The sequence below is a fragment of the Lampetra planeri genome, unplaced genomic scaffold (assembly GCF_965212315.1).
Source record: "Lampetra planeri unplaced genomic scaffold, kcLamPlan1.2.h2 scaffold_355, whole genome shotgun sequence".
NCBI lineage: Eukaryota > Metazoa > Chordata > Hyperoartia > Petromyzontiformes > Petromyzontidae > Lampetra > Lampetra planeri.
Genome location: NW_027615178.1, coordinates 440 through 68429, shown reverse-complemented (window position 1 = coordinate 68429; position 67990 = coordinate 440). Strand labels below are relative to the sequence as shown.

The 67990-nt window shown below is 54.1% G+C and overlaps 2 protein-coding genes across 6 annotated transcripts; both read left to right on the top strand.

Annotated features, from left to right (window-relative positions):
- Window positions 1–7681: 7681 nt before the first annotated feature.
- LOC144740945 (uncharacterized) lies at window positions 7682–49135 on the top strand. Of its 5 annotated transcripts, none has more exons than XM_078623634.1 (6): window positions 7682–8198; window positions 18808–18986; window positions 23233–23808; window positions 29922–30091; window positions 41268–41393; window positions 46587–49135. In XM_078623634.1, exons 2-6 carry the CDS (start codon window positions 18830–18832, stop codon window positions 47058–47060), a joined length of 1503 nt encoding a protein of 500 aa, XP_078479760.1. In that variant the 5' UTR covers window positions 7682–8198; window positions 18808–18829; the 3' UTR covers window positions 47061–49135. The 5 variants fall into 5 exon arrangements, with proteins under 5 accessions (XP_078479760.1, XP_078479759.1, XP_078479763.1 ...); XM_078623633.1 differs by having other exon boundaries at window positions 18808–19013; XM_078623637.1 differs by lacking the exon at window positions 18808–18986.
- Window positions 49133–50843, top strand: LOC144740946 (uncharacterized; the record flags this gene model as incomplete). The annotated part of the gene is given in 2 exon segments (XM_078623638.1): window positions 49133–50114; window positions 50117–50843. Coding segments are annotated over 2 exon segments (1709 nt in total), but the record flags the coding sequence as incomplete, so codon positions are not given.
- Between the last annotated feature and the right edge of the window lie 17147 nt (window positions 50844–67990).

Below are 67990 nucleotides of genomic sequence, written 5' to 3'. Positions count from 1 at the left end.
GGCCACAACGCAAGCAGCCGTCCTCAGGTGAAGAATGAAAATGGTTCATTCAGTCGTGAGAATTATTTTATTATGTTTTATTTTTATTATTGTATTACTTCCCTTCTACGTGACTTTACCGAAAGAACCAAGAAGATAAATTTCCATTGTACCAGGCAAGGGCCCGACATTGAGTTGCTACGTCGCTATGTTTGTTTAGAAGCGACTTGCCCATTACAAAATGATATCTCAACCAAGCGGCTTGCCATCATCATCATCATCGTCATCACGATCACGTGGAAATGTAATAGCGGGCAGCCAAAATACCCTAAACGCACACTTCGATTCTTACTGCGGATGGTGGTGGGGGGTGGTGGTGGGGGGTGGTGGTGGGGGGTGGTGGGGGGTGGTGGTGGTGGGGGGTGGTGGTGGTGGGGGGTGGTGGTGGTGGGGGGTGGTGGGGGGTGGTGGGGGGTGGTGGTGGTGGGGGGTGGTGGTGGTGGGGGGTGGTGGTGGTGGGGGGTGGTGGTGGGGGGTGGTGGTGGGGGGTGGTGGTGGTGGGGGGTGGTGGTGGTGGGGGGTGGTGGTGGTGGGGGGTGGTGGGTGGTGGTGGGGGGTGGTGGTGGTGGTGGGGGGGGGGTGGTGGTGGGGGGTGGTGGTGGTGGGGGGTGGTGGTGGGGGGTGGTGGTGGGGGGTGGTGGTGGGGGGTGGTGGGGGGTGGTGGGGGTGGTGGTGGGGGGTGGTGGGGGTGGGTGGTGGTGGTGGGGGGTGGTGGTGGGGGGTGGTGGTGGGGGGTGGTGGGGGTGGGTGGGGGTGGTGGGGGTGGACAGGTAAACCAGAAAAACCTCTGAACAGCAGCAGCAGCAGCCACAAGGCATAACGCGGCAGGAGCATTGGAAGCCACCGTAGGAGAGACAGAGAAAGATGCGGGTTGCTCTTCTTGGTTCTTTCGGTAAAGTCACGTGGAAGGGAAATATTTAATAATGTTTTATTTTTTATTATTTTATTATTTCCCTTCTACGTGACTTTACCGAAAGAACCAAGAAGATGAATCCCTGCGGTCACGAAAGCTTTAAATCGAAATTTAAGCGGGTTGTTTTTGTATTATCGCCCTCCAAAGGCCGTCAGGCGGGAGGAGAGCTGAACACGCGCTGTGTTTTGTTCTCGATCCAGGAGGACCGACACGGAGTCCCAGGCGCTCTCGTTGTGCAGGAAGAGGTTCAGCAGCCACACCTGGGGCTCTCGGACCATTCACGATGGTGCCTTGCGATGTACAGGGTGGTCCAGATGTCTTGTCACCCCCCAATTAAATTCTCTTAAATTTAATAAATTCTAAAAATCACGACGTTTCGGAGGCAACACAAGTCTCCGTATTGGACCTTCACAGCCAGATTTTCTGCACAAGATTTGCTGCACTTCATGCACTTTATGCAGCAAATCTGTCTGTGACGGTCCCACCTGAAGACGGAGACTTGTGTTGCCTCCGAAACGTCGTGCTTTTTATTTTATTTTTATTAATTTTAATTTCATTTTGTTACCTACGTGACTTTACCGAAAGAACTAAGAGTATGAATCCTTGCAGTCACAAAAGCTTCAAATCTAGAATTAATATATTCTGTTTGAAGGTAAAGCTCGTTTAGAACATAAATGGATAGGCAAAAGGAAAACAAATTTGGGGGTCAATTACTTAATTGAGGTGGCGGGGGGGGGTCACAATACATCTGGACCACCCCTTGCGCGAGGGAGCAACGCTCTCTTCCCCGTGCAGGAAGAACGAGATGGAGATGAGTCCCGTACAGATGGAGGAGGACGGCAAGTCGCCTGCTTGCTGTGACTATCCTTCTCCTGGCGAGCCAGGGGTACGGAATCTGTGTGTGAGTGCGGTGATCCACCTACCCTAGCCGCCGCTGCTCCTGCTGCTGCTGCCGCTGCTCCTGCTGCTGCTGCTGCTGCTGCTCCTGCTGCTGCTGTTGCTGCTGCTGCTGCTGCTGCTGCTCCTGCTGCTGCTGCTGCTCCTGCTGCTGCTGCTGCTGCTGCTCCTGCTGCTGCTGCTGCTGTTGCTGCTGCTGCTCCTGCTGCTGCTGCTGCTGCTCCTGCTGCTGTTGCTGTTGCTGCTGCTGCTCCTGCTGCTGCTGCTGCTGCTGCTCCTGCTGCTGCTGCTGCTGCTCCTGCTGCTGCTGCTGCTGCTCCTGCTGCTGCTGCTGCTGCTCCTGCTGCTGCTGCTGCTCCCGCTGCTGCTGCTGCTGCTCCTGCTGCTGCTGCTGCTGCTGTTGCTGCTGCTGCTCCTGCTGCTGCTGCTGCTGCTCCTGCTGCTGTTGCTGTTGCTGCTGCTGCTCCTGCTGCTGCTGCTGCTGCTGCTCCTGCTGCTGCTGCTGCTCCTGCTGCTGCTGCTGCTGCTGCTGCTCCTGCTGCTGCTGCTGCTCCTGCTGCTGCTGCTGCTGCTGCTCCTGCTGCTGCTGCTGCTGCTGCTCCTGCTGCTGCTGCTGCTGCTGCTCCTGCTGCTGCTGCTCCTGCTGCTGCTGCTGCTGCTGCTCCTGCTGCTGCTGCTGCTGCTGCTCCTGCTGCTGCTGCTGCTGCTGCTCCTGCTGCTGCTGCTGCTGCTGCTGCTCCTGCTGCTGCTGCTGCTGCTCCTGCAGCTGCTGCTGCTGCTCCTGCTGCTGCTGCTGCTGCTGCTGCTCCTGCTGCTGCTGCTGCTCCTGCTGCTGCTGCTGCTGCTACTGCTGCTGCTCCTGCTGCTGCTGCTGCTGCTGCTCCTGCTGCTGTTGCTGACGCCAACACACCACGGCAGCACCCCTGCAAGACGTAGCCCTGGTCAGAGTTCATTCACAGTCGCGCTAACCATTGCGCCACCGCTCCTCCTTCCCCCCCTCCCTCCCTCCCTCCTACTCCTCTACCTGTGTGCATGCATAGCCGGAGTTGAACTCTGCAGGAATGGCTATGGTACGCATCACTGCTCAGCCACACGAGGTGAGTTACAAATAGCAGAGGGGGGAGGGGGGGGAGGGGAGTGCTGAGTGACATGAGCTGACTCCATATCAGCGCATTCCTTGTCACCGTCCCCCGTGTATGATGGCTAGGAGATGATAACTACCTCGCCCGGTGTGCAGGAAGTCGTGGGTTCGATCCCGATCCTGACGCTTGCTGTACAGTTGGAGTCTGCGTCTCTCTCTCTCATCATCATCATGGTGGCTAGGAGATGTTAACTACCTCGCCCGGTGTGCAGGAAGTCGTGGGTTCGATCCCCACCCTGGCGTTTGCTGTACAGTTGGAGTTTGCGTGTCTCTCTCTCTCAGCATCATCACGATGGCTAGGAGATGTTAACTACCTCGCCCGGTGTGCAGGAAGTCGTGGGTTCGATCCCGATCCTGACGCTTGCTGTACAGTTGGAGTCTGCGTCTCTCTCTCTCATCATCATCATGGTGGCTAGGAGATGTTAACTACCTCGCCCGGTGTGCAGGAAGTCGTGGGTTCGATCCCCACCCTGGCGTTTGCTGTACAGTTGGAGTTTGCGTGTCTCTCTCTCTCAGCATCATCACGATGGCTAGGAGATGTTAATTACCTCGCCCGGTGTGCAGGAAGTCGTGGGTTCGATCCCGACTACATCCCCCCCAATATTCAAATATGCTCAAAATGTCCCCCCCAAAATATATTGCTATAAAATATATTTCTGTTTATATGATTGTGGTTATGGTTGTACTTGATTAATCCCTAATCTCTGCAATTACATACAATGAAACAAGAAAAGGTAAAAAAGAAAAAAACAGAGCAATGTAATACAATACACTATTAGACATTACTGTAAAAGTCCATCCTATGTGTTAGCGAATTTTGTAATATTTTAGGCAGGAAACGGCAGGAAATTCGTTTTCAAATTTAGATTTGGTCCCCCCCAATGTTGACTCCACGGCTACGGCCTTGCAGCGCTGTGAAGTCAGCGGCGAGGGTTGGCGGATCACCGCACGCACACAAACACACAGATGTTGTTGCGAAACTTCCCTTTTCCCGAGGGCGTCGAGGAGTAAGCTGTACCCTCTGGCTGGCCAGGAGAAGGCCCAGTACACCGGAGTGTGGGCTCATCGCCATCTGAAAAATTAATTTGGAGCTTTCGTGACTGCAGGAATTATTTTTTGGTTCTTTCGGTAAAGTCACGTATAAAGATAAAATAATGAATTAAATACTAGCATACGACGTTTCGATTGCAACACAAGCACTCATCATCAGGTATAAATTAAATAGAGACGCAAATCTAGTATACTTAGAAATGTAATGTAATTCAACAGAGAGTCGGATAACATAACAGTCAACACCCTACCTGGCTGATTACGTTCTTCCTGAGAATGCTAAATTTGAGAGAGAGAGATCAAACACAGAACCAGAGACATATAGACAGACATATAAGTAGAGACAGATATCACAGAGATACATAGAGAGAGAACAAACATAGGCACACATAGAAACCACGCCTCTGTGTCGAGGCCTTAAATAGAGAGAGGGGGCGGGGGCATCTGTTTATTCCGTCTGGGCGGGGATCGAGCGTTGCTCCCTTCTCTCTCTCGCGCGCAAGGCGAGGGGTTTTTTTCTCGGGGTGCTCCGGGTTTCGCCCACAGTACAGCAAGTTGACTAAGCGCCATGTGTTTCTATCTCAACTAAAAACTAAACTATTTCTTCGTTGACCAGGTAAGGCCTCACTGAGCTATACTATTACACGGGTCAACACACTTTTTCTGGCATAAGGTAATTCCAACGGTTTTAATGTAATTTTGGGGTGCTGATTCCAAATCTGGCATCAGTTTTTGTCTATCACATCCGGTTTTTGAGATATTTAATATTGCATTTTTAATGAAAACTGCAGAAGAAAAATATTAAATAAATGTGGATATCTACATAAAATTATATTATAAACACACTATCCTAAAAATACAGCACCATATTTTAACACTAACGCAGTCACTGACTCGCAACAACTTGCAATCATAAGTAACAGAGTTAATTTCGGGTAAAATCAATGAAAATGGGGTATGCCGATAGCATAAAAATGAGATGTGATAGAGCAAATCTGAGATCAGATTTGGAATCTGCACCCTGAAATTAGTCTAAAACAGCTGCAAAAGTCCAGGCCAGAAAAATTGTTTTTTTTGTTTTCTTGGTTTTTTCGGTAAAGTCACGTAGAAGGGAAGTAATAAAATAATAAAAATAAAACATAATAAAATAATTCTCACGACGTTTCGGCTACAACGCAAGCAGCCGTCAATTTAGCATATTAATATGCTAAATTCCTCTTGATATGCACATTATTTTGTTAAGGCGCTCTTCTTCCACCTCCAACCCAGCTTATATATAAGCTGCTAGCTTGGCAGTGTCTCATTCTTCACCTGAAGACGGCTGCTTGCGTTGTGGCCGAAACGTCGTGAGAATTATTTTATTATGTTTTATTTTTATTATTGTATTACTTCCCTTCTACGTGACTTTACCGAAAAAACCAAGAAGATGAATCCCTGCAGTCACGAAAGCTTTAAATCGAAATTTTGTTGTTGTTGTTGTCCAGTGTTATTTTTATAGAAGCCACCGGCACACAAATAACAGCTCAATGAAAGTGTATTATCATCACGTGGACATTTATAGCAGCCAAACACTCTAAGCGCGTGTTTCTAAATGTTTCCATCCCCATCTGTAACCGGGAATCGAGCGTTGCTCCCTTCTCTCTCGCGCGCAAGGCGTGGGGTTTTTTTTTCTCTCCGGGTGCTCAGTTTCCTCCCCACGTGAACAATAATACTAATAAACACAACTCATCATTCATCGCCTGAAACCGTCTTACAAATAAACACTTCGATGTAGCGGCAGGACCGCTCCTGGAAACGACTCCGACGATTCGTTGCGACTGTCATCAATAAAAAGTTCAACAAAACCCCCCCACACACTGCGTCTGTGTGTCCGTGTGAATGTGTAGTGGGGAGCGGTGGGCGTGGTGGTTAGCGCTTCGCTGCGCTCCGTAAACCCCCGCGACTCGGGTTCGATTCCCGCTCACGGCCAACACCGGTGACGATGATCTGAACCGGTCATGGGCCTCCCCTAGGTCGACTCCGCCTCAAATGAGCACCTGGTGCGATGTGTAAAGATCGATAGAGGGACCCGTAGACTCGCAGCGTACGCTTGTAAATGAGACTATCAAGGTATCTTTAGTTCTCACCTGGTTCAACAAAATCAACTTGAACACACCGACGGACTCACGCAGAGACCCACAGACTCACGCAGAGACCCATGGACTCACGCAGAGACCCACGGACTCGCACAGAGACCCATCGACTCATGCAGAGACCCACAGACTCGCGCAGAGACTCACGGACTCACACAGAGACCCACGGACTCACACAGAGACCCACAGACTCACACAGAGACCCACATACTCACACAGAAACCCACAGACTCACAGAAAAGACCCACAGACTCACGCAGAGACCCACGGACTCACACAGAGACCCACCGACTCGCGCAGAGACCCACAACCTCACACAGAGACCCACGGACTCACACAGAGATCCACAGACTCACACAGAGACCCACAGACTCACGCAAAGACCCACGGACTCACGCAGAGACCCACGGACTCACGCAGAGTCCCACAACCTCACACAGAGACCCACAGACTCACACCGAGACCCACAGCCTCACGCAGAGACCCACAGACTCACACAGAAACCCACAGACTTACGCAGAGACCCACAGACTCACGCAGAGACTCACAGACTCACGCAGAGACTCATAGACTCACACATAAACCCACGAACTCACACAGAGACCCACGGACTCACGCAGAGAGACTCACGCAGAGACCCACGGACTATCGCGGAGCCCGAAGCGACTCTTTACGTTGGTTTCGACCTTCCAGTGTCTCATCGGCAGTGTCACCCCCAACACGAGCGGCGTGCCCAATGTTTACGGGCGAGACCCCCCCACCCCCCTTAGATATGGACCCCGAGTCGCCCCCGTGACGTCTCCGCGGGGATTGTTTGTTGCCATTCGGGTTTATTTTGTCCTCCAGGCGCCGGGGTGTCCACGTGGGGTGGCGGCGGCGGCACGGCCGCTCCTGACGCCAGGGGGGAGGGGGTGGGGGGGTGGGGGTGGGAGGGACACTGGGAGGGGGTGATGGGGGGTGGTGGAGGCAAGGTGGGACGGGGATAGGGAGCGAGACGAGGAGGAGGTGGGGAGGAATTGGGGGGGTCCAGGAAGGGAGGCTGGACAGCGCCGCGCGTGTGGGAGTCAGGGATGGAAGTGGGGGGGGGGGGAGCGGTGGTGCAGCGGTTAGCGCGACGCTGCGTTACGAACCCGGCGACGCGGAGTCTCGAACAATCTCTCACGGCCACCCACACCGGTGGCGATTATTTGAACCGGTTTCGGGGCTTCCGCTAGGTCGGCTCGGCCTCAAACGAGTAGCCTGGCGCGGTGCCCGGGAGACACAAAGGCGGCCGGGCGTGGTGTTGGCCACCCACCCCCTCGAGTGCCGTGCCGGCCTTCATAGGTGCTCGCTAACAGCACTTGCCCCAACAGCCTGTTGAGGCTATACGGGGGCGGCGGCGGCTGGGTGGGGGAACTTTTGATTGAAGGGGTTGAGAGAGGGAGGGAGGGAGGTCGACTGGGAGTCTGGGAGGGTGGGACTAGGGGAGGGGGAGTAGGAGGGAGGGAGTCGGAGGGAGGGCTCTGGATATAATATCTGTGCTCGCGACCTGGGCAGGCGCGCTGGGCTGTGAACTTAGCAAGAGTCGGAAGAGAGGCAGGGAGGGAGAGAGTCAGGGAGGGAGAGAGGGAGAGAGGCAGGGAGGGAGAAGGGAGGATCACAGGGAGAGGCAGGCAGGGAGGAGGAGGGCACGGTGGTGAAGAGAGAGAGAGAGTTTGAGCGCGGCGGGGAAAGAGTGCGAGTGAGGGGGGGAGAGGTTCAAGGGAGGTTTGAGTGAGAAAAGAGGGCGATCAAGAGAGAGAGGGGAGAGAGAGCGGGTTTGGTTGGTGGGGGGGTGGTGAAGCAATAGGGAAAGGCGAGCGGAAAGCGAGAGGAAGGAAAGAGAAAGAGAGGAAACTCCGTTTCTGCTTCTCTCGGTTTCATAAGAGAACTCCGTGTCGGTGTTTGGTAGCAAAACAACAACAACAACAACCAAACAACCAACCACCACCACTACCTCCCCGTTTCTCAATTCCACGTTTCCTCCTGGAGCCGCCGTGCGAGAGAGGTCAGTCCGGGTCTCGTTGACTCGCGTTTGAATGATTCTATTCGGAACGGAGCGAAGCGGTGATGTTGTTCATGTAGCGATGTGACGTGGTTGATGTTGTTGATGTAGCGATGTGACGTGGTTGATGTTGTTGATGTAGCGATGTGATGTGGTTGATGTTGTTGATGTAGCGATGTGACGTGGTGATGCAGCTGAGAGCTTTCCCCCTCTGTCGTTCATTCATTGATCGCACGGGAAAGAATTGCCGAACGAATTGCGGAACGAATGAAGCCGATGTCGTGCCCGTGTCGTTCTTCCGAATGCGCGATGATGTTTTGGGCGCCGCGGTGGCTAGGAGATGTTAACTACTGAGAGAGAGAGAGACACGCAAACTCCAAATATACAGCAGCAGGCGTCAGGGTCGGGATCGAACCCGCGACCTCCTGCACACCAGGCGAGGTAGTTAACATCTCCTAGCCACCGTGATGATGATGAGAGAAAGAGAGACACGCAAACCCCAAATATACAGCAGCAGGCATCAGGGTCGGGATCGAGCCCACGACCTCCTGTATACCATCATCATCACGGTGGCTAGGAGATGTTAACTACATCGCTTGGTGTGCAGGAGGTCGTGGGTTCGATCCCGACCCTGACGCCTACTGCTGTATATTTGGAGTTTGCGTGTCTCTCTCTCTCCCCGTGGTCGCGTGGATTTTTCTCCGGGTTCCTCTGTTTCCCACCGCCTCATCCCCTCAACATTTAGAATCAACATCCACGCGTTCTGAGTAATTGTCTGCTGTTGTAAGTTTCCGCGTGACCATGATGATGATGATGAGGCAGTCGCCACTTCCTTTGAGCTGAGCATTTGTGATCGCCGGCTTCGCTTCTGACAAAAAAAGAGCTATTTTAGCAGCTCAACCTTACCTGGTACAATAAAAAATGTACCCGTAAAAACAAAGTTTTTCACTATAAATCCTTTATATGCGTGGCGGCTAGAGTCCTCTCGTCCTCTGGCTTGAGATGGCTGCCACCTATGGGTCAGATGATTGCCTGCCACCATTAAGCAATTGGTAATTAAATATAATTTATTTTTTCCTAAAAAATGTAAAATTTTGGAAAAACATTTTTCACGAACATAAATTGTCACTCACAACGAGTCTGTGTGCAATATATCAGCTTGATTGGATCACGGGAAGTGGGTTAAAAAACGACCGAAAGATTTGCACGGTGGTAAGCGCGCAAGCAAGCAAGTGAACTTAATATAAAGGATTTTAAAAAAAACACTTAGTTTAGTTTCATCGTTGAGTTATGTTTGGGTGAGTTATTGACGTTCGGCGTTGAGGTTGCTAAGCACGGCTCACATCGGGATGTTATTTTGGCGTCCTCTGGTCTAACACCGTTTGAGATTTAGCTCGAAAGAAAACTGACTCTGGTGTGGACCAATCCGTTTCAAAGACAATGCATCATCATATACTATCAGAGTATTTTTTTTGTTTACATTCTGACCACATGTATTGTGGTTAACGCAGACATGATTCCTCGTTAAAGGTTTCAGTTTGGTGTCTTAACATTTTAACACAGGTTAAATTTCGATTTAAAGCTTTCGTGACTGCAAGGATTCATCTTCTTGGTTCTTTCGGTAAAGTCACGTAGAAGGAAAATAATAAAAATAAAACATAATAAAATAATTCGCACGACGTTTCGGCCACAACGTAAGCAAGCAGCCGTCTTCAAGTGGAGAACAGGTCTCGACAGACCTGGCCGAAACGTCGTGAGAATTATTTTATTATGTTTTATTTTTATTATTTTCCTTCTACGTGACTTTACCGAAAGAACCAAGAAGATCTTAACACAGCTGTTTTGTTGCCAGAAAAAAGGGGAAAACCGATTCTCATATTGCCTTAATTGTTTCGCTGGCAGGGCAGGATCGGCCCATTTTATCCCTTCTCGCGAAACACTTAGCCCCCCCCCTGCCCGCTCCTCCTGCACGCCGCCCAAAGTCACCCACGAGTGAACCGAGTGAGTCCACCTCGCCTCCTCCCCGCGAAGCCTCGTTCGTGATGAGCGCACGTGTGCCCCGGTGGGGGAGCGGTGGGTTTAGCGCGCGTTGGGTCTAGCTGGGTCTGTAGTACGCTGGGTCTAGCTGGGTCTATAACGCGCTGGGTCTAGCTGGGTCTATAACGCGCTGGGTCTAGCTGGATCTATAACGCACTGGGTCTAGCTGGGTCTGTAGTACGCTGGGTCTCGTTGGGTCTATAACGCGCTGGGTCTAGCTAGGTCTATAACGCACTGGGTCTAGCTAGGTCTGTAGCACGCTGGGTCTCGTTGGGTCTACAACGCGCTGGGTCTCGCTGGGTCTATAACGCACTGGGTCTAGCTAGGTCTACAACGCGCTGGGTCTAGCTGGGTCTATAACGCGCTGGGTCTAGCTGGATCTATAACGCACTGGGTCTAGCTGGGTCTGTAGTACGCTGGGTCTCGTTGGGTCTATAACGCGCTGGGTCTAGCTAGGTCTATAACGCACTGGGTCTAGCTAGGTCTGTAGCACGCTGGGTCTCGTTGGGTCTACAACGCGCTGGGTCTCGCTGGGTCTATAACGCACTGGGTCTAGCTAGGTCTACAACGCGCTGGGTCTCGCTGGGTCTATAACGCACTGGGTCTAGCTAGGTCTACAACGCGCTGGGTCTCGCTGGGTCTATAACGCACTGGGTCTAGCTAGATATACAACGCGCTGGGTCTATAGCGCACTGGGTCTAGCTGGGTCTATAACGTGATGGGTCTAGCTGGGTCTATAACGCACTGGGTCTAGCTAGGTCTACAACGCGCTGGGTCTAGCTGGGTCTATAACGTGATGGGTCTAGCTAGGTCTATAACGTGATGGGTCTAGCTAGGTCTATAACGTGCTGGGTCTAGCTGGGTCTACAACGCGCTGGGTCTAGCTGGGTCTATAACGTGCTGGGTCTAGCTGGGTCTATAACGTGCTGGGTCTCGCTGGGTCTATAACGTGCTGGGTCTAGCTGGGTCTATAACGTGCTGGGTCTCGCTGGGTCTATAACGCACTGGGTCTAGCTGGGTCTATAACGCACTGGGTCTCACTGGGTCTATAACGTGCTGGGTCTAGCTGGGTCTATAACGTGCTGGGTCTAGCTGGGTCTATAACGCACTGGGTCTAGCTGGGTCTATAACGTGCTGGGTCTAGCTGGGTCTATAACGCACTGGGTCTAGCTGGGTCTATAACGTGCTGGGTCTAGCTGGGTCTATAACGTGCTGGGTCTAGCTGGGTCTATAACGTGCTGGGTCTAGCTGGGTCTACAACGCACTGGGTCTAGCTGGGTCTATAACGCGCTGGGTCTCGCTGGGTCTATAACGTGCTGGGTCTAGCTGGGTCTATAACGTGCTGGGTCTAGCTGGGTCTATAACGCACTGGGTCTAGCTGGGTCTATAACGTGCTGGGTCTAGCTGGGTCTATAACGCACTGGGTCTAGCTGGGTCTATAACGTGCTGGGTCTAGCTGGGTCTATAACGTGCTGGGTCTAGCTGGGTCTACAACGCACTGGGTCTAGCTGGGTCTGTAGCGCGTTGGGTCTAACTGGGTCTATAACGCGCTGGGTCTAACTCGGTCTGTAGCGCGTTGGGTCTAGCTGGGTCTATAACGCGCTGGGTCTAACTGGGTCTGTAGCGCGTTGGGTCTAGCTGGGTCTATAACGCGCTGGGTCTAACTGGGTCTATAACGCACTGGGTCTAGCTGGGTCTATAACGCGCTGGGTCTAACTGGGTCTGTAGCGCGTTGGGTCTAGCTGGGTCTATAACGCGCTGGGTCTAACTGGGTCTATAACGCGCTGGGTCTAACTGGGTCTGTAGCGCGCTGGGTCTAGCTGGGTCTACAACGCGCTGGGTCTAACTGGGTCTATCACGCGCTGGGTCTAGCTGGGTCTGTAGCGCGTTGGGTCTAGCTGGGTCTATAACGCGCTGGGTCTAGCTGGGTCTATAATGCGCTGGGTCTATAATGCGCTGGGTCTAGCTGGGTCTATAATGCGCTGGGTCTAGCTGGGTCTACAACGCGCTGGGTCTAGCTGGGTCTATAATGCGCTGGGTCTAGCTGGGTCTACAACGCGCTGGGTCTAGCTGGGTCTATAACGCTCTGGGTCTATAACGCGCTGGGTCTAGATGGGTCTACAACGCGCTGGGTCTAGATGGGTCTACAACGCGCTGGGTCTAGCTGGGTCTACAACGCGCTGGGTCTAGCTGGGTCTAGCTGGGTCTACAGTGTGCTGGGTCTAGCTGGGTCTATAACGCACTGGGTCTACAGCGTGCTGGGTCTAGCTGGGTCTAGCTGGGTCTACAGTGTGCTGGGTCTAGCTGGGTCTATAACGCACTGGGTCTACAGTGTGCTGGGTCTAGCTGGGTCTATAACGCACTGGGTCTACAGCGTGCTGGGTCTAGCTGGGTCTATAACGCACTGGGTCTAGCTGGGTCTACAACGCGCTGGGTCTAGCTGGGTCTAGCTGGGTCTACAGCGTGCTGGGTCTAGCTGGGTCTATAACGCACTGGGTCTACAGTGTGCTGGGTCTAGCTGGGTCTATAACGCACTGGGTCTACAGCGTGCTGGGTCTAGCTGGGTCTAGCTGGGTCTATAACGCACTGGGTCTAGCTGGGTCTACAACGCGCTGGGTCTAGCTGGGTCTACAACGCGCTGGGTCACGAAGCCCGCTTGCCGATTACAGCTCGCAATCGGTGGCGAATGTGAGCTGGGATTCGTGTTTGAGTCGGCTACCGAAACCGAGCATCTATCTCTGGGGGGGGGGAGCGGATGGGGGGGGCGGAGGGGGGGGGGCGGAGGGGGGTGTAGAAATAGTAACGGCGGGGAAACAAAGGCGGACGGGAGTGGACCGACCAATGGTCAAGGACACACCACACCGCCCTTCATAGCTGCTGGCTAAGAGCACTTGCCCCCAACAGCCTGTGTAGGCTACACGGGGGATCTTTATATTGTGTATCTCTGTGTGTCTTTGTTATGCGCCCACACGTGCCAGTGTAGGTAGGTGTTGACAAGTTTGTGTGTGTGCGTGTGTGCGTGTGCGTGTGCGCGTACATTCGTTAAACTCCACCATCATCGAAAGTATGTGGAATTAGCTTTTCTGTTGCCTAACACCCCCACCACCACCACCCCCCTCCACCGGTTTCGCTCGACGTCCGTCTCCGCGTGTGACTTCCTCTAACGACGCTCGCTGAGAAACTCACTTCACAAACCACCGCCAGGCTTCGTCTTTCGTCCACTCAGCATCGAGGACTTTCGCGTTTGATCGTTTTAATACATTCCGCGCGTTCACGATAACTCGATATAACTTTACCACCCCCCACCCCTCACTCCCCTCGCTCCACCCTCGCCCCCCGAAAATCGGACTTGAGATATTGAAGGCTGTGAGAGAGAGATGTGTGGAGACGCGGGGCCGCGTGTCAGATTCGGTAACGGCGAATGAAAGAAGTTCAACAACAACAACACGCACACATACCTAGCACAACAAAGACAAAGATCCCCCGTGTAGCCTTAACAGACTGTAGGGGCAAGTGCTGTTAGCGAGCCACCTATGAAGGCCGGCACGGCACACGAGGGGGTGGGTGATCAGCACCACGCCCGACCGCCTTTGTATCCCCAGTGGCGATGTGTTTACACATCGCACCAGGTGCTTAGGGGCCGTCCATAAATGACGTCACGCACCTAGAGGGGGGGAGGGGTCAAACATTTGTGACGATGTGTGACGAGGGGGGGGGGGGTTTGAGAAATGTGACGTCACATAAAAATGCGCAACTTTAAAATAAATATAGACAACACGTTCTACTTAATTAAATTACTTTTTAATAAATGTTTTCTCCTACAACATCAGAGTGCAGCGCCACATTAAATACGCACTACAATGACAATAGTTTAAAGCGATTTGAAGCATGTTTCATTTTTTTGGGGCGGGGGGGGCAGAACTTTGTGACGTCATATTTGAGGGGGGGGGTCTGACTTTTTGTGACGAGGGGGGGGGGGGTCAAAAATCGTCCAAAATCGCGTGACGTCATTTATGGACGGCCGCTTACTACAATAACACCACACACACACAACACCACAATCGGTGGCGAATATCTGAACCGGATTCCTGTTTGATTGCTGTTTGAGAACTTCCAACCACACACACACGCACACACACGCGCACACACACACGCACACACACACACGCACACACACACACGCGCACACACACACGCGCACACATACGCACACACACACACGCGCACACACACGCACACACACACGCACACACACACGCGCACACACACGCGCACACACACACGCGCACACACACACGCACACACACACACGCACACACACGCACGCGCACACACACACGCGCACACACACGCGCGCACACACACGCGCACACACACACGCGCACACACACACACGCGCACACACACACACGCGCACACACACATACGCGCACGCACACGCGCACACACACACACACACGCACGCACACACACGCGCACACACACACGCGCACACACACACACGCGCACACACACGCACACGCACACACGCGCACACACGCGCACACACACACACGCACACACACGCGCACACACACACACGCACACACACACACATACACGCACGCACGCACGCACACACACGCACACACACGCACGCGCTACGTACGACGGTCAGGAGCTAAGTGCCAATGTCGAGGTCTGCTGCTGCTGCCACGACGAGAGGGCTTCAGCAGAGAGAGAGAGTTCGTGTCGTGTCGCTGTTCCTCCTCCTCCGTTGAAGCAGACTAACACTGGACCCATAGACTAACACTGGACCCATACACTAACACTGGCCCCATAGACTAACACAGGACCCATAGACTAACACAGGACCCAAAAACTAACACGGGACCCATAGACTAACACTGGACCCATACACTAACACTGGACCCATAGACTAACACAGGACCCAAAAACTAACACTGGACCCATAGACTAACACTGGACCCATAGACTAACACTGGACCCATACACTAACACTGGACCCATAGACTAACACTGGACCCATACACTAACACAGGACCCATAGACTAACACTGGACCCATAGACTAACACTGGACCCATAGACTAACACTGGACCCATACACTAACACAGGACCCATAGACTAACACTGGACCCATAGACTAACACTGGCCCCATAGACTAACACTGGACCCATCAACTAACACTGGACCCATAGACTAACACTGGACCCATAGACTAACACTGGACCCATACACTAACACAGGACCCATATACTAACACTGGACCCATAGACTAACACTGGACCCATAGATTAACACTGGACCCATACACTAACACAGGACCCATAGACTAACACTGGACCCATAGACTAACACTGGACCCATACACTAACACTGGACCCATAGACTAACACTTGACCCATAGACTAACACTGGACCCATACACTAACACAGGACCCATAGACTAACACTGGACCCATAGACTAACACTGGACCCATACACTAACACTGGACCCATAGACTAACACTGGACCCATACACTAACACTGGACCCATAGACTAACACTGGACCCATAGACTAACACTGGACCCATAGACTAACACTGGACCCATACACTAACACAGGACCCATATACTAACACTGGACCCATAGACTAACACTGGACCCATAGATTAACACTGGACCCATACACTAACACAGGACCCATAGACTAACACTGGACCCATAGACTAACACTGGACCCATACACTAACACAGGACCCATAGACTAACACTGGACCCATAGACTAACACTGGACCCATACACTAACACTGGACCCATAGACTAACACTGGACCCATACACTAACACTGGACCCATAGACTAACACTGGACCCATAGACTAACACTAGACCCATACACTAACACTGGACCCATAGACTAACACTAGACCCATACACTAACACTGGACCCATAGACTAACACTAGACCCATACACTAACACTGGACCCATAGACTAACACTGGACCCATAGACTAACACTGGACCCGTAGACTATGTTATTCTTGCCGTGTGGCAGCGCTGTGGTTCAGGAGCTAAGTGCCAATGTCGAGGTCTGCTGCTGCTGCTGCCACGACGAGAGGGCTTCAGCAGAGAGAGAGAGAGTTCGTGTCGTGTCGCTGTTCCTCCTCCTCCTCTGCTGAACGAGCTCAGACCACAGTGCGTCTACTGTGGGGTCCCTCGTTTCGGTTGCTTGGCCACACTCGCACTGACTGCTCTGTGGCTTGGTATCTCCTCTCGTTCTCTTTTGGTCTCTGTGAGTCAGAGGTCGCAAACGGGTTCTGATTCATTACCCGTACCCGGCCGCACCAGGGTCGCAAACGGCTACCCGTACCCGTACCCGGCCGGGTATGGGTAGCCGGGTATCGGGTAGGGTACGGGTATCGGGTACCCGGTTGCGATCTCTTCTGTGAGTGCCCGTTAGGTCTAAGTGACGATGCAGGTCTCTGAGTCCCTGTGTGTATCTCTTTTGTCTATGAACCCAGCGCGCTATTATACGGTCCATAGTTCGGAGGGCATGCCCACAATCGAACTACCGTGCCTTGTCTCGTGCTGCTATTGCTTTGGTGGTAATTTTTAATCCATTACATTGAATCGTGATCCATCGCAATGGGTTCAATTAAATTGCGTTACGTTACTTTGCATCACGTTGTGTTACGTTTCAAGTTCAATTAATTCAATGTATCACTTGCAATCCATTGCATTTGATTGTAATCCATTACATTGTGTCACCGTTACGTTGAATTGTAATCCGCTACAAAATGTTGTAAGCCACTGCATTCCATGGCAGTCCGTCACATTGTGCTCCATTACATTGTAATCCACTGCATATTATTCTAATCCATCACATGGGGTCGCCACGGTGGCTAGGAGCTGTTAACTACCTCGCCTGGTATACAGGAGGTCGTGGGTTCTATCCCGACCATGACGCCTGCTGTTGTATATTTGGAGTTTGCGTGTCTCTCTCTCTCTCTCATCATCATCACGGTGGCTATGAGATGTCAACTACCTCGCCTGGTATACAGGAGGTCGTGGGTTCTATCCCGACCCTGACGCCTGCTGCTGTATATTTTGAGTTTGCGTGTCTCTCTCTCTCTCATCATCATCACGGTGGCTAGGAGATGTTAACTACCTCGCCTGGTATACAGGAGGTCGTGGGTTCTATCCCGACCCTGACGCCTGCTGCTGTATATTTGGAGTTTGCGTGTCTCTCTCTCTCATCATCATCACGGTGGCTGGGAGATGTCAACTACCTCGCCTGGTATACAGGAGGTCGTGGGTTCTATCCCGACCCTGACGCCTGCTGCTGTATATTTGGAGTTTGCGTGTCTCTCTCTCTCTCATCATCATCACGGTGGCTAGGAGATGTTAACTACCTCGCCTGGTATACAGGAGGTCGTGGGTTCTATCCCGACCCTGACGCCTGCTGCTGTATATTTGGAGTTTGCGTGTCTCTCTCTCTCATCATCATCACGGTGGCTGGGAGATGTCAACTACCTCGCCTGGTATACAGGAGGTCGTGGGTTCTATCCCGACCCTGACGCCTGCTGCTGTATATTTGGAGTTTGCGTGTCTCTCTCTCTCATCATCATCACGGTGGCTAGGAGATGTCAACTACCTCGCCTGGTATACAAGAGGTCGTGGGTTCTATCCCGACCATGACGTCTGCTGCTGTATATTTAGAGTTTGCGTGTCTCTCTCTCTCTCATCATCATCACGGTGGCTAGGAGATGTCAACTACCTCGCCTGGTATGCAGGATGTCGTGGGTTCTATCCTGACCCTGACGCCTGCTGCTGTATATTTGGAGTTTGCCTGTCTCTCTCCCCGCGGTCGCGTGGATTTTTGTCCGGGGTCCTCCGGTTTTTCACCCTCCACATTCAGAATCAACGCCACGCGTTCAGAGTGCTCGGCTGCTGATCGACATTTACACGTGATGACGACAAGCCACTTGGTTGAGCAATCATTTGTGATCGCAAGGCCGCTCCTGAAAAAGAGCTATTCTAGCTCAGTGGGGCCTTTACCTGGTGAAATATAAATAGTTTACAGTTTAGTTTGCATTGTAATCCCTTACATTACATTATCATCCACTACACAACGTAATCCATTACACAATGCTACATTGTAACCCATTACATTACAATACAGGACACAATGTAATCCATTACACGATGCTACATTTTAATCCATTACATTATAATCCACGACACAATGTAATCCATTACAAGATGCTACATTGTAATCTATTACATTACAATCCAGGACACAATGTAATCCATTACACGATGCTATATTGTAATCCTTACATTGTAATCCACGACACAACGTAATCCATCACAGGATCGTGCATTGTAATCCATTACATTGTAATCTACGACACGATGTAATCCATTACACGATGCTACATTATAATACGTAACATTGTAATCCACGATACAACGTAATCCATTGCTACATTGTAATCCATTACATTACATTGCAATCCATGGCACTGCGGCCGCACACACTCACACTGCCTCGCTGTGTCTCTCCGCCCGGCACCCCTCCCCAGCCCCCCTCCCCAGCCCGGCCAAATGGACGTGGGCCCCCCACCCCAGGCAATGTGGGCCCCCCACTCCTCTCTGCTGGACCTGGAACAGGGTGCTGACCCCCTTCCATTCCCGGCCTCCACAGCTGCCCAGCAGCCACCGTACGGATTCTTTCAGCATCAGCAGGAGCACGGCTACCCCAGTGAGGACGGATTGTCATCGCACATAGGTGCGTGCGTTTCTGTGTGTGCGTGCGTTTCTGTCTGTGCGTGCGTGCCCGTGCGTGTGTGCCCATGCGTGGCCATGCATGCGTGCCCGTGCGTGTGTGTCCGTGCGTGCGTGCCCGTGCGTGTGTGGCCGTGCGTGCGTGCCGGTCTGTGTCTTTGTTTGTGTGTTCAGTGCCGGTCTTCATAGCTGCTGCCCGCGAAACAGCAACTTGCCCATCGACAGTCTGTTAAAGGCTACACGGGGGAACTTTGTCTTTGTGACTGTGTATTTGTTTGCATGCGTGTTCGTGCGTGTGTCCATACATGCGTGTTCGTGCGTGTGTCCGTGCATGCGTGTTCATGCGTGTATCCGTGTGTGTCTGCGTGTGTCTGTGCATGCGTGTTCATGCGTGTTCATGCGTGTTCATGCGTGTTCATGCGTGTGTCCGTGTGTGTCTGCGTGTGTCTGTGCATGCGTGGCCACGTGTGTGTCCGTGCGTCTGCGTAAGTGGTGCACCGAGCGTGGCACAAGCGTCGTGGTGACGTCACCGCCACTTATTGGCGAACGGCGGTTGTTGGTTGTGTAGCGGGTAGAGCTACGCTGCGCTACGAACCCGGCGACCCGAATTCAATTTCCCGCTCACGGCCACCAACACCGGTGATGATGATCTGAACCGGTCCTGGGCCTCCCCGAGGTCGACTCAGCCGCAAATTAATACGTGGGAAGACAAAGATGGCCGGGCGTGGAATCGGGCAACTCGCCCCCTCGTGTGCCGTACCGGCCTTCATAGGTGCTATTCGCCAACAGCACTTGCCCCTGCAGTTTGGCAAGGCTATACGGGTGATCTTTGCCTTTGTCCTGTGTTACAGATCAATCGGTTGGTCAGTCATTTAATCCCTTCACGACTCATTCAAATGATAAGTTAATTCATCAGTGGATCATTCATTCAAATGACGAGTCGGGCGCTCTGTTAAGTTAATGAATCATTCAATCAATAAATCCAGTATTGGATGAGCACATTAAGTCAATCACTCATTTATCTATATACATACAGCATCTACTGCCTCCCCTGGGTGGGTTGAAAGCACGTGACATTCAACCGCAAGTCGTTCACCCAGCCATGAGCCATTCAATTCGTAACTCAGTTGAACGAATCGATTTATTTACATATATTGAATAGATTGATTAATTTAATATTGATTTATTGCAATTAAAAAATACCGATATATTTTTTATTGTTTATTTAATATATTTATATATACTGAATATATATTGAATATTTATTTATTAAATATTTATTTCATTTCGAGAAGAATGGTCATCCTCTCAACCCGCACAGCCACGAGGCATTCAATCCGTAGCTCAATTGACCATTGAGTCAACTGGTGCATTTACAAGTTGTCCGTCAAAGGTCAAGGAACGAGCCCAATGAACAATATTTTATACCCACGTGACTTTACCGAAAGGACCAAAGAGTATGGATTCCCAACGAGCAGCGCTATCGCGAGCCGCACGTCCGACCAATCGGAATCCCCTCCCCGTCGTCTCCTTTCCGCCCGACGTCCGGCGACGTCGGATCGGAGACGTTTTCCTCGACTCTCGTTCGTTCGCGACGTCGACCGGTGCCGGCTGCCGCTGGCCACTCGGACGCGGGGGTCTGCGCTCGACAACTGCGATGGGGAAAACATTTCTAGAGATCGGTCAACTGGGATCTGTCGATCAGCAGCAGCAAAACAATTGTCATAATTTTTACTGGCAAATGAGGTTCCAATGGTGTAAATGCTTACCCCGAGCTCTCATACTCTGATGGTGCATTGTCTTTGAGTTGTGCGCCTTTTGGCGTCATCTGGTCCAACACCATGTGAGACTAGGCTCTAAGGAAAGCTTTCTCGGGTGTGGACCAATCACCTTCAAGGACAGTGCACATTATCAGAGTTGTGTTTTTTGTTTGCATTATGACTGCAGGTATTGTGGTCAATGCAAACATGACTCCTTGTAAAAAAGGTGTCAGTTTTGTTGCCAGATAAAAGGGTAAAACAACTATTATCATAATTTTTACTGGCAAATGAGGTTCCAATGGCAGCAGCAGCTCATCGGATGTATTGACAATCGCACGTTCGGTCCGCGACTGGGTAATTGATCATTAAATCACGGGGGCGGTGGCTGTGGGCCAAAACTCCTCCCGCCGGGCCGTCTTTGTTTCCCTCCCCCACCCCCCCCCCACCAGTGCTGATGCTTCCACACCACAACAGGTACTTATTTACGGCTGAGTCGACCTAGGGGATGCCCTGTCACAGCACAGATGGAAAGGAGCTAGGCGCGTGTTTATTTTCCGCGCCGCGTGGTTTCCGTTTGAGACGGCGACGCCTGAAGGCGCTCATCCGGCAGTGGGATAGATCGCGGCTCGTGATGCCGATGCCGATGCTGGTTATCGTTGATGGAGTGCGACAGTCACCGATATCGTGGTGTCGTGAGACTCGGCGCAAGTCAGGGGAGCAGGAGGAGGCCGGGGCACAGAGGGGAAGAGGATGGCGGAGGTGGGAGAATGGAGCAAGAGGCGGGAGGAATAGGGAAGAGGAGGAGAGGGAAGAGGGGGGAGGAGAGGATAGAGAAGGAGGAGGGGTGAGTCGGGGGTTGGGGGGGGGGTAATTTAGGAAGTTGGCCCGGCGGTGATGAATGCTGTCCCGGGTAGTTTCGTTTCCCGGATGTCGGCGTCAATGTATGAGAGAGCGCTAGCGTCGCACTTCGCCATTTCACGAAGCCGCTCGCGCCTCGCCGAGCCCGTCCCTCTCCGCCTCGACGGCCTGCCGTGACCGTGCCCTCGCCAGCGGTAGGAGCCAGCCGGGGCCCACCCCGTGTCGGTGTGTCCGCGCCGCGTCCGCGTGTCCCCCCCCCGACGTCCGTGTGTCCGTCTTGTGTCGGTGGGCCGGTGTGTCGGTGGGCCGGTGTGTCGGTGTGTCGGTGGGCAGGTGTGTCGGTGTGTCGGTGGGCCGGTGTGTCGGTGGGCCGGTGGGCCGGTGTGTCGGTGGGCCGGTGGGCGCGTTTGCCACTCGGTCCTTTGCACGGCCGCTTGCTCGGTCTCGGCGGTTCGGTCTTGGAGGGGGGGGGCGTGGGTTGGGCCGGTCGGTTCGGCGGGTCAAGACCTGCGATCGGTGAGTCGGTCTTTTCCATTGGTGGGCGGGCCAGACTGTGTGCCCATCTGTAGGTGGATCGATTTGTCTGCTGGTTGGTGTGTCAGTCATTTGGCTGGTGAGTGGGTAAGTCAGTCAGCCAGTCAGTCCGTCTGTGGGTCAGTCATTTGGCTGGTGAGTGGGTAAGTCAGTCAGTCAGTCAGTCCGTCGGTGGGTCAGTCATTTGGCTGGTGAGTGGGTAAGTCAGTCAGTCAGTCAGTCCGTCTGTGGGTCAGTCATTTGGCTGGTGAGTGGGTAAGTCAGTCAGTCAGTCCGTCGGTGGGTCAGTCATTTGGCTGGTGAGTGGGTAAGTCAGTCAGTCAGTCAGTCCGTCTGTGGGTCAGTCATTTGGCTGGTGAGTGAGTAAGTCAGTCAGTCAGTCAGTCCGTCGGTGGGTCAGTCATTTGGCTGGTGAGTGGGTAAGTCAGTCAGCCAGTCAGTCCGTCTGTGGGTCAGTCATTTGGCTGGTGAGTGGGTAAGTCAGTCAGTCAGTCCCTCGGTGGGTCAGTCACTTGGCTGGTGGGTGGGGAAGTCAGTCAGTCAGTCAGTCTGTGGGTCAGTCACTTGGCTGGTGGGTGGGGAAGTCAGTCAGTCAGTCAGTCTGTGGGTCAGTCATTTGGCTGTTAGACCAGTGGGTCGGTCTGTCCGTCTGTGAGTTGTTTGGGTCTGTCCGTGGGTCAGTCTGTCTGTGCAGACTCCGATTCCAGGAGCCTCGTGCATCTGGACCTGATTTTGTGCCTCCTCTTGTCGACTTGGCCTCAAGGCGCGTAACCGATGAGCGTTGGTGTTGGAGGCAACTGGCGGGACGGTGGCTAGGAGATGTTAACTACCTCGCCTGGTTTCCAGGAGGTCGTGGGTTTGATCCCCACCCTGACGTTCATCACATTTGGAATCGACGTCACGCGTTCAAAGTAGTGTGCTGCTGTGATTTTTCCACACACATGCGGCCAGGTCTCTTCTGGATAAAGAGCTGCATATCTCGGTGGGCCTTAGTTGGTAAAATAAAAAGCGTTAACAGTTTGGAGTTTTATAGTTTAAAGGAATCCTTCTTCCCGCGTCTCTGCTTCGCAGCACGGATGGCGAACGGGGCCTCTCCGCTCAGCGTCATGTCCTCATTCACCTGGCTGGACACCACTTCCTACCACCCTCACTACCTGCAACAACAACAACAGCAGCAGCAGCAACATCATCATCAGCAGCAGCAGCAACATCATCATCAGCAGCAGCAGCCGTGGTCGCTCGCCCAAGGCGGTCACTCCCCGGACTCCAGCGGTGCGTCCTCGTCCCCCCGTGAGGCTGAGCGTCAGCTTGGGGCCAAGTCGTCGTCGTCGCCACCGCCGGCGCCGCCGTCGCTGTCGGCCTCGCCCGCCCCGCTGTCGTCCGAGCGCTCCCTCAGCCCCGGCAGCGACAACACCGACGGGACGCCGAGCCGGGCGGACTCGTCGCCCGCCGACTTCCGGCACCATCACCACCACCAGCAGCAGCAACAACAACAGCAGCAACAGCAGCATCACTATGGGCTGCTCGCCCAGGGCCTGTATGGAGGTGTGGAGCTGTACCACCACCACCACCACCGCCACGACGTGTCGGCGGCGATGGAGGCAGGGGGCCACGCGAAGGGCAAGGGCAAGGTCCGCCAGCCACCAGGTGGGCAAAGCAGCACCCTCCCGGCGTTGTCGCGGCTGCACCTCCACCGTGTGCCAGCGAGAGCCGGACTGGCGCCCGTACCCGCGTGCGGCGATTAGCGCGGTGAAGTACGGTCGGGCTGGTTAGCTAGCTAGCCCCCCCCCCCCCGTCCCGGTGCGCACGGCGTGGGGGGAGCACGCTCATCCAGCAGTGGAGTGACGAAAGTGCTGCGCATATATATGGTATACACGTAGAGTATATATGTGTAGTATATATTTATACTTTTAAAATATACTTGCACTCTGGTACTGTGTGTGCGGGTGCTGTGTCGGCCTTCATAGGTGCTGCTCGCTAACAGCACTTGCCCCAACAGTCTGTTAAGGCTACACTGGGGGGTGGGGGGGGGGATCTTTGTCTGTGTGGTGGTGGGGAGCGGTGGCGCAGTGGTTATCGCATTGCGGCGACTTGAATTTAGGTTCCCGGGCGACGGCCGATATATCGGTGGCGAGTGAAACGCGTCGAAGAACCCGTGAGGCCTTCCGTAGGCCGACTCGGCCTTATTACAAAGACGACTCCCTGGTGGCCACGGCTCGCCGTTCGCGTGCCTCCTGCCTGGGGCCGGCATTTGCGGTGCCTGTACCACGGTTCATATTCTTAGGTTTTTTTCCGTAAAATCACGTCGTTAAAAAAGTAAAATTTAAATTAATATAAGTGAAATAAAATAAAAATCACGACGTTTCGGAGGCAACACAAGCTTCCGTCTTCAGGTGGAACCGTCACAGCACGCTTTTTTTAATTTTTTACCTACGTGACTTTACCGAAAAAACCTCAGAATATGAATCCTTGCAGTCACGAAAGCTTCAAATCTAGAATGTACCAGGGTTGTTGAATCCCCGGACCAGTGGAAATTCGTCCATCCCACAGCGCGGATGCTTTAATGTCTTGTCTTAGAAACCCACGTCTTCTTTTCACGTCCGCTTATTCCATTTAGCGCCTGCGTCTCTCTTGGCCTCTCCTTTTCCATTTATTCGTAACCAGGCGCCTTGAGACGTTAGTGGAAGGCGCCTGACAGACAACTGTCTGTTATTATTATTGTCATCCTAACATTAACCCAACCCCCTACAGCCGGGGCGTTGCTACGTGGGGATGGGACCTTTGTTTTTTAGCGTGGGGCGAGTGGAGCCACGGCTGTTTGTGGCGACACACCCAGCCCCTGTTTGGGTTAAAGCAAACACCGACGCGAAAACATATTATTTCGTAAAATAAAAAAAACAGGGGCAGCGCTCTTATAAGGTTCCGCCGAGGGAAACGCATCACCGTCCGTAAGTGCTCCCCAACCGTTAAACAAACACGGAATGCGCCGCAACAGCAACAATAAACAAGGGGAGAGGAGAATATACGTTTCCCAGCGGGGAGACGGGAGCGTTAAAATCAGTTTTTCCGCGTGCGAGGTGCGAGACGAAACTTCTTACACCGCAGGATGGTGAGAGGTGTTGGCTGCAGCGGCTTAGGTGGAGGTCCCCTTCGTCCAGCAGTGGATCGAGCGTGGCCGCCGACGATGAACGTTCGCGAATGACGGGCCGCCGATGCGGCGACAACGGTCACGGGGCGTCCGTCGCGTTGGCGAGAAGACGCACGGCGCCTGCGCGGCGCGTCGTCCTAGGTCGCGTGCCGGCCGTGGTTTTTCTCGGGCCACTCTGGCTTCTTACTATCTGATAAAATTGCACTTTTGTTTTTACTGTCACCAAGTAAAAAAAAAAGCCCAACTGAGCGCTGTATAGCTCCTGTTGTCGGGAGCGACCCGGCGATTGCAAATGATAGCTCAACGAAGTTGGCGGCTTATCATCGCCAGATGACCCCCACAGGGAGAGAGAGAGACACGCAAACTCCAAATATGCAGCAGCAGGCGTCAGGATCGGGATCGAACCCACGAACTACTGCATACCAGGCGGGGTAGTTAACATCTCCTAGCCACCGTGATGACGATGAGAGAGACACGCAAACTCCAAATATGCAGTAGGCGTCAGGATCGGGATCGAACCCATGAACTACTGCATACAAGGCGAGGGAGTTAACATCTCACCACCATGAAATGTGAACTCCTTTGTCTGGGTGCACCGCTAAATCAGGATTTGTTTATCTCATTTGCCAGAGGATTCCGGCAAGGTCACTGGTTGTTGTCCTCTGTATAACAGCTGCTCAGCGCGGTGGGCCTTTGCTGTCCCGAGTCACACATGACGGTGGTACGTTCGTTCCGCTTAAATGTGACCAGAGCATTATGTATGAACATTGGAATTGATAATAGTTTTTTTTTATCCTTTTATCTGGCAACAAAACTGACACCTTTTTTACAAGGAGTCATGTTTGCATAGACCACAATACCTGCAGTCATAATGCAAAACATAACTCTTGTTTGCATTATGACTGCAGGTATTGTGGTCTATGCAAACATGACTCCTTGTAAAAAAAAGGTGTCAGTTTTGTTGCCAGATAAAAGGGTAAAAAAACAATTATCAATTTTTTCTACTGGTAAATGAGGTTCCAGTGGTGTACATTGAACTTCTTTCGCACCGTACGTAGCCGACGGTGCTAATCGGAGGTGCGGTGGGGGGACACACCCAAACTAACACACAAGAATCAGTTCTTAAGAAATTAGTTTGTCAATCGAGATGATTTTAAAAGTGCGTAGCTCCCAGTGGCTTCCTTATATCGGAGGGAAGAGCGTTCCAGACGGCCACAGGAGCATATCTGAAAGTGTGCGATGCGGTGGCCGGATGCCAGCAGCACGTCAATGGATTATTGAATACATCTGTGTGGAGCTTTGAGCGTCACCTCATTGTTATGCATGCACGGGGGAGGGGTTTTCTCCACGTTTTCCGGTTTCCTGCCCACACGAAGCTTCACAACTCTCATCGCTAATGGGATTCCTTTGCCAAACGTTCCCAAAGTGGCAGGACCCGCTTAACAAGCAATATTGAGACTCTTTTGGTGGAAGTCTTCCCCTGGGTAAACAAATAACGGTGCATTGTGCTACGCGTGATGACACACTTTTCACGTCTGATGATTGATACGTATGTATGTATGTTGAACCGTGCTAATCGGAGGTGCGGGGGAAGGATAACAAACTAAACACAAAAAGCAGTTCTAAAGAAAGAAGTTTTCAATCTAAATGATTTTAAAATGCATAGCTCCAAGTGGCTTCCTAGTAAAGGTACACCTTTTACCAATCAACACACGAAGCCAAACGCTAGCAAATTTGCGGATGGCAACTGACTTCAGTGGAGGATGATAGTGGGTAAATAAGTCATGGATCGACCTCTGTTCTGTAGCACCACGGATGATGATAGTCCATTGGCTTCGTGGACTTAGTCCAAGCTCGTCACAACCGCAGCATTTACTTCAGTGAGCTAACCCTCGCCTGGTTTTGCCATTCTTGGGTCTCATCAGGAGGTTAAGGATTGCTAAAAATACAAACTGCGGGTTTACCAAATGTGAGTCGGTGAGAGCACTCCCTCAAAATAACGGGGCCCTGTCATGCAGAGCCCTAAGATTAGGCCTGAACCTAACCCAATCAATCTAAGTCAAGTCCTAACCCTAACTGAAAAGTCAATAACCTGAACTCGCATCTTAGCATTAAGCTAGGCTTGATGATATGGACCTCCGATGAGCGCGGTTGGCTACGTACGGTGCGAAAGAAGTTCAACACACATACAATGTCCTAAGTCCGAACTAAAGCCAAATTCCTAACCCCAATCCAAGTTTCACAACCTGAATCCTACCCCTTAAAGTCAAAACCTAAGCGCAAACCACATGCCGATTTCTCGCTCTAATACAAGGCCTAACCCTTGGCCTTCAAAGATAACCCTCATGAACTTGATGCCTAACCCTTAACCTGCTTCACTGTGGACGTTAAAGATCCCGTGACGTCATTGGCAAGAGTAGGCCATGGTCACGGATCACACGATCATGGCAAGTTTTGAAAGAAAAAATAAACCGCACCCCGCAGATTACTCGATCGGAAACTACACGCGCACACTGCCCCTCCTGAACCAAAGTTTCACGTGTGCTTTCTCTGGGTTATACAAACACAATGATTGCAACAACAACAACCTCCTCCCTATGAAGCCTAAACTACCCTATACACCCGATGACCCGACCTCTGACTCTGACCCTAACCTGAACCAACCCGCTAACCTGACCCCTGACTCTGACCCTAACCTGAACCAACTCACTTACCCGACCCCTGACTCTGACCCTAACCTGAACCAACTCACTTACCCGACCCCTGACTCTGACCCTAACCTGAACCAACTCACTAACCCGACCCCTGACTCTGACCCTAACCTGAACCAACTCACTAACCCGACCCCTGACTCTGACCCTAATCTGAACCAACTCACTTACCCGACCCCTGACTCTGACCCTAACCTGAACCAACTCACTAACCCGACCCCTGACTCTGACCCTAACCTGAACCAACTCACTAACCCGACCCCTGACTCTGACCCTAACCTCAACCAACTCACTAACCCGACCCCTGACTCTGACCCTAACCTGAACCAACTCACTAACCCTACCCCTGACTCTGACCCTAACCTGAATCAACTCACTAACCCGACCCCTGACTCTGACCCTAACCTCAACCAACTCACTAACCCGACCCTTGACTCTGACCCTAACCTGAACCAACTCACTAACCCGACCCCTGACTCTGACCCTAACCTGAACCAATTCACTAACCCGACCCCTGACTCTGACCCTAACCTGAACCAACTCACTTACCCGACCCCTGACTCTGACCCTAACCTGAACCAACTCACTTACCCGACCCCTGACTCTGACCCTAACCTGAACCAACTCACTTACCCGACCCCTGACTCTGACCCTAACCTGAACCAACTAACTTACCCGACCCCTGACTCTGACCCTAACCTGAACCAACCCGCTAACCTGACCCCCGAACCCTAAACCTCACCTGAACCAACGCGCTAACCCGACTCCCTGACCTCTAACCCCTCCACGATGGCCATGAGCAGAGAAAGAGAGAGAGCCGCGGGGTTGTTTGAGCAGAAGCCACCGGGCGTGGCGGCACGCCCTTCCTGCCTGGCTCGGGGAGTCGTCGTTGTTTCGCGAGAGACATTCCACGTGCGCCGCAGTGCGCTCCCACCGCGCACGCCGGCTGTATCACACCGTGCATTGTGGGTGTATTGTGGTGTATTGTGCGTGCATTGTGGGTGTATTGTGCGTGCATTGTGTGTATTGCGCGTGTCCATTGTGTGTGTGTGTGTTGCGCGTGTGGTGTGCGTGCATTGTGTGTGTGTATATTGCATGCATATCGTGTGAATTGTCGCGCGCATTGTGTGTGTATTTGAAATATGAATTGTACTTTACGTAAAAAAAGACTTCCTGTTTAATGTGTCGAGTTGACGTAAGGTCACATAGAACAACAGGAGGAGGAGTGGGTGTCCTATTACGAACCCGGGAACCAAACCTCTGAGTTTTCCTATTTGCCTAGGGGGGTGTACGGATGGCGGGATTTGCCGATTTGCGATGGGCAAAGGGCTTCGGTGTGCGCAACTGTGGGGGCAGCCATTTCCCTTCGCCACCATGCTGGCACTCGCCAATGCCCGCATCTGTAATACAGGGGGCCGTGGGTTCGATCGCGACCGTGACCCCTGCTGTATATTCGGAGTCTGCGTGTTCTCTCCGTGGTCGCGTGGCTTTTTCTCCGCTATATGAGGAAGTCACTGGAGCTTTGTGCACTTTCAAATCATCTACATTGGAAACTCATTTCAGCAGAACTGCTTTATGTGTTTAGTTTCTTGTCCTCCTCCCCCGCACCTCCGATTAGCGCCGTATGCCCACGCACGGCATACGCACGTGCACGCATCGTCGCGCTAGGATGTAAACAGACAACAAAGACATTCGTCACCAAGGCGCTCGTTGAGAGATTCACGTGCGAGGCTGTAGGCCGCGCGCCCACCGCCCGAGCGACTGAAGCCCCCGGAGTGTTTCGCACACGAGATGCGCCGGCGGTGTTGGCGGTGCGCGCGGTGACGGAGATGCCGGAGATGCCGGAGGTGCCGGGGGCGATCGTCGCTAACGCTAATTGTGCCCCCCCCCTCTCCTGCCAGGAGAGCCGGCGCCCGCGTGCGGCGAGAGCCGCGAGTGCGTCAACTGCGGCGCCACGGCGACGCCGCTGTGGCGTCGCGACGCCAACGGGCACTACCTGTGCAACGCGTGCGGCCTCTACCACAAGACCAACGGGCAGAACCGGCCCCTCATCAAGCCCAAGAGGCGGCCGGTGAGAGCCGCAGCGCACGCACGGTCGCTCGTTGTGGTCGTCGTTGAGGTCGTCATCGCCATCGTCATCAGATGCCGAGCTCTCTCCGAGCTTACATTGACATGCTAATCTCTTACATTGACATGCTAATCTCTTACATTGACATGCTAATCTTTTACATTGACATGCTAATCTCTTACATTGACATGCTAATCTCTTACACTGACATGCAAATCTCTTACATTGACATGCTAATCTCTTACATTGACATGCTAATCTCTTACATTGACATGCTAATCTCTTACATTGACATGCTAATCTCTTACATTGATATGCTAATCTCTTACATTTACAAGCAAATCTCTTACATTGACATGCTAATCTCTTACATTTACAAGCAAATCTCTTACATTGACATGCTAATCTCTTACATTGACATGCTAATCTCTTACATTGACATGCTAATCTCTTACATTGACATGCTAATCTCTTACATTGACATGCTAATCTCTCACAATACAATGGCCACCCCCACAGCTTCGTTTGTCAAGATTTACCCGATCTTACATTTACATGCAAATTTCATCTCTAGCCCCTCCCACTGACCCTTGGGCTACACCATCTCAAACCTTTATAACTCCTTACCTTAGCAGCGCTCCCACCATATATTCTCAGCAGCTCTCTCGAGATATTTCTCACCTGATGACGATTGCTTGTGTTGCGATCAAGACGTCAGGATAGTGTTATAATTTTTATTATTTTTATTATTTATTATTATTTTATCTATCTACGTGGCTTTACCGAAAGACCCAATAATATGAATTCCTGCATTCACGAAAGCTTGGAGTCATCTTGGCCATCTCACAGGCGCATGCTTATGGACTGACATAGGGACCCGTAGACTCACACGGGGACCCATAGACTCGCATAGACACCCATAGACTTATAGAGAGATAGATAATAATAATAAGAAGCAAGAATGGTCTTGCTAAGCTTCTCGAACTCCAGGCCGGTTCTGGGTGATTTTGGATGTCGTGCAAGACACACACACACGCAGTACATACACTTGACACGCACACACACACAAAATACACACACAGGACACACAACACGACACACAACACGGCACACAAACGATACGCATACTAGACACACACACACGCAGTACATACACTTGACACGCACACACACACAAAATACACACACAGGACACACAACACGACACACAACACGGCACACAAACGATACACATACTAGACACACACACACGCAGTACATACACTTGACACGCACACATACATACAGGACACAAAACACGGCACAGACACGATACACACACGATACACACACACACACGGCACACAACACGGCACACAACACGGCACACAAACGATACACACACACACACGACACACAACACGACACACAACACGATACACACACGATACGCACACCAGGCACACACACCAGGCACACACACCAGGCACACGACACACACGGCACACGTGCTGCTGTCGTGTTCACGTCGTGCCCGCGGCTGTTTATTGGATGTCCGGATGACACATTGTCCAGGAGTCCCTTTAAAAAGTAGAGAGGGGGTTGGGGGGGGCGGGGGGGGGAGAGTGGAGGGAGAGGGGCAGAGGGGGTAGGAGGCAGGGGAGGGGGGGCTCAGCTATTTCACGGGTCACAAGGGCAGGGTGGGAGAGGGGGTCACGGAGGGATTTGGTGGGGGGCTAAGTCACCAACACTCACGTGACCCCTACGTCGACCCACAACGACCAGCGTGGCGAAGTATGGTCAAACAACCCCCCCCACCCCACCCCGTGTCCATTAGGTACTGGGGGTGTGGGGGGGAGGGATCCATCCAGTGGTGGAGGAGCTGTCTCCTGAGAAGCAGTAGGCTCCACATGCAAGCCAGAGCTGGGCCCGTTCTATCTCCTGGCGAGGAAGCCCAAACTACGGGGAGTGTTTATTAAGTCCCCAGGCCTCTGCCCGCCCAGCAGTGTGAATGGGTGGGGGGGCGCAGGTCACGTGGTCGCCTCCGGCAGGTCGCGTGCGGTGGGGTGGTCAAGTGTGGGGTGACTCCATCCTCTTCCAGCGTGGACGAGTAGGCCAAGTACCCTCTAGAGAGGTAGCTCTCTAGAACTCTCTAGAGAGCTACCTCTTTCTCTCTAGAACTCTCTAGAACTCTCTAGAGAGCTGCCTCTTTCTCTCTAGAACTCTCTAGAACTCTCTAGAGAGCTGCCTCTTTCTCTCTAGAACTCTCTAGAACTCTCTAGAGAGCTGCCTCTTGCTCTCTAGAACTCTCTAGAACTCTCTAGAGAGCTGCCTCTTGCTCTCTAGAACTCTCTAGAGAGCTGCCTCTTTCTCTCTAGAACTCTCTAGAGAGCTGCCTCTTGCTCTCTAGAGCTCTCTAGAACTCTCTAGAACTCTCTCTCTAGAGAGAGCTACCTCGAGCGTGAGCCCATCTGGCAGCAATGGCGTGATCAAGCAATTGCAGGGCTGCGCCTTTTGCCTCGTCGTAATGATAATAACAACGACGGCAGGTTTACAGCCGTCTGTGATTCCAAATAGTGGACGGAGGAGTCCCACTGACGTTGGCCGCCGTGCGCCCGGAGCCGTAGCCGTAGCTGAGCAAAGTCATCGAAACCTTTAACCTTCACTCAAGAGTTGAAGAAGCGGAGAGTCGCGATGCCCGCCGGTGTTGGGAGGCGGGGGTCAGGGTGGAGTCGAGGCAGCGGGCGTGGGGTGGGGGGCCACTGTTGTTCAACGTCTTGGGGGGGGGGGGGCACCTACTCGGGTTTCACCACCGGCCGGCCTCGCTTGCGACAGCGGGTGGTGTGTGGGGGGGGGGGGGTGTGTGGGGGGGGGGTGGTTTGGGGGGGGGCACTGTTGTTCAACGTCTTTGGGGGGGGGGGGGCACCTGCTCGGGTTTCACCACCGGCCGGCCTCGCTTGCGACAGCGGGTGGTGTGTGGGGGGGGGGTGTGTGGGGGGGGGTGTGGTTTGGGGGGGGCCACTGTTGTTCAACGTCTTGGGGGGGGGGGGCACCTGCTCGGGTTTCACCACCGGCCGGCCTCGCTTGCGACAGCGGGTGGTGTGTGGGGGGGGGTGTGTGGGGGGGGGGGGGTGGTTTGGAGGGGGGGGGGGTTGGCGTGCGAGAGCCGCTGCGAGCGTTGGCGGCGGCGCGTCCGTGCGGTTTCCTGCGGAAGTGTGCGTGCGTCGCGATAAGAGGCGCACTTCCCACTACCACGGCCGCCTGTTTCCTGAGCTGCCCCCCTCCCCCGCTCCTCCTATGTGGGCCCCCACCCCTACCCACCCCCCCCTCCAGGTCACCCGCCCCCCCACGACCGCCCCACGCGGCCACATTCCCAACGGTCAAAACAGAATCTTGTTGTCGATTGACTGGAAATTGTGCGCGCTGCCGATTGTTTTTTTCGCGCGTCTCTCTTTAACTTTTTTTTCCTCATTTCTGCTTCGTTTTTATCGGTGCTCGAATTTTTATTTTTTTTCTTTGACCGAGCGCCGCGTAAAATGGGCCGCTTGCGCTTTTCGCACGGGTGCCCGTCCCCTGCCACGCGAGCCCGTCCCCGCCACGGGAACGTGGAATGCCCACTCTGCAGGAGGCCCAACCGGCCTGCTCGAGCAGAGTGTGCGTGCTCTGACAGTCAGCGCCACGAGCCGCTTCAAATCCGGACCCACGGGGGTTTCGCAAAGCGTGGCGGGCGCGCGGCGAGAAGGCCTTCAAAGGCCTTCATTTCTCCCCGCCTGTCTCGCCGGTTCCTGGGAGACTGCAGTGGCTGGGCACGTGGCCGCAGCCATAGCGAGAGACGTCGACTGGATGTGGAAATGCTGTATTCTGGATCGCCGACTTACTCACAACAGATCGCGTTGAAAGTATGCCGCGCCCAGCCTTGACACGGAACTAATAGATTTACATAGGGAGCATTGACTCACATAGGACCCAAAGAATAACATAGGACACGTTGATGCCTCGTGGCCAACACAGCACCCACAGACGAATTCACGAGGGGCTCTGAGCTTGAAATGATCAGGGAACGACTTTGTCCAAATCCTGCCGCTCCATCGACATCGGAACAATTCCCCTGTGGCTGTCGCGTTGGCGGGCGGCACAGCGACGATGGCGGCGGCGTGCCACGTTTGTGCGCCAAACTCCGGCGCCGGTTTTGGCGCATGTGCGCCACCCCGGCGTGTTGTTCAATTCGAGGGAGCGACCGGTTAGTGGTGGTGGCGATGGCGGGGGTGGTGGTGGCGAGCTCGCCCTTGTTTGGCAAACGGCTGCTCGCGATGCGGCGGCTGGCGGTGAGATGTAAACCACCTCGCCTGGCGTGCAGGACGTCGTGGGTTCGATCCTGACCCTGACACCTGCTGCTGTATATTTGGAGTTTGCGTGTCTCTCTCTCTCATTATCACCACGGTGGCTAGGAGATGTTGACTACCTCGCCTGGTGTGCAGGAGGTCGTGGGTTTGATCCCGACCCTGACGCCTGCTGCTGTATATTTGGATTTTGCGGTGGCCCTTTCCCCGTTGTCGCGTGGATTTTTCTCCGGGCCCTCCCGGTTGTTCCCTCCACATTTTATAAACACGTGTTTAGGGTATTTGGCCGATGTCAATTTCCACGCGACAATTCGCCACTTCGTTGTGCTGTCACTTGTGATAGCCAGGTCGCTTCTGAAAAAAAATTGCTTTGTAGCGCAGTTGGCTTTACCTGGTAAAATAAAAAAATAAAAAATTGTTTCGTTTATCTGGACATCGTAGACTCGTCGGATTGCTCCCCAGGTCTAAATAAATATTCTGATTCTCACAGAGGGCGGCACCTGCAAGCAAAAGACACGTGCAGAGCGGGGAGGGCAGACACGTGCGCGACCGTGGGCTCGCTCGCACGCAACAACAACCGCATTGAGGGACAAAGACGAACATCCCCCATGTAGCCTTCACAGACCGTTCGGGGCAAGTGCTGTTGGCTAGTAGCTGCTAATCCTGCATAATAAACGGGCAAAACATGACTTTAAACCCCCCGCCAAACCTCCTACGCATTTCACAAGTAGTACTAATCGCATATCTGAATTTCCCATAAATAGGCAAAAATTCCTCTTGATATGCAAATTATTTTGTCAAGGCGCTCTTCGCCCCTCCATCACAGCTTAAATAGTCGCTCCAAGCCTGGGGCTTGTCATTCAGACTATGTCTTCTCGACAGACCTGTTCTTCACCTGAGGACGGCTGCTTGCGTTGTGGACGAACGTCGTGAGAATTATTTGATAATGTTTTCTTTTTATCATTTTATTATTTCCATTCTACGTGACTTACCGAAAGAACCAAGAAGAGTAGCACCTATGAAGGCCGGCACGGCGCACCTTTGAGGGGTTGGGTGGCCAGAGCCACACCCGAGCGCCATTGTCTCCGCAGTGGCGATGTTTTACACACCGCACCAGGTACTGATTTGAGGCTGAGTCGACCTAGGGGAGGCCCAGGACCGGTTCATGTAACCGTCACTTGTGTTGGCCACCAATGGGATTTGAACTTGGGGTCACCGGGTTTGTAACGCAGCGTTTCAACCGTTATGCAAACCGCTCCCCTTGCCACGCAGACAGATACACGCACGCACACACACACGCGGACACACACGTGGACACGCGCACACACACGGACACGTGGACACGCGCGCACACACGGACACGTGGACACACACGTGGACACGCGCACACACACGGACACGTGGACGCACATGTGGACACGCGTGCACACACGGACACGTGGACACGCGTGCACACACGCGCACACACACACACACGCGGACACGCGCACGCACACGCGGACACGCGCACACACACACGTGCGCACACACGTGCGCACACGCCCCGCCTCGCACGTGCGAGTGCGGGAAGAACTCGTGAAGCCTTTTCCAACAGCGAAACCGCGGAAGGCGACCGCCCGCCCTGTTCCGTCAAAAAATAACTCGCGCTCGGTTTGTGACGAAAGCGATGTTGTTTTCTTTTGGCTGCTGCCTGCTTAGAGGCTGTGGCGTGCTGCTTGGGCCACTGCGGTGGCTAGGAGATGTTAACTATCTCGCCTGCTATGCAGGAGATCGTGGGCTCGATCCCGACCCTGTAGATCCTTCAGTTTGCGCGTTCTCCCTGTGGCCCACGTGGATTTTTCACCGGGTCCTGCAGTTTTTCCCCTCCACATTGAGAAGGAACGTCACGCGTTTAGCGTATTTTGGCTGCCCCTCTAAATTTCCACGTGATGACAAGCCACTTCGTTGGGATATTACTTAAACAGCTACGTAGCCCAGTAGGCCTTACCTGGTCAAAACGATAGTGGAAATTGTTCGGTACCGGCAAGGGTGGCTGCATTGTTCGCTCGATATTTTTCCCCCACCCCGGGTCGCCACGCAGACTGGACGTATGTGGCACGTGGCGAGAGAGGTATGGGGGGGGGGAGGGATCCATCCAGCATTTGGAGAAGCTGGCTCCTGACGTGCAAGCCAGAGATCGCCCGCTCTCGTCTCCCGGCGCGGAAGTTCAAACCAAGGGTGGAAATCGATACTGCAGGTTTTCTTTTTGGGTTGGGGGGTGCAGACACTGCGGTCGATTTAACACGTCGTAGTAGGCTTTGGCGACCAATATCGTACGTAATATAGGATTGTTTTGGGTGATATCGCGTAAATATAAATGCGTCGTTAAACCCGCCACCACCCGACACAGCCAACTAGTAAGGTTTGTCACGTGAACAGAATGTGGCCAATTCGTTACTAGTACAGCAACACCGGTTATGGGTTGGAGAGCCAAGCCACAACATTTACAATCTGAGTACGACGTTTCGCCAGTAATTACAACCAGATTCATCAGGCGACAGGCAGATTTGTGATGAAATCCTCCTGTTTCGTTCCTTGGATAGAGGGGATAGATGTGATGACAACAGCCGGGCCTATCGCGATGAATTCATCGCGATAGGCCTGGCTAAAATCACTCCCTGTGCAAAGACTCTGCCGGTCTCTACGCCGATGGCTTTTGGCGCTCCCATAAGTCTAAGAGTCTCTGTGCAATCAATCCTATATTGGGGTGGGGGGGGGGCATTGGTCACTCGTAAGCACGTGACGCAAATCGGCGTCGCGGGCCTGCTCCCAAACTCGCTCGCAAAAAAACAATGACCGTCGTTCAGAAAAAACAATCAGCTGCAAATTACACAACGACCCCGCGCCGAACAATGAACAATAAATGCTGTGCAAGTCAATATATATATAGAGGCACACGAGTTAATTTCCATCTCGGTAATTTTAGCCGGCGCCGCAGGATTATTGGCGAAGAGCGGGCCACGTTCGTAATGGCCGAGTTGACGAGCCTCCAATTTTCCATCGGTCATTTTTCGAAAGGCCAAGGGGGTGAGCGATACCTCGTCGGTCTCGTCAAGGAGCGCGATCCGCCGTTACGCGAACTCCGTCATCCTCGTAGCAGCAGCAGCGGCAGCAGCAGCAGCGGCAGCAGCGGCAGCAGCAGCGGCAGCAGCGGTAGCAGCAGCGGCAGCGGCGGCAGCGGCAGCAGCGGCGGCAGCAGCGGTAGCAGCAGCGGCAGCAGCAGCGGCAGCGGCAGCAGCGGCGGCAGCGGCAGCAGCGGTAGCAGCAGCGGCAGCGGCAGCAGCAGCGGCGGCAGCAGCGGCAGCAGCAGCAGCAGCGGTAGCAGCAGCGGCGGCAGCGGCAGCAGCGGCAGCGGCAGCAGCAGCAGCAGCAGCGGTAGCAGCAGCGGCGGCAGCGGCGGCAGCGGCAGCAGCGGTAGCAGCAGCGGCAGCGGCAGCAGCAGCGGCGGCAGCAGCGGCAGCAGCAGCAGCAGCGGTAGCAGCAGCGGCAGCAGCAGCAGCGGTAGCAGCAGCGGCAGCGGCAGCAGCAGCGGCAGCGGTAGCAGCAGCAGCGGCGGCAGCGGCAGCAGCGGTAGCAGCAGCGGCAGCAGCAGCGGCGGCAGCAGCGGCAGCAGCAGCAGCAGCGGTAGCAGCAGCGGCGGCAGCGGCAGCAGCGGCGGCAGCAGCGGCAGCAGCGGTAGCAGCAGCAGCAGCGGCAGCGGCGGCAGCGGCAGCAGCGGCAGCAGCGGTAGCAGCAGCGGCAGCAGCAGCAGCAGCGGCGGCAGCGGCAGCAGCGGCAGCAGCGGTAGCAGCAGCAGCGGTAGCAGCAGCAGCAGCAGCAGCGGCGGCAGCGGCAGCAGCGGCAGCAGCGGTAGCAGCAGCGGCAGTAGCAGCAGCAGCGGCAGCAGCAGCAGCGGTAGCAGCGGCGGCTTTTGGCGTAGCCATCGAACAAAGACGGCCGGTCACCGCATCGCCCGGGGCTTTCAGACGCGCTGCATCCGCGGCCGTCTGGAGCTCTCTCCTCCTTCCGACATCGGGAAGCCGCTGGGAGCTACGGCACTTTTAAATCATCCAGATTGACGAACTAATTTCCTTAGAACTGCTTTTAGTGTTTCGTTTATTGTCCTTCCCCCACACCTCTAAATGAGCGCGGTTGGCTACGCACGGTCCAAAGGAAGTTCTACATACAGACACACACACACACGTACAGACCGTATACACGGAGCAAGGGAACAATCTCAAATGTTTTTTTATTCTTAGGTTTTTTCGGTAAAGTCACGTAGGTAAATTTTTTAATTAATTAAAGTAAAATAAAAATAAAATAAAAATCACGACGTTTCGGAGGCAACACAAGCTTCCATCTTCAGTTATTAATTTTAATTTTTTACCTACGTGACTTTACCGAAAAAAAATCTAAGAATATGAATCCTTGCAGTCACGAAAGCTTCAAATCTCCAATGTTTTGTTTGTTTATTATTTGGTTTGAGGATGGAGCAATCGGCCCGTGGCGCTTTCAGCCGGCGCGCCGGGTGGATCGTTACGGCGCAGGGCTCGTGAGAATTGGTGGCAGCGGTGGCTAGCGGGGGGGAGGCCTTCATCCAGCAGTGGATTGACCCTGGCTGATTATATCGGCGGACCGAGACCTGATTTGTGTTGTTGCATAACACTTTTATTCGATCGACGCCCACATTTGATCATTATTAGTGTGACCACATAGTCATTTGTCTTAATATAGCGGCAGTTGCGCAACTGCATCTCCCACAGCACTCGGAGGCTCGTAAGATCAAGGTGTCGATCGGTACAATCAATGAGTTGTTTACACGTATTCTTAGGTTTTTTCGGTAAAGTCACGTAGGTAAAAAATTTAAATTAATAAAAGTAAAATAAAATAAAAATCACGACGTTTCGGAGGCAACACAAGCTTCCGTCTTCAAGAAGACAAAAACCTAATAATATGAATCCTCGCAGTCACGAAAGCTTCAAATCTAGAATTGTTTACACGTGTGGCCGGAAAACCGGAGCACCCGGAGAAAAACCCTCACGGCGTTCAAATGGGACGGATGGAGTTTAGTGCGCACTTGCGGTACCGCCATCTCCTGGCGAGCACGGGTACGGGAACCTCCTTGACGGCCAGGGCCACAAGGGAGCTTCGCTATCTTTGCGCGGTGATCCGCCGACCCATCGCCGTTGTAATGATTTTGATTATTTTGCTGATGTAAATGTCCAAATGATGCGCTATTTTGCGTGCTCATGGTTTAGTGTTGTATTTGTACGTGTTTGTGTGATTTAAATTTCGATTTAAAGCTTTCGTGACTGCAGGGATTCATATTCGTGGTTCTTTCGGTAAAGTCACGTGCTTTGCACTCGTATTGTGTTGTTGTTTTGTGTTTGTTGTTGTCACGTTCTTGCCCAGTGCCCCGACTGGACATCTGTGAACAAGAGCTTTATAGCTCATCGGATTCCTCCTGCAGTATAGATACTGATTCTGATTCCAACCCACCAACCTCACTGGCTCCCTCGGTGCTGGATTATCACAGGCAGCTACGTGCAGCAGCGTCGTCGCTGCCACCATTCTGCTATGATTACGGCCTGTTCCTAGAGGCTTCTGTACCTTCAGCAGCGTCATCGGCATCGTCGTCGTTGAAATCTGTCAACGCATTTCGGTGCCCCCAGTGTGTTACTGACGAGGCTGACGTTACGCTCGGTGCTTTATGACGAACATTGAAAGCTTTAATGCGTCAGCTCCGTACGTCCGTCCGTCCGTCTGTAACGACGAATTCTCGGAAATACGACTCGATAAGAACGAAACTTCGGTGCCAAGTTCTGCCTTCGGGTGGCAACTCAACCCGATTGAAAACCTCGGCGGGCAAATTGATCAAAGCTTTGCGCAAAGTTTGCCGACACAAACCCGTGCGAAAAGACATTAATAAAATGGCCTCTTCTGCCGAGGCGATGACGCGATTCCACGTGGCGGAAGGTCTCACGGCAATGAGGGTCTAACGCCAGTGAAGGTCTAACGTTACCCACCGTCAATGAAGGTCTAACGTTACCCAGCGCCAGTGAAGGTCTAACGTTACCCAGCGCCAGTGAGGGTCTAATGTTACCCACCGTCAGTGAAGGTCTAATGTTACCCACCGTCAGTGAAGGTCTAACGTTACCCAGCGCCAGTGAGGGTCTAACGCCAGTGAAGGTCTAACGTTACCCAGCACCTGTGAAGGTCTAACGTTATCCACCGTCAGTGAAGGTCTAACGTTACCCAGCGCCAGTGAGGGTCTAACGCCAGTGAAGGTCTAACGTTACCCAGCACCTGTGAAGGTCTAACGTTATCCACCAGTGAAGGTCTAACGTTACCCAGTGTCAGTGAAGGTCTAACGTTACCCACCACCAGTGAGGTCTAACGTTACCCACCATCAATGAAACGCCCGCCGATGGCGAGGGGCACGTGTGCACGTGTTTGTTTTCGTTGCGTGTCCTCAGAAAGCCCCGCGAACGGAACCCGTCTCTCGTGCGTGCCGTGCGTGCCGTGCGTGCCTTGTGCCTCGTGCGTGCCGTGCCGTGTGCCTCATGCGTGCCGTGCCGTGTGCCTCATGCGTGCCGTGCCGTGCGTCTCATGCGTGCCGTGCGTGCCGTGGGTGCCGTACGTGCGTGCCGTGCCGTCCGGTGTGTGCCGTGCGTCTCGTGCGTGCCGTGCTTCGTGCCGTGCGTGCCGTGCCTTGTGTGCCTCGTGCGTGCCGTGCCTTGTGCAGTGCGTGCCGTGCCTTGTGCCTCGTGCCGTGCGTGCCGTGCCTTGCGTGCCTCGTGCGTGCGCCTGATTGTTCTTCCTCTGCCGCCGCGTGGTCGCAGGCGAGCAGCTCGCGCCCGTCCACCACTTGCGCCAACTGCCAAACCGCCACCACGACGCTGTGGAGGCGCAACGGCAGCGGCGAGCCCGTGTGCAACGCGTGCGGCCTCTACTTCAAGCTGCACAACGTGAGTGCGCGCGTGTGCGCGCGCGTGTGAGCGTGTGTGTGTGCGCGTGTGTGTGTGTGCGCGTGTGTGTGTGCGCGTGTGTGTGTGTGCGTGCGCGCGCGTGTGTGTGCGCGTGTGCGTGTGCATGCGCGCGCGTGTGTGTGCGCGTGTGCGCGTGTGTGTGTGTGCGTGCATGTGCGTGTGAGCGTGTGAGCATGTGTGTGCGCGTGTGCGCGTGTGCGTGTGCGTGCATGTGCGTGTGCGCACGTGTGTGTGCGTGCGTGTAGCGGCTAACGCGCGTCGCGCTGCTACGAGCCCGACGTCCCCCCGGTTTGATTCCCGACTCACGAGAGAACACCCCGGTGACGATTATCTGAACCGGGCCTGGGTCTCCCCTAGGTCGACTCGGCCTCAAACGAGCACCTGGTGCGAAGGCCGCCCCCCCCCCCCGCGCGTGCCGCAGTGCCGGCCTTCACCGGCGCCGCTCGCTAGCAGCACTTGCCCCAACAGTCGAAGGCCACGGGCAAGGATCTTTATCTTTGGTTTGGAGCTGAACGGACTTGCCGGTATCAGCGGCGGTGTCAACATCGGCCCTCGCTGCGGAGGGGTTTGAGAAACTTGCGCCACCGCTCCCCACCTCGTCACACCCCGGACACCACCCCCCCCCCACCCGCCCAGCAGCGACCGGCGTGGTGAAGTATGGCCAAACGTCCCAAAAACATGTTCCCGCTGGGTCAAGGCGAAGGAGTAGGAGGAGGAGCGCTTTGCATGTCGCAGCTCCCAGAGTGAGGGGGCGGTGTAGAGGGATGGGGGTGGGGGGGGGGTTCAGGTGTTTTCACCTCGGTTGAACCGATGCAAAGTGGGGGGGGGGGGGTGGGGGGGGTGAAAAGTGCGTTTCGTGTCGAGTTCGGCATTGGGCAGGCTACGGAAACGCACGCTGCAACGCACGCACGGGCGCACGCACAAACGTAGACACGGACGCACATACACGCACGTACACACACGCACACACAAACTTACACACGCACATACACACGGACGTACACACACGCACACACGCACATACACACACGGCCGTACACACACGCACACACGCCCACGAACATACACACAGACGCACACACATGCACGTACACACACGCGCACGCACACACGCCCACGCGCACACGCACACCGCACACGTACACACAGACGTACACACACGCACACGTACACACACGCGCACGCACACACGCCCACGAACATACACACAGACGCACACACACATGGTACAAAGCCAAATATCGCCCCCCTCTCCGACATATAGCCAATGACAGTATTGGGGCAAGTGCTGTTAGTGAGCACCTCTGACGGCTGACATGGCGCACGAGGGGGCGGGCGGCCAGCACCACGCCCGGCCGCCTTTGCCTCCCCAGTGGCGATGTTTTACACACGTACTCGTTTGAGGTCGGATCGACTTTTTTGGGGGTAAGGCCCTGGGACTGGTTAAAATATTCCCCGCGGTCAATGGGCGTGGACGGTAAACAAACTGGGTTTGGTGGGTTCACGGTGCGGTGCGCCTAACCGCATCGCCACCGCTCCCTGCACGCGCGTGCACACGCGCAGGCAGGCGCGCAAGCGTGTCTGCGCGCACAAGGAATGCACGCGGCGTGTGGCGATTCTCCTCCATACTTCACCCCGCTGGCAGAGGTCGCAAACGGGTTTTGATTCCTTACCCGTACCCGGCCGCACCAGGGTCGCAAACGGGTACCCGTACCCGTACCCGGCTGGGTACGGGTAGCCGGGTATCGGGTAGGGTACGGGTATCGGGTACCCGGTTGCGACATCTGCCCGCTGGTCAGTGGGGGGTTGCGGGAGAAGTTCAGATCTGGGTCAACTCCGATCTTTGATGAGGAACCCACCGGGGAGCCGTGCGCCTTTCAATCGTCGAGATGGAATTCTCACTTCGGCTTTTTCTGCGCGTCTCGTTCGTTGTCCTTCCTCCCCCCCGCCGCACGTCCGATTAGCGCGGTTGGCTACGTACGGTGCGAAAGAAGTTCAACACACCTGATGATGATGATGATGAAATTCATAACGCGACAATTTTGGCAGTGTAGTGTATAGTATAGTGTGGTGTACAATGGTGTAGCTATAGCAGTGTAGTGTGTAGTAGTGTAGTGTATAGTAGTGTAGTGTATAGTATGCTGGAAACTAGTGTAGTGTATAGTGTAGTGTATGATAGCTTGGTGTATAGTGTAGTGTAGTGTATATCAGTGTAGTGTATATCAGTGTAGTGTATAGTAGCTTCGCGTAGCGTGTAGTAGCGTAGTGTATACTAGTATACTGCATGGTAGTATAGCGTAGTGTATAGTGTATCGAGATGCCAGGTTGTAACAGTTCAAGTCCTTGGTGTTCGAAGCGTGAACGATAATTGATCTCGGGGTGGGCATGCTCACGGTGCGGCGTGCTCACTGTTTCCGCGCGCCGCCCCCAGTTTACGGGAAATGCAAAGGTGATGGGAATTACGTGCGCAGCAGTGCTCGCTGTAGAGTCGTGGAGAGAAACGTCCCTGTGCACGCTCGAGATGGCAATGAAGGCAAACAACGAAACGCTACAAAGTAGGCGGTGAAATGAGACAAAAAGAAACACCGGGGAATCGATTCTTGAGTCGTGGGTGGGGGGGGTCGCAACCCTGAATCGGGACGTTGGTGGAAGTGAAATTATAATTGGCCCTAATTGGGGGGAGGGGAGGAGGAGGGGGGGGAGGTGGATCCGACCGTTCAGTATTAGCCGTGAAGAAATCTTTCACGTTATCGAAATGAAATGTGTATGCGGAGCCTTGACCCCCAAGCGCCTTGGCAGGGAGTGAACAACGGTGCCGATGAATTCGACGGCGGAGATTTGGGGGGGTGGGGGGGGGGGCAGAATAGGCGAGAGGAGGGGTACACACGCGTGCGTGCGCGTGTGTACTTCTTTCGCACCGTACGTAGCCAAGCGTGATAATTTGAGATGTGGGGGAAGGACCACAAGCTATGTATGTTGAACTTCTTTCGCACCGTACGTAGCCAAGCGTGTTGATCGGAGTAAGGGGCAGGCATCAGGGGTCGTCGCGGCGTGCACGGTTGTGTGCTCGTCGCTGAATTGGACCTCGGCGTTGTGAATCAGCTGGTGGGTGAAGGCTTCCCGTTTGTGGTGGGGGTTGTTTTGGGGCCCTTGACCTCGCGACGCCGGTAGGTGGTGGAGGAGGCTGCCGATATTGACGCTTTTGTCGACCACGTGCACCGACTTTGCAAGCAATATATTGCATTCAAACTTATACATATTTTTTTTGTTATCTTGTAAAGCATTATTATTGTTAGTTTCACTACTGTTATTGCCTTTGAGAGTCGCCTCCACCCCCCACCACCCCCCACCACCACCCCCCAACCCCAACCACCAACCACCCCCCCAACCCCCACCACCCCCCACTACCACTCACCACCCCCCACCACCACCCACCACCAACCACCACCCCCCACCACCACCCCCCCACCCCCCACCACCACCCACCACCAACCACCACCCCCCACCACCACCCCAGACCACCCCCCACCACCCCCCACCACCCCCACCCCCCACCACCCCCCACCACCCCCACCCCCCACCACCCCCCACCACCCCCCACTACCACTCACCACCCCCCCACCCAACACCACTCCAACCCCCCGCCACCCCCCACCACCCACCCCCCCCCACCACCCCCCACCACCACCCCCCCACCCCCAACCACCAACCACCCCCCAACCCCCACCACCCCCCACCACCACCCCCCACCCCCCACCACCACCCACCACCAACCACCACCCCCCACCACCACCCCAGACCACCCCCCACCACCCCCCACCACCCCCACCCCCCACCACCCCCCACCACCCCCCACTACCACTCACCACCCCCCACCCAACACCACTCCAACCCCCCGCCACCCCCCCACCACCCACCCCCCCCCCCACCACCCCTCACCACCATTCCCCACCATTCCCCACCACCCCCACCACCCCCATCACCCACCACCACCACCCCCCACCACCCCCCACCACCCCCATCCCAAGCAGTGCTCACGTGCTGTCACACGTGGCACCCTCGGCCTAGACGTGTAGCTACAATCTCAGAGCTGTTCCTATGCTGTGATGTGTCTGGCTTTCGGCTTGACTGAGTTACCGATGACTGACTTACGGACTGACAGATTAACTGATTGACTAACCAACTTACCAGCTGACCGGCTGATTGAACAACTGACTGATGAAGTGAGTGACCGACTGCCCGACTTACTGGCTGATCAACCAACTCGCTGAGCGACTGACCAACCAACCAACCAACCGACTTATTGATCGATGGACTTACCCATCAACCGAAAAAATTAGTCACCACAGCAACTGACTCACCGATTCGATTGCCTAATTGATGGGCAAACCCTCCATCAAATGAACAAACTAACTACTTGATCGACCAACCACAAACAACTTATTCACGATAGCGGTTTTCCTCTTTGAGTTAGATCACGTGCATTTACAAATGTGTCGTTGAACCCGCCACCACCCGACACAGCCAATCAATGAGGTTGTGTCATGTAAACAAAACGTGTCAATTCGTTACGGTTGTGTGTCGGAGAGTAAACCCACAACAACATTTTACAATTCGAGCACTGTGACGTTTCGCTGGCAATCACCAACCACCAGCTTCATCTGACCCGATCGACCGACCGATTTACTCACCGACATACTGATCTACTGATCTACTGACCTTCTGATCTACTGATCTACTGACCTATTGACCTACTGACCTACTGATCTACTGATCTACTGACCTACTGATCTACTGATCTACTGATCTACTGACCTACTGACCTACTGATCTACTGATCTACTGACCTACTGACCTACTGATCTACTGATCTACTGATCTACTGACCCACTGACCTACTAATCTACTGATCTACTGACCTACTGACCTACTGATCTACTGATCTACTGATCTACTGACCTACTGACCTACTGACCTACTGACCTACTGATCTACTGATCTACTGACCTACTGATCTACTGATCTACTGACCTACTGATCTACTGACCTACTGACCTACTGACCTACTGATCTACTGATCTACTGACCTACTGATCTACTGATCTACTGATCGACCGACCGACCGACTGATCTGATACAATCGTCTCTTCCTCTGGCACGCACCTCCGGCAGGTAAACCGGCCAATCGCCATGAAGAAGGAGGCCATCCAAACGCGCAACCGCAAGAACTCGACGGGCGGCAAGGCCCGCCGGCGGCCTCGGAAGGGCCGGTCCGCGGCAAACGACGAAGCCTCGGACGCGGCGCTACGGCGGCCTCCCTTCTTCCACGCCGCCCTCACGGCCTCCGCGCTGCCCCCGCACCTCCTGGGTAGCCACCACCATCACCAGCACCACCAGCACCATCAGCACCAGCAGCACCACCAGCAGCAGCAGCAGCATCACCGTCTGCTCTCCCCGGCGTCGTTGGCGTTGGCGGTGCCGCACGGCATAGCCGGCGGAGCGACGCTTGCGTACCTCCCTCCGGACGGAGTGGCGCTGTCCGTTCAGCACCAGCAGCAGCAGCAGCAGTTTCAACACTACCAGCATCATCAGCAGCAGCCTCTACGCCCGCACCCCTCCGGCAATATGTTGACCGCCATGGGATAAATGCCGGCGCTGAGTGATGTCGGTGGTGGTGGTGATGGTGGTGATGATGATGAGGTTCGGTTGAAACAACTGCCAAACACAAGGCCACCGTGCGTGCGTGCGTACGTGCGTGCGTGCGGTTACATTGAATAGAATTTGTCATCAAGGTGCGCCGTTGCGTTGCCTGGAGAGGGACGCTGTTGGCTGGTAGTCTTTTCACGTCGTGGAGACGTGGCACAGTTTTGATGGGCACAATATTGCGTGCAAAACCAATTTGGATTTTTTTTATTTTATCGGATGAGACTCTGTGAAGGTTCTGCGCACCGCATTTGGACAACTGGAAGAGTAACCGTGTCGGGACCTGCGCCGGACGCTTTAAACGCAGGCCGCGAGTCTGCGTCACCGGATTCCTGGGGTACAAGTTCCAATATTTTACCGGAATTCTCAGTTCGTGCGTCCTTTATTCAGCCAGGCGAGAGCAAATTTAGATTTTATATATATAAATATATACGTGTTTCTTCACTTTGCAAAGATTATATTTGATACCATAGTTACGTGGGGGTACCGGCTTTTACTCGTCGTCAGTTTTCGTCGTGAGTTGTTTTTGTGCAGTTTTGACAAAGCGCCGATGTTTATTTTAAAGTTTTCCCGGCTGTGCCTTCATCTCGCCGTGGGCCCTTCCCCTGGGGGCCTCACGGCCCGCGCTGTCTCTCGAACGGTCGTTGGGCGCGTCGGACGACGACCCTTTTATAACGTTTTGCCCAAAGCGTACGTACGTTTGAACTTTTCGATTTAAAGCTTTCGTGACTGCAGGGATTCATCTTCTTGGTTCTTTCGGTAAAGTCACGTAGAAGGGAAATAATAAAAATAAAACAGAATAAAATAATTCTCACGACGTTTCGGCCACAACGCAAGCAGCCGTCCTCAGGTGAAGAATAGGTCTGTCGGAAAGACAGCGTCTGAAGATAGCGTCCATTCAGACGCTGTCTTTCCGACAGACCTGTTCTTCACCTGAGGACGGCTGCTTGCGTTGTCGCCGAAACGTCGTGAGAATTATTTTATTATGTTTTATTTTTATTATTTTATTATTTCCCTTCTACGTGACTTTACCGAAAGAACCAAGAAGACGTTTGAACTTCTTTCGCGCCGCGCGTGGCCAACCGTGCTACTCGGAGGTGCGGGTCGGGGGGGGGGAAGGACAACGAACAAAAACACGCCAACGAACGGGCAAACAGAATCGCACATCTCGACGGGACGGGCGAACGAACGCAGTGGCCGCCGATCGACTCGGGACGCAGCGACCGCTTTGGATTCATGAGAATATATTTTGTATTTCAGCGGAGTGACTCGGTTAACGTTCGATCGCTATTCTCATCAAACGAATCCCAGCCGCCATGGATCTTACACTTCGTACTCGCAGGCTCCGAGGCACGGATTTGCAGACTGCCCTGCTTGCTCCGCTGCATCCACGCACACACAAAGACAAAGATATACCCCGTGTAGCCTGAGCAGACTTTTTGGGGCAAGTGCTGTTCGCGAGTAGCACCTACGAAGGCCGGCACGGCAGGCGAGGGGGTGGGTGGCCAGCACCACGCCCCGGCCGCCTTTGTCTCCCCAGTGGCGATGTTTACTACACACCGCACCAGGTACTCATTATGAGGCCGAGTCGACCTAGAGGAGGCCCAGGATCGGTTCAGACATTCGTCACCGATGTTGGCCGTGAGCGGGAATCGAACTCGGTTCGTAACGCAGCGTAGCGCTAACCGCTACACACCACCGCTCCACACGCGCACGCACAACAGAATTCGTGCCCACGCGATGAGTTTGCACGCTTTGTCAGTGGACCGGGAACTTTGTGCGGATGGCACGTCCGGGGCGTGCCGGTTGGAAGGGAAGACCCATGAAAGCACCGGGGCCATCCCCGCCAAACCGGGGGACGTATCTGGGTAGCCTCGGTCGAACGAGGGCAGGAGGTTAGGGGTGGCTGTTGGTGGCGGGGGGGAGGGGAGCCGTGGGGATGGGTTGAGCGGAGGCCAAACGCATCGCGAGGCGCGACGGCGCAGGAAGTCGTTCCGCTCACGTATGACCGGTGAATCAACACGAGCGCTCGGCGAACACAATACTGCGCCCGGCGGCGAGAGGCTCCGGGGGGTGCACGACTGGGCGACCGGGAGACGAGGACTCGGACTCACGCGACAGAGAGGTCTTCCCCGAGCTGCCTCACCGCTCACCTCCCGCTCACCTCCCGCTCACCTCCCGATCACCTCTCGCTCACCTCCCGCTCACCTCCCGATCACCTCCCGCTCACCTCCCGCTCACCTCCCGCTCACCTCTCGCTCACCTCTCGCTCACCTCCCGCTCACCTCCCGATCACCTCCCGCTCACCTCCCGCTCACCTCCCGCTCACCTCTCGCTCACCTCTCGCTCACCTCTCGCTCACCTCCCGCTCACCTCCCGCTCACCTCCCGCTCACCTCTCGCTCACCTCCCGATCACCTCCCGATCACCTCCCGCTCACCTCCCGATCACCTCCCGCTCACCTCCCGCTCACCTCTCGCTCACCTCCCGCTCACCTCCCGATCACCTCCCGCTCACTTCCCGATCACCTCCCGCTCACCTCTCGCTCACCTCCCGCTCACCTCTCGCTCACCTCCCGATCACCTCCCGCTCACCTCCCGCTCACTTCCCGCTCACCTCCCGATCACCTCCCGCTCACCTCCCGATCACCTCTCGCTCACTTCCCGCTCACCTCTCGCTCACCTCCCGATCACCTCCCGCTCACCTCCCGCTCACTTCCCGCTCACCTCCCGATCACCTCCCGATCACCTCCCGATCACCTCTCGCTCACCTCCCGCTCACCTCCCGCTCACCTCCCGCTCACCTCCCGCTCACTTCCCGCTCACCTCCCGATCACCTCCCGATCACCTCCCGATCACCTCCCGCTCACCTCCCGCTCACCTCCCGCTCACCTCCCGATCACCTCCCGCTCACCTCCCGATCACCTCTCGCTCACCTCCCGCTCACCTCCCGCTCACCTCCCGCTCACTTCCCGCTCACCTCCCGATCACCTCCCGCTCACTTCCCGCTCACCTCTCGCTCACCTCCCACTCACCTCCCGCTCACCTCCCGCTCACTTCCCGCTCACCTCCCGATCACCTCCCGCTCACCTCCCGCTCACCTCCCGATCACCGCCCGCTCACTTCCCGCTCACCTCCCGATCACCTCCCGCTCACCTCCCGATCACCTCCCGCTCACCTCCCGATCACCTCTCGCTCACCTCCCGATCACTTCCCGCTCACCTCCCGCTCACCTCCCGATCACTTCCCGCTCACCTCCCGATCACCTCTCGCTCACCTCCCGATCACTTCCCGCTCACCTCCCGATCACCGCCCGCTCACCTCCCGATCACCTCCCGATCACCTCCCGCTCACCTCCCGATCACCTCCCGCTCACCTCCCGATCACCTCTCGCTCACCTCCCGATCACTTCCCGCTCACCTCCCGATCACCGCCCGCTCACCTCCCGATCACCTCCCGATCACCGCCCGCTCACCTCCCGATCACCTCCCGATCACCTCTCGCTCACCTCCCGATCACTTCCCGCTCACTTCCCGCTCACCTCCCGATCACTTCCCGCTCACCTCCCGATCACCTCCCGCTCACCTCCCGATCACCTCTCGCTCACCTCCCGATCACTTCCCGCTCACCTCCCGATCACCGCCCGCTCACTTCCCGCTCACCTCCCGATCACCGCCCGCTCACCTCCTGCTCACCTCCACGCGTTCCTCAGCGTCGCTCCGAGAACGGCGAACTGCCCGTGCCGTAGTCATGCCGCGTCGGGGGCGACCGCGGGGTTCAATAAACAAACCTCCCCCTCCCACCGTCCCACCTCCCAAAAAAAACCAGCGAAACGTGCCGATGCTGTTGCTTTAGCGAGGGCCGTGGTGGCGTGCTGCAATCGGTAGTTCGATCAGCCCCCATTCTTCTCTCCACTAACAAACCAGCAGACCGGCGACCTTGGCGTGGCGTGTCCCAGCCCGTCGCGTATCCGCACCGACCAATTAACCGCCACCCCCCCACCCCCCCCACCACGGCACCGTCCCCCCACACCGCACGCGAACCCAGCGCAGAACGGCAGCGTTTGGCGAGCGGCGTGTCGCGAAAACGCGGCCACGTTGCAACGCCGAGGCCACCATCCTAGCGAGTTGGGGTGTAGGCGACGGACCGTGAGGTTGTTTTCTAGGCCGCCCGGCCGTGTTGGTATTCTAGAGCAATAACTATCGTATTACAAATGTTCGTTTTTATTTGAGCAGGTAAGGCCCTACCGAGCTGCTCAACGAAGTGCCTTATCATCACGCGGACATTGATAGCAGCTCCTATGCTGGACGGTGCCCGGACGTTGTGGAGGTGGTGGTGGTGCGGTGGTGGTAGTGGTGCGCGTGATGGCGTGAAAAAGCCAAACACAAGCCGACCCCGGCACGTGCCGCCTTGTGAGCGGTGTGCGTTTCCGTCGCGGGGGTCGCAGGAATTTTGCTGGCGAAATGAAAATGCCGCGAAACGAAATCCGCGTGCGAAAAAAAGATTTAAAAAAGAAAAAAAATTGGTTTGCGGAGCGAGAGGAGGCCTCACGAGAGGTCACGGCGGAGACGCTCCCCCCCCCCGATCCGCTCGCTCCCGGAGTTGCCGCTCACCGCACGCTCAGACCGGGCGCACGGGGGGGGGTGGGGCTGCTGCTGCTGCTGCCTCGCGCGGTAGAGGCCACCAAGCACCCCAAGGGCTCCCGCCGCAGCAGACTCGATTTGTGCGGGGAGTGGGGGGGGCCCAGCGGGCATTGCGCTCGTTAAGCTCCCCCACCCCCCCCCCCCGCCACCATCATCACCCATCCACCATGACCACCACTCCCCCCACCACCACCCCCACCACCACCACCCTCCACCACCACCATCATTACCCCCCCACCACCATCACCACCACCCCCATCACCCAACCACCATCACCCATCCATCACCACCACCCCCACCACCACCACCCCCCCCACCACCACCATCACCCAACCACCATCGCCACCACCACCCCCATCACCACCACCACCCACACCACCACCCCCACCGCCATCACCACCACCACCCCCGCCACCACCATCACCAACCCCACCACCACCACCATCACCACCCCCACCACCATCACCACCACCATCGTGAAAGGTTCTCGAGTTCAAAGCCTGACCCCGGGGTGCGGGTTGCTTCGAGTCCCGGCACGCAACGAAGTCGCCTCGTGTTTGCTGCCCGTCTCTTTTTATTATTTTTATATTCTTGCCTTGATAGTTAATTAATTAATTTATTTTTAAAAGCGTACGGATCCAAGGCGTTCGCGCGCGACTTCACTCCGCCGAAAGCGTCTGCGTCGTGTGGGTGACGGCGGTGGTGACGGTGACGATGTCGATGCACGCACATGAGAGACAGGGAGAGAGACTCTGCGTGGACTTGAGCCGCTACGACTCACACCCCCCAAACCTTCCCTTCTGCACTCTCGCCGATTTGCGCGTCGGTTATTTTATTTTAAGTTTGTTAGGACCGCCCCCACCCCCCCAACTCAGGGACGGACTCGAGACTCGATTGAGGCTCGAAACTCACTCGGCAGAAGAACATGAAACCGTCGCCCCTTTGGATAAGAGAGCCACTTGGGGACTCGTCGTTGGGAGAAATGCCGGCCCATCCCCATAGCCCATCGTCATAGCCCATCCTCATAGCCCATCCTCATTGCCCATCATCATAGCCCATCACCATAGCCCATCCTCATAGCCCATCATCATAGGCCATCACCATAGCCCATCCTCATAGCTCATCGTCATAGCCCATCCTCATAGCCCATCCTCATAGCCCATCCTCATTGCCCATCATCATAGCCCATCACCATAGCCCATCCTCATAGCCCATCATCATAGCCCATCCTCATAGCCCATCACCATAGCCCATCATCATAGCCCATCCTCATAGCCCATCATCATAGCCCATCTTCATAGCCCATCACCATAGCCCATCATCATAGCCCATCCTCATAGCCCATCATCATAGCCCATCCTCATAGCCCATCACCATAGCCCATCCTCATAGCCCATCCTCATAGCCCATCCTCATAGCCCATCATTGCCCATCATCATAGCCCATCGCCATAGCCCATCACCATAGCCCATTCTCATAGCCCATCATTGCCCATCATCATAGCCCATCGCCATAGCCCATCACCATAGCCCATTCTCATAGCCCATCGTCATAGCCCATCGGTGGAGCGAGTGAGTGAGGGTGGGGGCTCCCCGGGGGGGGGGGGGGGGGGAGGGTCGAGTCGTCGTTATTTATTTATTGTGCGACTGTGACGTCAGAAGAGATTTTGACGCCATTTTCGCCGCGTGGTGTTTTTGTTCGTGCCGTTGGCTCCTCGTGGCCGTCACGAGCCCGCGCGCGTCACCACCTCGCGGGTTCTTTTACGACCGATTTCCAACTTCCGCTAGTTTCTATTTCGACTGTCGATTTGTATTTGTCATCGGGAGATGTTGAAGTGGTGGTGCTGGTGGGGGGGGGGGGTGATTGAGGTTTGCGTAGCCGCAGTTTTGTTTCTTCCTCCGCCCCCCACCCAGCCCCCCAAATTTCTCCATTCCACGGTCGTATGGAACGTGCTCCACGGATTCGGGAGAGACATCCACGGGTTGCGAGATTCGTGTCGGTGAACGATCATTAATGAGCGGTTATTCATTATTGATTTTGAAGCTTTCGTGACTGCAGGAATCCATACTTTTTGGTTTCTTACGGTAAAGTCACGTGGGTAGAAAAATTAAATAAATCGCGACGTTTCGGGCGCAACACACCTGATGACGGACGCTTGTGTTGCGCCCGAAACGTCGTGATTTATTTTATTTAATTTTCATACCTCCGTGACTTTACCGAAAGAACCATAGAGTATGGTTATTCATTATTTGACGTCGCTCCTTGAGGTGTTTTTTTTTTGTTTAAAACGGAGAGAAAAAAGACGTTCAATTGCACCACCACCATCATCACCCTCCCCCGCCCCACAGTATTTCGCGTTTACTCGTTTGCAAGTGTTACCGCCAACCAGCTTGTGTCAATTTTTTTTTCTTCAATAAAGAACAATGATGACGATGATGATGATTGTGACGAGTCGACCCGTTCGTTAACGCGTTGTCGATCATCGTCGTTTCTAACGAGGTTCGTGGTCGTCGTCGAGCCACGCTCTATCCACTGCTGGATGATGACCCCCCCCCCCCAAGCTGCACGCCATGTCCACTCACGTGGGCGGCCGGGCGAATGGGTGAGCGACCGAGTAGGTGAGCGAGTGGGTGAGCGACCGAGTGGGTGAGCGAGCGGGGAGCGAGCGGGTGAGCGAGTGGGTAAGCGACCGAGTGGGTGAGCGAGTGGGTGAGCGACCGAGTTGGTGAGCGAGTGGGTGAGCGACCGAGTGGGTGAGCGAGCGGGTGAGCGAGCGGGTGAGCGAGTGGGTAAGCGAGTGGGTGAGCGAGTGGGTGAGCGAGTGGGTGAGCAGGCGAGTGAGTGGGTGAGCGAGTGGGTGAGCGAGTGGGTGAGCGGGCGGGCAAGCGAGTGGGTGAGCGACCGAGTGGGTGAGCGAGCGAATAAGTGAGCGACCGAGTGGGTGAGCGAGCGAGTGAGTGAGCGAATGGGTGAGTGGGTGAGCGGGCTAGCGAGTGAGCGGGTGAGCGAACGGGGTGAGCGGGCGGGCGAGTGAGTGAACTCTCTCCACGTGGCATCCATCGTCACTCCCCCCCACGTGACACCCATCGTCAGGGTGATTTCACGTCCTGCCCCAGGGACCGGTCCTGCCCGAACGTAGCAGCATCGAGATCCTTGCTGCGATTCTTTAGCTCGAATTAATGTCCACTCCATGACAAGCCGCTTTGTTGAGCTCTCATTTGTGGCCAGGTCGCTTCTGGAAAAAAAACAAATCGATGCTTCAGTGGTAGGATGGGTTGACGATGACAATGTTAACGATGACACCGATGTTGATGACAATGATAACGATGACACCGATGATGACGATGACGATGATGACGATGATGACAATGATAACGATGACACCGATGATGACAATGACGACGATGACAATGATAACGATGACACCGATGACGATGATGACGATGATAACGATGACACCGATGACGATGATGACGATGATGACAATGATAACGATGACACCGATGATGATGAAAATGATAACGATGACACCGATGATGAAGATGATGACAATGATAACGATGACACCGATGATGAAGATGATGACAATGATAACGATGACACCGATGATGATGAAAATGATAACGATGACACCGATGATGACGATGATAACGATGACACCGATGATGAAGATGATGACAATGATAACGATGACACCGATGATGAAGATGATGACAATGATAACGATGACACCGATGATGATGACAATGATAACGATGACACCGATGACGATGATGACGATGATAACGATGACACCGATGACGATGATGACGATGATGACAATGATAACGATGACACCGATGATGATGAAAATGATAACGATGACACCGATGATGAAGATGATGACAATGATAACGATGACACCGATGATGAAGATGATGACAATGATAACGATGACACCGATGATGATGAAAATGATAACGATGACACCGATGATGACGATGATAACGATGACACCGATGATGAAGATGATGACAATGATAACGATGACACCGATGATGAAGATGATGACAATGATAACGATGACACCGATGATGATGACAATGATAACGATGACACCGATGATGAAGATGATGACAATGATAACGATGACACCGATGACGATGATGACGATGATAACGATGACACCGATGATCGTGAGCATGACGACGATGTGATTAGGCAGCAGCCTGGGCGCGACCGTGCGAGGAGACGACACACAGACACACAGAACGACACACACACACAGACACACAGATACAGAACGACACAGACACACACAGACACACAGAACGACACACACACAGACACACACAGACACACACAACAAGATTTGGGGGGGCTCCCACCTGGCAGATTTCTGAGCTGACACAATGTGGTCACTACGCCACTGCCGGCAACGATACGTGTTGACGATTTATTGCTTTGTCTCATTGTTGTTGTTGTTGACGCTGTTGTTGTTGTTGTTGCTTTTCTATTCGTTCCCCCGAGTGTGGGAACGGCAGAGGAGGAACTGTGGGAATGCGCGGCGAGGCGTTCTGTGTCTGTCTGTGTGTGTGTCTGTATGTGCATGTGTGTGTCTGTGTATGTGTGCGTGTCTGTGTGTGTGTGTCCGGCAAAACAACCTCCTACCTCCTCGCGGTGCCGGATGGGCAACATTGTCGTGGGCAGTGCTGTGGGGGGAGGGTCAATGCCCATTGGCCTCTCCCCTCATGGCGTCTGTGGCCACCACAGTGGCTAAACGGGGGCTCTGGACGGGTGCGAGGGGCTGGTAACCCCTCCACCTTCAATTAACCACCACTAAACTACGAAGTAAACATAGACCTGTAACTAATAAGCTTGTGCCGGAGGCCCCGGGGGGTCAGGCTTTTATGATGTCTCCTGGCCAAACCCCATTTGGCGGAGCCAGGAGATTGAATTTTCACCCTCGAGGCTCCTCCAGAAACAACGAAAAACCATTGCGGATGGCCACGTGGAATGTTCGAACGCTCACTGCGGAGGAGAGGCTGCCACTCCTCTGTCGGGAGCTGGACCGGTACCGTCTGGATCTCTGTGGCATTCAGGAGGTCCGGTGGACTGGTTCTGGATCCTGCCACCATGAGGGGTGGACAGTCCTCTACTCGGGGCAGGAGACTGCCAAACAACAGGGTGTGGCTCTTCTTCTGAACAAAAGAATGAAGGGGGCGTGGGAGCGTGGCGGTGAGGTGTGGGAAGCTGTAAGCCCCAGGATACTTTGGGCTCGCCTTCCCATCAATCAGAGGCGAGGAATGGTGGTCGTGGTTACTTATGCCCCCACCGAAGACGAACATCCGTGGAGGGATGCAGGCAAAGCCGATGAGTCAGACGCTTTCTATGACCTCCTGTCACAGGTGCTGGCTAAAGTGGCCACTCGGGAAAGAGTCATCTTGTTGGGTGACTTCAATGCCCGAGTTGGTCATGATGCTGACACCTGGTCTGGAGTGATTGGAAGGCATGGGCCAGATCAGCTCAATAATAACGGTAGGAGGCTGCTAGATTTTTGTGCAGCCCATGGGCTTGTAATTACCAACACGCTCTTCCGGCATCGGCGCATCCACACAACATCATGGATACATGCCGGGTCCAAGCAAGAACATCTGCTGGACTACATAGTGACGGACCAGCGGATGCGAGCCCATGTCCTTGACACCAGGACCTACCGTGGAGCTGATCTGCCCTCTGACCATCGACTAGTCATCTGTAAGATGCGCCTGCCATTCTTCCACTCCGGTGGTGGGTGTACACCCAGGATCCCATTCCAACCAAAAGTGGCCTGGTCTCAGTTAGCTGATGAAAGTTGCAAGCGAGAATTTCATCATCGCTTGCAGCTGGGGTTGGCATCGTCCCCCACTCCACCTGATGTCGAGGGTAAATGGGCGAGGTTTAAGACTGTGACTCATGCAGCTGCAATGGCTGCTTTGGGTACGCGGTCCAGACCTCCCCAGAAACCCTGGCTGACGGAGGAGGTGTTCAGGTTAATTGAGAAAAAGCGACAGGCCCACTCTCATCGCCTACAGCATCCCACGTCAGAGAATGAGGAGGTTTACCGCAGCCTTCGCTCGGAGGTTCGGAGAGCCGTGAGGCGCTGCAAGGATGGGTGGTGGTCGCGGGTTGCTGAGGAGATGGAGTCTGCCTCAGTGGCCCGCGATCACAAATCACTATTTAACTCCATCAAAAAAGTAACCTGCAGCGCCACACCTATTACCATCATTAGAGGAAAAAACGGTGATCCAATCTCCGACCCCCAGGAACAGGTTTGCAGATTTGCTGAGCATTTCTGTGAGGTCCTGGGGGAGGGAAAATCTCTCAGCCAGGAAAACATCATGGCACAAAGTGGGGATAACCCTGCTGAGGCTGCGGTGCCTCAAATATTGGAAGAGGTCACCCCCTGTGAGTGGCTGGCTGAGGTGCCAGCTGTTGAGGAAGTACTGAGGGCGATCCGGAGTCTGAGACCAGGGAAGGCACCGGGCAGAGATGATCTCCCAAGCGAAATGCTGAGGGAGGGTGGCGTTTGTGCACAGACTGCCCTATATGACATCATAACAACAGTCTGGACCACTGGACGGGTTCCGCAGGACTGGAAGGATGCCCTGGTGGTCCCCCTCTTTAAGAAGGGGGACCGTGCCGACTGTAACAACTACAGGGGCATCTCACTCCTCAGTGTGCCGGGTAAGGTCCTGGCAAGGATTATTCAACATCGCCTTGCTAGGCACGCTGAGGAGAGGCTTGCGGAGCCCCAATGCGGTTTCAGGAAAGGGCGGTCCTGCACAGATGCCATATTTTCTGTCCGTCTGCTACAGCAGAGGTGTAGGGAATTCCAAAAAGACCTACATCTCTGCTTTATTGACCTGGTCAAGGCCTATGATACCATCAGTAGGACTGGGCTCTGGGTTGTTCTTCGTGCTTTCGGAGTCCCTGACCCTCTGCTCACGATTATTAAGGACCTTCATGATGGTGAGCGGGCCCGGGTAAAACTACGTGGCCGGGAGTCGGAGCCTTTCCCTGTACACCTTGGGGTGCGACAGGGATGTCCTTTGGCTCCCACATTATTTAACATCTATTTCGACTGCGTAGTTCGTGAAGCCTTCAATAGCTGTACCGGGGGAATTTCCATTTGGTACAGATATAATGGGAGGCTGATCGACGCCCGGGTGCGATCAAGGGATGGCTCCCTATTGGTCAACCACGTTATGTATGCCGATGATTTGGTAATATCTGCTCATTCAGAAGAGGAGTTGGAGACGCTGCTGCTGAGACTGGAGCGTGCCACTAAGAGGTGGGGCCTTACCATCAGCCCCACCAAAACTAAGCACCTGCCTGGGTATTTTGTACCATCGGACACTCCACCCCCACAACTCCCAATTGGTGATGGGGCAGTTGTGGAGAGAGTGGAGAGTTTCCCATACCTGGGCAGTGTGCTTATGACCGGCTCCAGTTTATCAGCAGAGGTCTCACTCCGAATCAGTCGAGCGGCAATATCTTTTCATCGGTTGCGTAACGCTGTGTGGAAGCTACCTGGTCTGTCGCTCCGCACGAAGCTTCAGGTTTTCTCGGCCACGGTCATTCCCTCCCTTCTCTACGCTTGCGAAACGTGGACCCCCCTAGTGGAGCATCTTCGCCGGTTGGAAACATTTAGGCTGGCCTGCCTACGATCCATCCTGGGTTTAACCAGGCTGGATTGTGTGAGGAGCTCACAAGTCCTTGAAAGATCTGGGCAAAGTCCCATCAGTGAGCTCCTCCGGCAGGCAAGGCTGCGTTGGCTGGGTCATGTAGCCCGCATGCCCAGCCACCGCATGCCTAAACAGCTTTTGTTCGGCCGGATCGAGGGGGCTAAACGGGCGCGGCACGGGCTAGAGAAGAGATGGAGTGATGTGGTACAGGAGGACGTGGAGCTGAGTGGACTTGCCGATGACTGGTACCAGCGGTGTCAAGATCGGCCTCAGTGGAGGAGGCTCGTGAAGGACGCTACTGGGCAGTTGGAGGCAGTCGCCCTCCAACAACAACGGAGGGCGGAGGATCGACGCTCACAACAACGAGCGGAGCGCCGGGTGGCTAAAGCACAGCAAGTTGGTACAGTAGGGGGCACAGGTGGTGCATCAGCCAGTCATCTCGGTCATCTCGGTCAGTCGACCCGTGGCACATGGGTCTGCCCCGTGACCTCCTGCCAGCGGGCGTTCGACACTTCACGTGGCCTCAAGGTGCACATGGCCTGGCACAAGCGTCGTGGTGACGTCACCGCCACTTAGTGGCGAATGGCGGTTGTTGTTGTTGTTGTCTGTGTGTGTGTGTGACTGTGTGTGTGTCTGTGTGTGTATGTGTGTGTATGTGTGTGTCTGTCTGTGTGTGTGTCTGTGTGTCTGTGTGTGTGTCTGTGTGTGTGTGTGACTGTGTGTGTGTGTCTGTGTGTGTGTCTGTGTGTCTGTGTGTGTGTGACGGTGTGTTTAAGTCGTGGAGGGATGCAGGCAAAGCCGATGAGTCAGATGCCTTCTATGACCTCCTGTCACAGGTGCTGGCTAAAGTGGCCACTCGGGACAGAGTCATCCTGTGGGGTGACTTCAATGCCTGAGTTGGTCATGACGCTGGCACCTGGTCTGGAGTTATTGGAGGGCATGGGCCAGATCAGCTCAATAACAACGGTAGGAGGCTGCTAGATGTTTGTGCAGCCCATGGGCTTGTAATTACCAACACGCTCTTCCGACATCGGCGCATCCACACAACATCATGGATGCATGCCGGGTCCAAGCAAGAACATCTGCTGGACTACATAGTGACGGACCAGCGGATGCGAGCCCATGTTCTTGACACCAGGACCTACCGTGGAGCTGATCTGCCCTCTGACCATCGACTAGTCATCTGTAAGATGCGCCTGCCATTCTTCCACTCCGGTGGTGGGTGTACACCCAGGACCCCATTCCAACATAAAGTGGCCTGGTCTTAGTTAGCTGATGAAAGATGCAAGCGAGAATTTCATCATCGCTTGCGGCTGGGGTTGGCATCGTACCCCACTCCTCCTGATGTCGAGGGTAAATGGGCGATGTTTAGGACTGTGATTCATGCAGCTGCAATGGCTGCTTTGGGTACGCGGTCCAGACCTCCCCAGAGACCCTGGCTGACAGAGGAGGTGTTCAGGATAGTTGAGAAAAAGCGACAGGCCCACTCTCATCGGCTACAGCATCCCACGTCAGAGAATGAGGAGGCTTACCGCAGCCTTCGCTCGGAGGTTCAGAGAGCCGTAAGGCGCTGCAAGGATGAGTGGTGGTCGCGGGTTGCTGAGGAGATGGAGTCTGCCTCAGTGGCCCGCGGTCACAAATCACTATTTAACTCCATCAAAAAAGTAACCTGCAGCACCACACCTATTACCATCATTAGGGGAAAAAACGGTGATCCAATCTCCGACCCCCAGGAACAGGTTTGCAGATTTGCTGAGCATTTCTGTGAGGTCCTGGGGGCGGGGAAATGCCTCAGCCAGGAAAACATCATGGCACAAAGTGAGGATGACCCTGCTGAGGCTGCGGTGCCTCAAATATTGGAAGAAGTCACCCCCTGTGAGTGGATGGCTGAGGTGGCATCTGATGAGGAAGTACTGAAGGCGATCCGGAGTCTGAGACCAGGAAAGGCACCGGGCAGAGATGATCTCCCAAGCGAAATGCTGAGGGAGGGTGGCGTTTGTGCACAGACTGCCCTATATGACATCATAACAACAGTCTGGACCACTGGACGGGTTCCGCAGGATTGGAAGGATGCCCTGTTGGTCCCCATCTTTAAGAAGGGGGACCGCACAGACTGTAACAACTACAGGGGCATCTCACTCCTCAGTGTGCCGCGAAAGGTCCTGGCAAGGATTATTCAACATCGCCTTGCTAGGCACGCTGAGGAGAGGCTTGTGGAGCCCCAATGCGGTTTCAGGAAAGGGCAGCCCTGCACAGATGCCATATTTTCTGTCCGTCTGCTACAGCAAAGGTGTAGGGAATTCCTACAAAACCTACATCTCTGCTTTATTGACCTGGTCAAGGCCTATGATACCATCAGTAGGCCTGGGCTCTGGGTTGTTCTTCGTGCTTTCGGAGTCCCTGACACTCTGCTCATGATCATTAAGGACCTTCATGATAGTGAGCGGGTCATGGTAAAACTACGTGGCTGGGAGTCAGAGCCTTTCCCTTTACATCTTGGGGTGCGACAGGGATGTCCTCTGGCTCCCACATTATTTAACATCTATTTTGACCACGTAGTTCGTGAAGCCTTCAATAGCTGTACCGAGGGAATTTCCATTTGGTACAGATATAATGGGAGGCTGATCGATGCCCGGGTGCGATCAAGGGATGGCTCCCTATTGGTCAACCACGTTATGTATGCCGATGATTTGGTAATAGCTGCTCATTCAGAGGAGGAGTTGGAGACGCTGCTGCTGAGACTGGAGAATGCAACTAAGAGGTGGGGCCTTACCATCAGCCCCACCAAAACTAAGCACCTGCCTGGGTATTTTGTACCATCGGACACTCCACCCACACAACTCCCAATCGGTGATGGGGCAGTAGTGGAGAGAGTGGAGAGTTTCCCATACCTGGGCAGTGTGCTTATGACCGGCTCCAGTTTAACAGCAGAGGTCTCACTCCGAATCAGTCGAGCGGCAATATCTTTTCATCGGTTGCGTAACGCTGTGTGGAAGCTACCTGGTCTGTCGCTCCACACGAAGCTTCAGGTCTTCTCGGCCACGGTCATTCCCTTCCTTCTCTACGCTTGCGAAACGTGGACCCCCCTAATGGAGCATCTTCGCCGGTTAAAAACATTTAGGCTGGCCTGCCTACGATCCATCCTGGGTTTAACCAGGCTGGATTGTGTGAGGAGCTCACAAATCCTTGAAAGATCTGGGCAAAGTCCCATCGGTGAGCTCCCCCAGCAGGCAAGGCTGCGTTGGCTGGGTCATGTAGCCCGCATGCCCAGCCACTGCATGCCTAAACAGCTTTTTTTCGGCCGGATCGAGGGGGCTAAACGGGCGCGGCACAGGCTAGAGAAGAGATGGAGTGATGTAGTGCAGGAGGACGTGGAGCTGAGTGGACTTGCCGATGACTGGTACCAGCGGTGTCAAGATCGGCCTCTGTGGAGGAGGATCGTCAAGTACGCTACTGGGCAGTTGGAGGCAGTCACCCTCCAACAACAACGGAGGGCGGAGGAGCGACGCTCACAACAACGAGCGGAGTGCCGGGTGGCTAAAGCACATAAAGTTGGCACAGTAGGGGGCACAGGTGGTGCATTAGCCAGTCATCTCGGTCATCTCAGTCAGTCAACCCGTGGCACCTGGGTCTGCCCCGTGACCTCCTGCCAGGGGGCGTTCGACACCTCACGTGGCCTCAAGGTGCACATGGCCTGGCGCAAGCGTCGTGATGACGTCACCGCCACTTAGTGGCGAATGGCGGTTGTTGTTGTATGTGTGTGTCTGTGTGTGTCTGTATGTGTGTCGTTCTGTGTGTCTGTGTGTGTCTGTATCTGTGTCGTTCTGTATCTGTGTGTGTGTCGTTCTGTGTGTCTGTGTATCGTTCTGTGTGTGTCTGTGTGTGTGTCGTTCTGTGTCTGTCTGTGAGTCTCTGTGTGTGTCTGTGGGTCTCTGTGTGTCTGTGGGTCTCTGTGTGTCTCTGTGTGTGTCTGTGGGTCTCTATGTGTGTCTGTGGGTCTCTGTATGTGGGTCTCTGTGTGTGTCTGTGGGTCTCTCTGTGTGTGTCTGTGGGTCTCTGTGTGCGTCTGTGGGTCTCTGCGAGTCCGTGGGTCTCCGTGTGTCTGTGTGAGTCTATGGGTCTGTGTGAGTCTATGGGTCTGTGTGAGTCTATTGGTCTGTGTGAGTCTATGGGTCTGTGTGAGTCTATGGGTCTGTGTGAGTCTATGGGTCTCTGTGTGAGTCTTTGGGTCTGTGTGAGTCTATGGGTCTTTGTGAGTCTATGGGTCTGTGTGAGTCTATGGGTCTCTGTGTGAGTCTATGGGTCTCTGTGTGAGTCTATGGGTCTTTGTGACTCTATGGGTGTGTGTGAGTCTATGGGTCTCTGTGTGAGTCTATGGGTCTCTGTGTGAGTCTATGGGTCTGTGTGAGTCTATGGGTCTCTGTTTGAGTCTATGGGTCTCCGTGTGAGTCTATGGGTCTGTGTGAGTCTATGGGTCTTTGTGAGTCTATGGGTCTGTGTGAGTCTATGGGTCTGTGTGAGTCTATGGGTCTTTGTGAGTCTATGGGTCTCTGTGTGAGTCTATGGGTCTGTGTGAGTTTATGGGTCTCTGTGTGAGTCTATGGGTCTCTGTGTGAGTCTATGGGTCTCTGTGTGGGTCTGTGGGTCTCTGTGTGAGTCTATGGGTCTGTGTGAGTCTATGGGTCTCTGTGTGAGTCTATGGGTCTCTGTGTGAGTCTATGGGTCTCTGTGTGAGTCTATGGGTCTCTGTGTGGGTCTATGGGTGTATGTGTGAGTCTATGGGTCTCTGTGTGGGTCTATGGGTCTCTGTGTGAGTCTATGGGTCTCTGTGTGAGTCTGTTGGTCTGTGTGAGTCTATGGGTCTCTGTGTGAGTCTATGCGTCTCTGTGTGAGTCTATGGGTCTGTGTGTGGGTCTGTTGGTCTGTGTGAGTCTATGGGTCTCTGTGTGGGTCTGTGGGTCTCTGTGTGAGTCTATGGGTCTGTGTGAGTCTATGGGTCTCTGTGTGAGTCTATGGGTCTGTGTGTGGGTCTGTTGGTCTGTGTGAGTCTATGGGTCTCTGTGTGAGTCTATGGGTCTGTGTGTGGGTCTGTTGGTCTGTGTGAGTCTATGGGTCTCTGTGTGAGTCTATGGGTCTCTGTGTGGGTCTATGGGTGTCTGTGTGAGTCTATGGGTCTCTGTGTGGGTCTATGGGTCTCTGTGTGAGTCTATGGGTCTCTGTGTGAGTCTGTTGGTCTGTGTGAGTCTATGGGTCTCTGTGTGAGTCTATGGGTCTCTGTGTGAGTCTATGGGTCTGTGTGTGGGTCTGTTGGTCTGTGTGAGTCTATGGGTCTCTGTGTGGGTCTGTGGGTCTCTGTGTGAGTCTATGGGTCTGTGTGAGTCTATGGGTCTCTGTGTGAGTCTATGGGTCTGTGTGTGGGTCTGTTGGTCTGTGTGCGTCTATGGGTCTCTGTGTGAGTCTATGGGTCTGTGTGTGGGTCTGTTGGTCTGTGTGAGTCTATGGGTCTCTGTGTGAGTCTATGGGTCTCTGTGTGGGTCTATGGGTCTCTGTGTGAGTCTATGGGTCTCTGTGTGAGTCTGTTGGTCTGTGTGAGTCTATGGGTCTCTGTGTGAGTCTATGGGTCTCTGTGTGAGTCTATGGGTCTGTGTGTGGGTCTGTTGGTCTGTGTGAGTCTATGGGTCTCTGTGTGGGTCTGTGGGTCTCTGTGTGAGTCTATGGGTCTGTGTGAGTCTATGGGTCTCTGTGTGAGTCTATGGGTCTGTGTGTGGGTCTGTTGGTCTGTGTGAGTCTATGGGTCTGTGTGAGTCTATGGGTCTCTGTGTGGGTCTGTTGGTCTGTGTGAGTCTATGGGTCTCTGTGTGAGTCTATGGGTCTCTGTGTGAGTCTATGGGTCTCTGTGTGAGTCTATGGGTCTCTGTGTGAGTCTATGGGTCTCTGTGTGAGTCTATGGGTCTCTGTGTGGGTCTATGGGTCTCGGTGTGGGTCTATGGGTCTCTGTGTTAGTCTATGGGTCTCTGTGTGAGTCTATGGGTCTCTGTGTGGGTCTGTTGGTCTCTGTGTGAGTCTATGGGTCTCTGTGTGGGTCTATGGGTCTCTGTGTGAGTCTATGGGTCTCTGTGTGGGTCTATGGGTCTCTGTGTGAGTCTATGGGTCTCTGTGTGAGTCTATGGGTCTCTGTGTGAGTCTATGGGTCTTTGTGTGGGTCTATGGGTCTCTGTGTGGGTCTATGGGTCTCTGTGTGAGTCTATGGGTCTCTGTGTGAGTCTATGGGTCTCTGTGTGAGTCTATGGGTCTCTGTGTGAGTCTATGGGTCTCTGTGTGAGTCTGTGGGTTTGTGTGTGGGTCTGTTGGTCCACTCGCACACGACGCACGTGTGCGAGTGGAAAGACACGCGGTGAGATTAAGGAAGATGTGTGGGACGTGTGGTTGGGGAGGCGAGAGGGGATGGGTCTGTCTGTATGCGCGTACACACACACACACACCCCATGTGGATGGTGTGTGTGTGTGTGTGCACGTGGGTATGTGGTTGTGTGTGTGGATGTTTGTGTACACGTGTGTTTGTGTCGATGTGGATGTGGTGGTTGCGTGTGCACGTGTCTTTGTGGTTGTGTGTGGGTGTGCGTGCACGTGTGTGTGCACATGTGTGTGTCACTGTGTGTGTGTCACTGTGTGTGTGATTCTGTTTATGTGTCACTGTGTGTGTCACTGTGTGTGTGTCACTGTGTGTGTCACTGTGTGTGTGTGTCACTGTGTGTGTGTGGGGAGCGGTGGTGTAGAAGTTAGCGCTACGCTACGCTACGAACCTGGCGACCCCGGTTCGATTCCCGCTCACGGCCAACACCCAGTGACGATTATCTTAACCGTTCCTGGGCCTCCCCTAGGACGACTCAGCCTCAAATGAGTACCTGGTGCCGTGTGTGAACATCGCCACTGGGGAGACAAAGGCGGCCACGCGACCACGGGGGATAGAAAGAGACACGCCAACTCCAATGTGTTTTCTTGGTCGCCTTGTGGCGTTCTCTGATCTGACACTGGTGGTGAGACTGGGCCGTGAAAAAGGCTGTTCTCTCTCGTGCAGGCCATTCAGTTTCAAATACAATGCCACGTATTATTATCATCACCATCATTATCAGAGCATGTTTGGTTTGCATGTGCACGATAGGTGCGTGTGGTTGATGCAGACGCGATTCCTTGCAAAGGGCATCTGGTGTTTTGTTGAACATCTTCACAGAAAGGGTACAAATCTTTTCTCGTTTTTTCATGCTCCGATACTGGCAAGCAATCATCATCAGCAAATTAAAAAAAAACAATTTCTGTGGTTTTCACACCTGATGATGATTGCTTGCGTTGCAATCGAAACGTCGTGAGAATTTTATTGTTTTATTTTTATTATTTTATTATTTCCCTTCTACGTGACTTTACCGAAAGAACCAAGAATATGGATCCCTGCAGGTCACGAAAGCTTTAAATGGAAATTTGCATCTGCTGTGTTGTTGTTGTTGTGTCTGTTGTCCTCCGCCGATTAATCACGGTTGGCTACGTACGGCGTGAAAGAAGTTCAACGCATTGATTGGATTAAACACTGGTCAACTAAAAAAAACATTTTTTTCTGGCCTGGACTTTTGCAGCTGCTTTAGACTAGTTTCAGGATGCTATCGGCATATCCCATTTTCATTGATTTTACCCGAAATTAACTCTGTCACACATTAAGATTGCAAGTTGTTGCGAGTCAGTGACTGCTTTAGTGTTAAAATATGGTGCTGTATTTTTAGGATAGTGTGTTTATAATATCATTTTATGTAGATATCCACATTTATTTAATATTTTTCTTATGCAGTTTTTATTGAAAATGCAATATTTGATATCTCAAAAACCCGATGTGATAGACAAAAACTGATGCCAGATTTGGAATCAGCACCCCAAAATTACATTAAAACAGTTGGAATACCTTATGCCAGAAAAAGTGTGTTGACCAGATTTGGAATCAGCACCCCAAAATTACATTAAAACCGTTGGAATACCTTATGCCAGAAAAAGTGTGTTGACCAGTGTTACACTCGTGGATCATGGCAATCGGAAGACCGGGAGAGATGGGGATGTCAGCTTCGGGGAGGCCCTAATCCAGCTGTGGATAGATCACGGATGACTATGACGAAATGGGGGGGGGAAGGGGTGAGGGAGGGGGGATGGAGCATGGGAGGGGGGGGTGCCGGAGGGGGCATCTCCGATGCACGCACACCGACACGAAGCGATCAGCGGCTTTTAACGTCAACTCGCCGCGCTCACGGCCAAAGAAGCACATTTGCATTCGCGTAAATAACGCGGGTGGCTGCAGCGCGTCTCGCTCGCGATCGCCTTGTCTAACGGGGGGGGGGTGGGTGTGGTGTTTGTTTTGTGTTTTGTGAGCGTCGTTAGCCTTTATATTTGGCGGTCATTCTCTTTCTCGTCCTCCTCCTGCTCCTCGTGTTGTTGTTGTGCAGCGCGGCTGCGAGAGGCACGGAGGAGACGGATGGAGAGTTCATCCCA

Bases quoted from the DNA above. Each gene is read 5' to 3' on its own strand.
- LOC144740945 (XM_078623633.1), top strand. From the start codon at position 18,830: ATGGACGTGGGCCCCCCACCCCAGGCAATGTGGGCCCCCCACTCCTCT. The intron at 23,809-29,921 runs GTGGGCAAAGCA...CTCTCCTGCCAG, and splicing joins CAAGGTCCGCCAGCCACCAG to GAGAGCCGGCGCCCGCGTGC. The intron at 30,092-41,267 runs GTGAGAGCCGCA...GCGTGGTCGCAG, and splicing joins TCAAGCCCAAGAGGCGGCCG to GCGAGCAGCTCGCGCCCGTC.